This window comes from Nicotiana tabacum, chromosome 6, assembly GCF_000715075.1.
Source record: "Nicotiana tabacum cultivar K326 chromosome 6, ASM71507v2, whole genome shotgun sequence".
In the NCBI taxonomy this organism is placed as follows: domain Eukaryota; kingdom Viridiplantae; phylum Streptophyta; class Magnoliopsida; order Solanales; family Solanaceae; genus Nicotiana; species Nicotiana tabacum.
The window spans coordinates 63,121,506-63,193,594 of NC_134085.1; the positions used below are offsets into that span (position 1 = coordinate 63,121,506).

Below are 72,089 nucleotides of genomic sequence, written 5' to 3' on the forward strand. Positions count from 1 at the left end.
GTTTGGCGGGCTACTATCGCCAGTTTGTGGAGGGGTTTTCGTCTATCTCAGCCCTGTTGACCAAGTTGACTCAGAAGGGTATTCTTTTCAGATGGTCCGAGGAGTGTGAGTTGAGCTTTTAGAATCTTAAGATTGCATTGAATATAATCCATTGTTGGTGTTTCCTACATGTTTGGGATCTTACATCGTGTATTATGATGTATTGCATATTAGGCTTGGTGCGGTATTGATGCAGGACGGTAGGCTGATTGCCTACACATTTATACAATTGAAGGTTCACAAGAAGAATTACCCTGTGCATGACTTAGAGTTGGCAGTCATTGTTCACGCACTGAAGATTTAGAGACACTATCTGTACGGCGTTCCATGTGAGGTCTATATCGACCATCGGAGTCTCCAGCACTTGTTCAAGCAGAAATATCTTAATTTGTAGTAGTGGGATGGTGATATCACCATATTATATCATCCGGGGAAGGCCAACATAGTGGTTGATGCATTGAGTAGGAAGGCAGAGAGCATGGGCAGTTTGGCATATTTACCGGTAGCAGAGAGGTCACTAGCCATGGATGTTCAGGATTTGGCCGATCGGTTTGTGAGATTGGATGTTTTAGAGCCTAGCCGGGTTTTTGATTGTGTTGTGGCATAATTATTATTGTTATAGCATATCAAGTCTCGCCAGTTTGATGATCCTCTCTTGTTGGTGTTAAAGGATATGATGCAGCGAGGTGGTGCCAAGGAGGTTTTGATTGGAGATGATGGTGTTATACCGGGGGCCGGATTTGTATTCCAAATGTTGATCGGTTGAGAGCGTTGATCATTGATAGGCACATAATTCATGTTATTCCATTCACCCAGGTGTCACGAAGATGTACCGATACTTGAAACAACACTATTGGTGGCAGATAATGAAGAAGAATATTGTTGCTTATGTCTCTCGGTGTTTAAATTGTCAAAAAGTGAAGTATGATCATCAAAAATTGGGTGGGTTGACTCAGAGATAGGAGATACCGGAATGGAAATGGGAGCGCATCACTATACATATTTTGTGATAGGCTTACCACAGACCTTGAAAAAATATGACACATTCTTGGTTATTGTGGACCTGTTGATTAAATCTGCATACTTCATTCCGGTGGCGACTTCCTATTCTTCGGAACAGTTAGCTCAAATTTACATTCGGGAGATCATCCGCCTACACGGTGTTCCTATTTTTATCATTTCTGATCGAGGCACGCAGTTCACATTGCATTTTAGAGAGTCATGCAGCGTGAGTTGGATACACGGGTTGAGTTGAGTACCGCATTTCTTCCTCAGATGGACGGATAGTCTAAGCGCACTAGTCAGATTTTGGTGGACATGTTACGTGTCTGTGTTATTGATTTCGGGGGTTCACGATACCAGTTCTTACCTCAAGCGTAGTTATCCTACCACAACAACTATCAGTCGAGTATCCAAATGGCTCCATACGAGGTCTTATACGGGAGGCGATGTCGTTCGTCTATTGGTTAGTTTGAGCCCGGAGAGGCTAGATTGTTAGGCATTTATTTGGTCCATGATGCCATGGAGAAGGTTAAGGTGATTCAGGAGTGATTTCATACAAATCAGTCCAGGCAGAAGAGTTATGCAGACCAGAAGGTTCGAGATGTAGCTTACTTGGTGGGTGAGAAGGTTTTTCTTCGAGTGTCACCTATGAAGGGCATGCTGCGGTTTGGAAAGAAAGGGTAGGTTGAGCCCGAGATTTATTGGCCCGTTTGAGATCTTGGAGAGAGTTGGGGAGGTTGCTTATAGGCTTGCATTGCCTCCTAGCCTAGTAGGGGTACATCCAATAATTCACGTTTCTATGCTTCGAAAGTACCATGAGGATAGATTGCATGTTTTAAACTTCAGCACAACGCAACTTGATGAAACTTTGGCCTATGAGGAAGAGCCAATGGCTATTGCAAACGGGCATGTTCGTAAGTTGAGATTGAAGAGTTTTCCTTCTGTGTAAGTGCAATGGAGAGGTCATCCGATTGAGGAGGATATATTGGAGTTCGAGTCCTATATGCGTAGTAGATACCCCCACTTTTTTACCAGTCTAGGTACTTTTGTATGTCCATTCAAGGATGGACGTTTCTTTTAGATGTGGATAATGTGACGACCCGGTAGGTCATTTTGAGCACTAGCCTTTATTTCCGCATTCCGAGGTCTCTTATAGCTCCATTTGATATTTCTTGATTTGTGTGCGTAGTTCGTATCGTTTTCCGCATTCTGAGATCTCTTATAGCTACATTTGATATTTCTTGATTTGTGTGCCTAGTTCGTATCATTTTGCCTTAAAATGACTTTTGGGTTGACCATGGTCAACATTCTTGATAAACGACCTTGGATCGGTATTTTGATGATTTTGGTAGGTTCGTATAATATTTTTGAACTTGTACACACTTTTGGTAGAGGGTCCGGGGTAAACCTGAGCGCATTTCGGTGCATTGTGTAAAAATTGTGAAAATGAGTTTAAAAGTTAAAAATCAAGATTTTTATGATGAATTCTTGTTATTTAATGTTATTTTGATTATTTGAGGTAGTGAGCAAGTATGTAGGATGTTATTACACTTGTGTGCTTGTTCGGTTTGGAGCCCGAGGGGCTCGGGTGAGTTTCGAATGTGTTACCGAAGAGGTTGGATGATCTTTGAACTGCTAGTGCAATCCTGTAGATATCTAATTTGCTATATCAGGCTCGCATTTGCGAGCCTCGCTTTTGTGGTTAAACGATCGCATTTGTGAAGGTCACTTCGCATTTGTTGACTAGGTGTGGTCCCTTTTTGCGATCAACCTTCTACCTTTGCAAACACTATAAGCATTTGTCAGCTTCGCATTTGCGAAGCTTGGGAGCTTATTTGCGATGGATGGATTTCCGCACTTGCGAATCCAAATGTCGCATTTGCAACTTTTGGGGACGTGAGGCACTGATTGCATTTGAGATCAGTGGTCTGCATTTGGAGTCATCGTATTTGTAAATAAGTGTTCGCAAATGCGATACCTACAGCAGGGTAAAAGAGGGGGGAAACGGGACTTAGCTAATTTTACACTATTTCTCAACCCCAAATACTCTAGAGGCAATTTTTGAAGAATTTCTTCTTCCAAATTCATTTGTAAGCAACTTATTTCATTTTCTGTCAATTCCCCATTACTTTTCAAGAGTTTTTATCATCAAATCTAGGATTTTCATAGTAGAAATTAGAGGTTTGGATAGAATTTAGAGATTTTATAAAATTGAGATTTTGACCTCAAATTGAAGGAGGATTTCAAAACAAATCACATAACTAGGCTCGGGGGTGAATGAGTAATCGAGTTTTGGTCCGGATCTTGGATTTTGACCAAGTCGGTCGGGGATTGACTTTTGTTGACTTTTTTAATTTCATCAAAGATTTAACCTTTTTCACTCGTGGGTAGTTTCTAAAGCTTATTTCGAATAGTTTGAATGATATTTGGCAAGATTTGGTTGGTTTAGAGGGTTGTTCGAAAGGAAAAGCCATGATTAATTGTTGAGTTGGTTGTGCAAAGAGGTAAGTGTCGTGTCTAACTTTGACTTGAGGGAATTAGGACTTGTTGGTCCATTAGTTATGTGAATTATGTGAAGAAACAATATATATGCAAGATGACGAGAGTATATTCACTGTCACAGATTAAAGCATGCGGGTTGAGATATTTACCTTTATGTCATTACTTATTCCATGTTATCTCTTGTTATATGCTTTGATTTCTACATGATCTTACTTATTATCTACGCCATACTTGTTATCTATTATTTATTTGTCACTTGTTTAGATTTATTTATTTCCTGCTCAATATCATCTAACCTACTATATGTCCCTGCCTGTATTAATTGTATAACTTCATTGATTCATGTTTAACTTGCCTTTATTGACTTTTCAATAATTTTTCACTTTATTATGTTATTCCAATTTATGTGAGTTCTATAGCTATTCTTGTTTGATGACTTGTAGAGAATTATTAATACGAGGTATTGGTTATCCTCTATTGTACTGGTAGTTCTTGATGTTCCGTACACTTTATATCCCTTTTTGTGTTGAGATTCCGTTATTGGTTGTGTTAAGTTGTTTGTGTTAAAGGGTATGATATTGGGAACGGGTTACGCGCCACAACAATATTGAAATGAAATTGATTTTGGGATCGGGTTGCATGCTGCAACAGATAATGATATGATATGATATTGGGATCGGGTTTCACGCTGCAATAGATATTGTAATAAATGTTGGGATCGAGTTTCACGCCGCAACAGGTATAGTGATAAATTTTGGGATCAGGTTGAGCCCTGAAACAAAGTATGATGTGTTACAATTGTTGGTAGCTATAGTATATTATTTTTGTACTGTGAAAGAAGGTTATGAGATGATGTTATTTTGGGTCCCTTTGTTAGTTGACATTCGGGTCCATCTTTATGAGTTTACGACTTTATCTATATTTTTGTATTCTATTATTAGTATTCGTACAGGTTTATAGTGAGTATCCTATCATAACCCCTTCACGACTTCGTCGAGATTAGGCTCGATACCTACAGAGTACATGGGGTCGGTTGTACTCATACTACACTTATGCACTTCTTGTGTAGATACCAGTGCTGGTCCCAGCGGCGCATAAGGGGTTTTGTCCAGATCGACTTGTTGAGGAGACTTGAGGTGGAGTTGCTGACGTTCGCAGTTCCTGAAGTCCCCTTCTATTATGTCTTTACTATTGATTTTGTTTCTAACAATTGTATTTATTCATACAATACTTTGTAGTGTTCTAGTCGCTCATGTAATGGTGACACCAGATTTCTGGGATTAGTCTAGACCGTGTTATATTATGGATTTATCTTATACATTTCAGTTTTACCAATCGTTAATTATTACTATTACTCTATTTTAAATTGTTAAACTAGTTAATTGATTATCTAGTGTTTGCTTGCCTAGCAAGTGGATGTTAGGCGCCAGCACAACCTCATGGTTAGGATTTCGGGTAGTGAGCAAATCGCCTCAAACCGAGCTCCCAAACACAAAATATGAAATAATAAGTCTAAGTCCTGAAATCCCATCTAATAACCTAGTTGTAGATGTCGCATTCGTGACCAGAGGTTCGCAGATGCGACCCAGGGATTACAAATACGAAGTCTACCTAGCCCAGAGAATGTCGCAAATGAGACCAATACTCCGCAAATGCAAAGCCAGCAAGCATCGGAAAAGCAAGAAAAAGAACGCAAATGTGACCAACCCATGCCCAATTCCCCCATTCAAATTGCAAGACAGGCTTCGCAAATGCAAAGCCTGTCACCCCAGCCCACCTTCGCAATTGCGGTTGATACCTAGAAATGCAAGGCTTGCAAATGCAAACTGGTTCTCGCATTTGCGAGACCTGCATCACTAGAATAAACTGAACTCAATAAAAAATACTTCGAAACACGTCCGAAAATCAATTGAGCCCCCGAGGTCCCACACCAAACTTCCACACATGTCTAGAAATGTCATACGAACTCGGTCGCGAGCTCAAAACACCAAACTAACATCCAGAACTACTAATCGATAATCAAAATGCATTGAGTTCACAATAAAACTCAAGAACTTCTAAAATTACAACCAAGCGTCCGATTCCTACCAAACCAACTTGGAAGTCACCAAACTTTGCACACAATTTTAAATGACAAAACAGACCTATTTCAAGTCCCGAAAACCAAAATTCGACCCCGATAGCCATAAAATCAACCCACGGTCAAACTTAGGAAACTTTTAAACCTTGAAATAGATAACTTTTAACAAAATAAGCCCATTCATCCTAGTAACCTCTGAATTTAATTTCGGGCATACGTCGAAGTCCAAAATCACCATGCGAACCTATTGGAACTATCAATACACCATTTCACGGTCTTCTTTCATAAAAGTCAAACTTGATCAATACTCCTGCACCTACGATTACGTAGGCAAACCTCTTGCCCGTCCACAAGCTATCACAAATGCGAACGTGAAGAAGCAGATATCAGGACTCAATGAATGTGACCCTTCTCCTACAAACGTGAAGGGTAACGGTTCGCCTGCCAAATCCTCTATTCCGCAATCACGAAGAATCCCCTCTACACCAAAAGCCAGCAATCCAATAGAACGGGAAATGGTACAAAGCTACCTCGAAACACACCCAAGCCCCCCAAGGCCCCATTCTATCATGCCAACAATTACAATACCTAATCCGAACTTGTCCAAGAGCTCAAAACACCATGAATAACATCAAAAGCAAGAATCGCTGATCAAGATCAATCTCTTAAGTTCCTAAACTTCCAACTTCAAACCAAGAATCCAATTCAAGCCTAACCAATCCGGAATGAACCCAAACATTGCACACTAGTCCCAAATGAAAAAATGAACCTATGCCAACTTCTGGAACAACAATCCAAATCCAATAACATCAAAGTCAATCATCGATCAAACTTAGAAACTCTCCAAACCTCCAAATTGCCAACTTTCGGCATATAGCACCAAAAACATTCTAAGAACCTCCAAATCCAATTCCGAATATACGCCTAAGTTCAAAATCACCATACGAATATATTATAACCAGCAAAATATCAATCTGAGGTCATTTACACAAAAGTTAAATCTTGATCAACTCTTACAACTTATGCTTAAAAAATGATACTAAGCTATCGTTTGGCCATAGATTCCCAAATTTGTTTTGAAAAATCTGATTTGGGTGAAATTTGGTTTGAAGATGAAAATGTGTTTGGACATCAGTTTTCAAAACATATTTCCCAAATTTATTTTGGAAAAATATGAAACATGACTTATACCCACAAGTTATAGAAACTATCACAAATACCCAACAATACCATTATCAATAATATTCATTATATTATCGCAAACCATAGTCCTAAACATAAATAAATTTGATACAAAAATTATCATTTTTATAATGAACTACATGATACACTATCAGATGACTGAGAAGGCGAAGCACCATTGTTACAAAATAATAAATGGTGGGCTCTATTATAAAATATAAAAATTTGGGGCTATTTTGAAAATATATAATAGTGCTATTGGCCCAAAACCAGCTATTGAGCTGGTTTTGGGATTTGGGATTTTGCCAAAAATGTAGCCAAAATCTATGACCAAACATGTGTTTGCCAAATAAAACCTAAATTTATTTTGGCAAAATCTATGGCCAAACGGGTCCTAAGTGTTCCAAATCACTCCCAAACATTCCCGAAGCCAAACTAACTACCCCTACAAGTCACAAAACCACAAATACACATATGAGAAACATCAAATAGGGAAACATGGCTTAAATACATAAAAGGACTGGGCAAGTCGTTGTATTCTTTCCCTCTTAAATAAATGTTTATCCTCGAACGAGTTTAGAAACATACCCAAAATGCCAAAAAGATAAGGACATCTGCTCCTCTTATCATGCTCGGTCTTCCAAGTCACTTCCTTGATCGATTGAACTCTCCACTAAACCTTCATCGATGCAATATCCTTCGACCTCAAATTCCAAACCTGTCTATCCAAAAGGGCCACTGGTTCCTCCTCATAAGCCAAGTTTTAATCCAACTATACCGAACAAAAATCTAGCATATGTAACTGATCCTCAAGATACTTCCGGAGCATGGAAACATAAAATACCTGATGAACTCCCGACAAGCTGGGTGGAAAAGTAAATATGTAAGCCACCTCACCCACTCTCTCCAAAACCTCAAATGGACTAATGTATCGAGGGCTCAACTTGCCCTTCATCCCGAACCTTATCACGTCCTTCATAGGCGAAACTCTAAGAAGTACCCTTTCTCCTTCCATGAAAGCTACATAGCGAACCTTCCTATCAACATAACTCTTCTGCCTGGACTACACTGTACGAAGCCGTTGCTGAATTAACTTCACCTTCTCCAAAGCATCACAAACCGGATCGGTACCCAACAACTTAGCCTCCCTAGGCTCAAACCGACCAACTGGAGAACAATATCATCTCCCATATAAGGCCTTATATGGAGCCATCTGGATACTAGACCGGTAGTTGTTTTTGTAGGCGAACTCTACTAATGGTAGAAACTGATCCCACTGACCTCCGAAATCAATGACACAGGCTCTCATCATATTCTCCAAGATCTAAATGGTCTTCTTGAACTGCCCGTCTGTCTGAGCATGAAATGTCATACTCAATTCAACCTGCATGCTCAACTCACGCTACGGAGCTCTCTAATAATACGATGTAAATTGGGTGTTGGAATATGAGATGATAGACACAGGCACACCATGAAGCAAATAATATCTCTAAGATGAATCCGAGCCAAATGCTCAGAAGCGTAGGGATTCATGACCAGAATAAAATGGGTAGACTAAGTTAGTCTGTTCATAGTGACCCACACAACATAAAATCTCCTCAAAGTCTGTGGAGACACCACCAAAAATATATTGTGACTCACTCCCACTTTTACTCTAGTATATCTAACCTCTGAAGCAATCAACTCGGTCTCTAATGCTCATACTTGACCTGCTGGCAGTTCAGACACCGTGCAACATGCACAATAATATCCTTCTTCATCCTTCTCTACTTATAATGTTGCTTCAAATAACAATACATCTTCATAGCACCTAGGTAAATAGAATACCACGAACTATGAGCCTACTCAAGAATCAATGCCCTCAAATCATCCACCTTATGAACACAGATCCGCTCCCAAAGCCTCAATACCCCATCATCACCAATAGTCATCTCCTTAGCACCACCTCGCAGCACCGTGTCCTTAAGGACACAAAAGTGGGGATCATCATACTAGTGAGCCTTAATGCGCTGAAACAAAGACGACTGTGATACAATACAAGCAAGAACCCTTCTAGGCTCAAAAACATCTAGCCTCACGAATCTATTGGTCAAAGCCTGAACATCCATATCTAATGGTCTCTCTACAACTAGAATTAATGCCAAACACCCCATGCTCTCTGCCTTTTTACTCAAAACATCAACTACCATATTGGCCTTCCTCGGATGCTAAAGAATGGTGATATAATAATCCTTCAACAACTCCAACTATCTCTGCTGCCTCAAATTCAAATATTTATATTTAAAGAGATGTTGGAGACTTCGATGATCCGTATATACCTCACAAGACACGCCATATAAGTAATGCCTCCAAATCTTGAGCGTGTGTATAATAACTGCAAAACTCCAAATCATACACTAGATAGTTCGTCTCATAGGGCTTCAACTGCATAGGTAATTTCCCTATCATCCTACATCAACACACATCCAAGACCAACCTCGAAGCATCACAATAAACTGTGTACGACCCCAATCCTGAGGGCAATACCAAAACTGGCCACAGTCAATGCCGTTTTGAGCTTCTGAAAGCTCTCCTCACACTCGTTTGACCACCTAAACAGAGCACCCATATGGGTCAACTACATCAATAGGGTTGCACTATATGAAAACCCCTCCACAAAGCGGCGGTAGTACATAGCCAAACCTAAGAAACTCCTGATCTCTATAGCGGTAGAAGGTCTGTGCCAACTCTGAACGGCTTCAATCTTCTTTGAATCTACCTTGATCCCATCACTAGATACCACGTGGCCCAAGACTGCCACCTAGTCCAGCCAAAACTCACACTTGGAGAACTTAGCATACAACTTCTTCTCTCTCAAAATCTAAAGCACATTCCTCAAATTCTATTCGTGCTCCTTAGCACTGCGGGAATATACCAATAACATCAACAAAAGCCATAAAAATCAAACCAAAACAATAAAGTTTGAATCTTTAATTAAATATACACAGTCAACCAAAAATTCAACCCGACACCGCCTCCCGAAACCCGAGAAAACTCATAAACCCCGAACACCTATTCCAATACGAATCCAGATATAAAAGTTTCATCCAAAAGCGACCCCAAGTGGGGGTTCAAATCTCAGTTATTCACTTTCCAAAAGTTTTGCTAGATATCCTCAAGTTTCTCTTTAAAATCCAAGTTATTAGGTGTAGAAATCCATGAAACATCATGATATAAAGTCAAATCCAAGTGTAAATTGCTTACCTCCAATGCTGTAGCGAATTTGCTCTTCAAAATCTCCCACTCTCGAATTCTACGACTCCAAATATGATAAAGTGGGTAAAAGTCTCGAAATTCCCATTTAAATAGTCTGCCCAGACATATGCATCGCGATCACGAAAAATTTGCCCAGCTGAAGACTCCCCTTTGCAGACGTGAAGGCACCCCACGAACGCGGCCAATGCACCAGTTAAGCCTACGCGAACACAGCCCCACACCTACGATCGCAAAGGCAAACCTCCTGCTCGACCACAAGCCATCGCGAATGTGTCTCCTAAACGCGAACGCAAAACAACAGATTCCTCCGCAAACGCGACCCTTCTCCCGTGCACACGAAGGGTAAATCTTCGCCTGCCAAATCCTCCACTCTGCGATCGTGAGCCCCCTCCTCGATCGCGAAGAAGCCCCTCTACACCTGAAACCAACAGTCCAAAATAAGGAAAAAATAGTCTGAAACCACCCCAAAACACTCGAGCCCCCGGAACTCCGTCCAATCATGCCAACAAATTCTAATACCTAATCCAAATTTGTCCAAGGTCTCAAAACACCACGAATAACGTCAAAACCAAGAATCGCCGATCAAGATCAATTTCTTAAGTTCCTAAACTTCTAACTTCAAACCAAGTGTCTGGTTCAAGCCTAATCAATCCAGATTGAACCCAAACTTTGCACACTAGTCCCAAATGACAAAATGAAGCTATGTGAATTAACAGAATAACAATCCGAATTCGATAATCTCAAAGCAACCCTCAGTCAAACTTAGGTACTCTCCAAACCTCCAATTTGCCAACTTTCGCCAAATAGCACCAAAACATTCTAGGAACCTCCAAATCCAATTCCGAACATATGCCTAAGTCCAAAATTACCATATAAACCTATTGGAACCATCATAACACCAATTTGAGATCGTTTACACAAAAGTCAGATATTGGTCAACTCTTACAACTTAAACTTCCAAAATAACACTAAGGGGTCGTTTGGTATGAGGTATAAGTAAAAATAGTACTAGTATAAAAATCTAATACCACCTTATACCTTGTTTGATTACCAAATCTGGTATAAGTTATCCCAGTATTAAAATTAATACCAGGATAACTTATACCTATCAGGGAGGTGGGGTAATTAATGCTGAGATTATTATCCCCTGACAAAATAGCAAAATTTACCAAAATTGCCCTAAAGTCCTCAAACCCTTTTTCTACATCACTTTTCCCATTCTTTACCCAATATTAGTAAAGCAACACCGCTACAAATTTTTCTGCTCTTGGGGAAGATTTCTTCTCTTCTTTGAATGCAGAAGCTATGTTGTAGTGATTGAACAAGACATTATCTTTCGTTTTGCTTTTCTCACAAGGTTAAAACTTCTATCGAAACCTATTTCTCTTATTCTTTCTTGTTATCATTTATAAGTTCTTTGTTGCATAATTTGGGTACAGTCATCTTCTCTACCAAAATAGTAAAATTCTGAACTTTTTTATGAATGCTACGTAATTGTTTTGCTGAATTTTATTTAGCAAATAATTGAGAAAAATCATAGCATTTCAAACTCAATATGTAGTGCCGAAAGAGCTGAAATACATGAAAGAGTACCAGCTATATGTAAAAGATCTGTAATATGTGAAAATCACAGTTGTGGATTGTCCTCTTCCATTTATTAGCCCTTCTCTCTTTATGTTGATAATGAAATCTTAGTTTGGCTTCTTTCCAAACATTTGTTGGGTTAATTTGTTTCTCTTTATGTACTTGAAAATTATAAATTTTTACTCAAAGATTCCTTTTTCTAATTGTAATTTTTTATATATTAATTCTTTTCATTTTTGTAATGGCAAAATTAGGTTTTCTTATGGATCATCAACTATTGTCCGATATTGAATGCGTTATTATCCTTGAGAAGATATTGTGCCAACAATTTCCTATTGTGTTTATATTTCTTTTAATGACTATTTATGGTCATTCTATAAGAAGACAACATAGAAATAGGGGTGTGATTAGGTACCGTATGACTGTTAGAATTCCTAAAATTATGTCTCATTTGAATTGTGTCATATATGACAGTGATATTGCATATATTGATAAGTTAAGAATGGATAAAAATTCCTTTCACACTTTAGTTCTCTTAATTAAGAAAATTGGAGGTTTAACTGATAGTAAAAATATGTCAAGTAGTGAAAAGTTAGCAATGTTCTTAAATATCTTAGCTCATCATGAGAAGAATGGATCAATTAAGGTTGACTATGTTAGATCGGGTTGGAGCGTAAGTCAAGCTTTCAATGAATACTTGAGATTTGTTCTCAGACTAGCTCCATTGTTACTTGTTAATCCTAAACCGTTGCTTGAAGATGAGATTGAAGATCAATGGAGATGGGTTAAGGTATGTGAAATTTCTTTTGAGCATATATTAATTTATGTAAAACTAAAAAAATATATAATCATACGAAAAGAAATTAATAGTTTGAGATAATGTATAATTGATTTTATAGGAGGTGCACTTATGGTACTTTCATTCAAATTAGAGTTCCATCCAAGCCAAACCAAGATACAGAACAAGAAAGGGAGAAATAGCAACTAATGTACTGGAAATTTGTGATAGAAATCTTAATTTTACTTATGTATTACCTAATTGGGAAGGATCAACTGTCGATGGTCGTGTATTACGAGATGCTATAATGCGAATGAATGGTTTGAAAATCCCTGAGGGTATGTCATACATATTCTTATACACTCAAGTTATATCACAAAAAGAATGCTACATAAAAGTAACTAAATTTTATGTTTATATGATAGGAAATTATTATTTGTGCGATGGAGGAATATACAAATAGAAATAATTTTCTTTCACCTTACAGAGGGTATAGATATTGTTAAGGGATTGGCAAGGTGACAATCCTCCACCTCGATATCGAGAAAGCTTTTTAATATGAATCATGCTAGGGCTCGTAATGTTATCGAAAGAGCATTTGGTCTCTTGAAAGAGCGTTGGGGAATTCTTAGAAGCTCTTCGTGGTACTCAGTTAAGGTTCATAACAGGATCATTAGTGCTTGTTGTTTGATGCACAACTTTATTCGTAGAGAGATGGAAGTGGTTCCCTTAGATATTGATATGGAAGAACAAGTGGAGTATCAATATGACAACATTAATTTTGTTGAATCATCTCAGGAGTGGACCACTTGGAAGGATGAGTTGGCTCAACCAATGTGGAATGCAAGTCTGAAGAATTGATCGTTTCAAAATATTCCATGCTTGTATTATATTTTGTGGTGTTTGGGTATTTTTCTCTTTAGTTTTTTGTATGATTGTAAGGTGTATCAACTTTCAGTTTTTTGTGATTATAAGAAATAGTTACTTACTTTAATTTTTGTGAAGATTACTTATGTTTAGTTAGCATTTCTTTTTTGATAGTTTTATATTTCCATACATATGCTTTTTTATGTGTAAAGTGTATGAATTTTTACTTTTGTGATGTTAAGTAATATTGGAGATACTTATGCTTCTTGTGGAGATAACTAATACTTATGATAATTTATTTCACAAGATTATACAGATATAATGAATAGACAGGCAGAAAATTCAAAGCTATTGTCAATAAGATCAAGAAAATCAATACCTTCTTCCCGAAGGATCTGGACTCCAGCAGAAGAAAGTGCTCTTTTAAATGGTTTAAAAAAATTATGTGCTGATAGTTGGAAAGCTGATAATGGAACCTTTAGGCCAGGATACTTGATGGAATTAGAGCATTATTTGCATGAACGTCATCCTAGTAGTCAATTAAAAGGTGAACCACATGTTAATAATAAAGTAAAAGCGTGGAAGAGATGTTATTCAAGCATAAGTTTATTAAAGAGTCAAAGTGGTCTGGGATTTCAATATAGTGATGGAACCATAATTGTTGACGATCCAAAACAGTGGGATGACTTTATAAAGGTAATTTATACTTTGCTTAAGTTATTAGAATATTGTTACTTCATATAGGAATTTTTCTGAGTTTCCATCATAGTTTATAACTGACGCATATGTTATTACTTTGTTTCTTTCCTTATTTTTTCTAGATGGATCCAAAAGCAAAAAAGCATGAAAACTAAGAAATGGACAATGTTTGAGGAGTGGGAAGAAATATTTGGCAAGGATAGAGCGACGGGAGAGTTCGCAGAAGGGCCGCTAGATGCTGCTGAGGATATTCTAAGGAGTTAAGCTTTAGGACTTTTTAATGACATGAGCTTAGGATGGCCTATTGATGTTGATGATGAAGAAGAAGATAATGCTGGTGATGGACCTAATATAGCTACTGGAGAAGCTAAAAATGAAAATGCTAGAGCATCTGAACCTAGTTTTACTGAAGCATCTGAAAAGAAAGATGCTAGAGCATCTGAACATGAATATGCTGGAGCATCTGAAAATGAACATGCAGGATTCCAACAAAATCATAAACAAAGTGAGCATGCTAATAGGTCCTCTTCTAATTTTAGTGAAAAAGAGAAAACCAAGAAAAGAAAAAGGATTGTGGAGGATTCTAGTGAGACATTTCTTAAGGGTATGACAAAAGTTATGAAAAACTTTATTGAAAGTCAAGATAAAATAATGGGTGCCTTGATTGATAAAATTGGGGATCGTGACCGATCCGATATTCGTGGTAAAATTTATTCCATCCTTGAGTCTCCCGCATTTGAGTTGTACTCAGTATAAGAACGTATCAAAGCTACAATGATTCTCTGTGAAGATGTTAAAAAGATGGAATTATTTTTACGTATGGGTGAACTTGAGCGCCAAACAATGATGTTCATGATTATCAATGGTAAAATTTGAAGTATGGTAAAATTGTGTATATGTGGTGGTACTAGTTTGATAGTTTTTTCTCGAACAACAACTTTAAAGTTAAACTGTAGTGCTATTTTTGATACCTTGGGTTATGTCCATACTCTTTTGTTTATGACTAGTGGGCACGATGATGCTATATTTTTTGTGTAACTAATGTATATTAAATAGCTTAACTCTAGTGTAAATGTTAAGTGCATATATAATCATATTACTACTATGACAATTCTGCAATTTCTCTTTTTAGCTTAACTATGTTTTTGATGCCTCTAAATTTTATAGTTTTGGTTATGTTCTGGCCAACTTGTGAATCTTGGTTTGAACCTCTAATGTGGAGTTTTTTTTTTAAATCACAACACATTCTATGAAAATTGAGAAGACCAAGAAATCAATAATATTATACATGGCAATTAGCTATCGTACATCTGAAGGAAACAGGGAATTAAGTTAGGAAGAAGATTTACAAGAAGAAATCAGCAGATATATTTTAAACAATTGAAAACTAGAGCTTCAAAAAATTATTTAGTACTTGTTGAAGTAAGAAATGGAAATTGACGTATGTCATTTAGATAAAGGAGTATGTCACGATCCTAAACCCGGACCCGATCATGATAGCGCCTATCGTGAAACAAGGTCAGCCGACACAAATTCTTAATCTATTTTTAACAGTTATAATAATTTAATTTAAATTATTAACGGATGGTAAATCCCAAAAATAAGGTGAAATAGGACAACGCAGAAATAAACATAGCCCGACATCGGGGTGTCACCATTCATGACCATCTAACATAAGTCTAAGAGTATGAAGAAGGGACTACACAGTCTATTACAGAATCCAGTACAAGGGAAAATAAAGATAAGAGGGAGAAACACTGGGTTGCAAACGCCGAGAAGCTACCTAGTGAACTCCAAAATAGCCCGCTAGAAGCAGTCAGCCCTCGCTAGTAGGACTCGAGGCTCCTGTATCTGCACATAGGGTGTAGAGAGTAATGTGAGTACGCCAACTCAGTAAGTAACTAAAGTAAATAAGGTCTGAGTGCAGTGACGAGCAGTTAAAAAATCATATATAAGAGTACACAATAGGGTATCAAATCAAACTCAATAGTTTAAAAGTTAGTTTACTTCGTAAAAACTTCAGTTTCAATTGAAATACTTTGAAATCATTTATTTAGCAGCTTTCAACAGAGGCTCATTATAAAAGAAGAGTGAAATCAGCAAAGATATTATAAATAGGCCCCTCGGGCAAGGTATCACTCATAAATATAGCCTCTCGGGCAAGTCGACTACGCTCACTGGAGGTGTACAGACTCCGGAGGGGCTCCTACAGCCCAAGCATCATATCGCTGCGGCGTGCAGCCCGATCCAATATATATATATATATATATATCGTTGCGGCGTGCAGCCCAATCCCGATCCATATAAGTATCGTTGAGGCGTGCAGCCCGATCCATAATATATATAAAATATTATTGTGGCGTGCAGCCCGATCCGTAATATATATAATCCTCACCATTAGGTCCTAAACCTCTCTCAGTCATTAACATCACAGCCCCTCAGGCATAACAGTGAAAATTAGGAAAACTCGGTCCAACAAGTTTTCACATTTTTAAGAAATAGAGTGATAAAAACCAAGTTTAAACAATAAACAGGTAAACCATGACTGAGGATATGCTTTCAAACAAATAGAGTGAGGAAAACAGTAAAAATGTTTCTAAGGGTCTCAACAGGTCGGCACGAGGCCCTAAACGTGGCATACAGCCCATAATATAGTATCAACCTCTAAAATAAGTGATATCATAAGATTTAAAATCAAATACGCGGCTTAATAGTCGCTACGAGACGGACCAGGTCACAATCCCTACCGATGCACGCCCACACGCTCGTCACCTAGCATGTGCGTCACCTCATTTATCAAAACAATATGAAATATCGGGGTTTGTACCCTCAGTTCCAGATTTACAATGGTTACTTAACTCAAACCAGATGAAATACTACTCCGCGACGCCTTTGCCTCTCGCCTCGGCCCCAACTCGCGTCGAATCTACCCAAAATTAGAATCATAACATTAGAACATTGTCACACCTCCTTTTTCCGCACCCGCAGGGGCGCAGGGGAGTTTTTTCCAATTAAAGGACAATCGAAACGGGATTCGTTTATTTATTTCAGAGTCGCCACTTGGGAGATTTAGGGTGTCCCAAGTCACCAATTTTAATCCCGAATCGAGGAAAATAATGACTCTATATTACAGTCCGCGTACCAGAAATCTAGATAAGGAATTCTGTTAACCCGGGAGAAGGTGTTAGGCATTCCCGAGTTCCGTGGTTCTAGCACGGTCGCTCAACTGTTATATTTGGCTTATTTATCTGATTTTTAATACAATTATGAACCATGTGCAAATTTTGTCTTTTAACCGCTTTGTTAATTATTATTATTAAGAAAAGTGAATATCGCTTAAAACATATCTTTGGACTGTGTCACATGAAATGCACCCACAATCCGAAATATATTTTATTTGATGTTTTAGGATTTGGATTTAGGTCACATGAAATGCACACCCAAGTTTAAGAAAAATAGATTATTAAACACGCGCCTAAAGAGACTATCGTGTTATTATTTTGGGAAGGCCGTGAAATTCGCTAAACGGCCCTCCTGACTTCTAAGTAATTTAAAACAAGTATTTACTGAGGGCCCCACAATTTGTATTTTTATTCGGCGAGGCTCATCTCATTCTTATTTTTTGAAGGAATTTGCAACGACGTGGAAATGCGTCTCGGGCCACGTCACAATCAATGTGCCCGTGACTAGAGACATATTTCGACTCCGTTGAGATTTGGATTTGGGTCACATAAATGTGCACCCGAGCTTAGGGAGATAACATTATTAAAGGCGCGTCTAAAGCAACTAGCGCATTATTATTTTGGGTAGGGCCGTGAAATTTGCTAAACGGTCCGTCCCGGAATCTGAGTATTTAATACATATATTCTGTGAGGGCTTCGCAATCTGTACATTTTTTATTTGACGAAGCTCGTATCGTTTTTTTTTTAATTTTCTTTTATTTATTTTTTCTTACAAAAAAAGGAAAAGGATAAGGCTAAAAATAACTACACATTTTTTTTTGCTACTTCGCTAGGTCATGGGTTGTAAATTGAACTCATTTGATGAAGCGAATATTTTTCCGTGGGATTAAAATTACTCCTATGATTTTAACATTACTACTATACGTACAAACAACTCTTAAGACAAGCATGTAGATAACAATAATCTTAACATGAATAAACAGAATGCGGAATAGCTACTTAAAATAATGAAACAAGGGAAGAGACATTCAACAAATCCGATACACAAACAGTGCATAGGAAATCCATATCATTTCATTCCAGTTAAGCAAATATAACAAGTTTGGAAATGTATATGCACCTGTTTGAAGCAAGAACAACAACCAAACTGTCCCGACAACTATCGGAAACCTCTCCAATGACGGAACGACGGAACTTCGACGTCAAGCTCAACGTACCGGACTTCGACGAACCAAAGACGACCTCGATGGAAATAGAAAGCTTGGACCAAAACTGTTACTACTGCTGGATTTTTGCGACGCAGCAAACGCAGCCACAACTGCTGCTCGAAAGGAGACGATGAAGCTACTGTTTTTTTCGGGCAACGGCAGTCGAAGGGCAGCGACGACGGGGCTGCTGCGTTGGGGGGTAGTTTGCGACTGGTTTCTTGGGTTTAACTGGCTTGGAGGAGAAGAACGAAACGCAGCAGCAGCATCAGCAGATGCTGCTCGACGGGGTTTAATGGAGGATCGAGAAGTGGGTTTAATGGAGGATCGACAGAGTATGGGCGTGAGGAAGTCGGACGCAGGTGGTTCGTTGGTGGTTTTGGAACGTGAGGCTGGTGGGTTCAAGCGTTGGGGGGTCGGGGTGCAGGTAGTTTCATGGTTTTTGCTAGGGTTTTTCCTAGGTTTTCTTGAGGAGGAAGGAGATGGGGTGGTTTGAGTGATGGTGTTTGGTCGACGGTGATGGGGGAGGTGGTTATGGCGTCGGGGTGGTGTTTGGGAGGAGGAGGGTGGTCCGTTGATGGAGGGTCGACGATGGTCTTTGGACGGTGGTGAGCCAGAGGGTTTGGACTGGTTTTTCCGTCGGGTTTTCGCTGGGTATTTGCTTCTTCTTCTTCTTGAAGAAGAAGCCTCTACAGTGGTCGTCCAGTAGCCCTCCTTTCTTCTTCTCTTTTGAGAAGAAGATATACAGTACCCCCCTCAAAAATCCCCAAAAGTCCTCTTTTAAAAATGTGTTTTGTCCGTATTTTTGTAATACAATGCCCATGAAAATGAGCCCCACGCGTGGTGGGGTTCGAGGCATATGTCCCCCACGCGTGGTGGGGTTCCCCATGTGTCCTGGACACGGTTTATTATGGGCTAGGTCCGAAAATTAGGCCTAAAACCGGGTAGTTTGAACCCGAATATTATTCTTTTGCCCGGACCCGAGAAATAGAAACACGTTGCTTAACTAGTCCTATGTAAACAAAATAACTACCAAAAATAAGACTAGTATTTAAACAAAACTATATCTTTTTAAATATTTTTTCAAGATTTAAAATAGCTACAAAATATTAATAAAACTATTTTTGTAATTTTCGTTTTTAATAAAGACAAAAATATGAAGTAATATTTTTGTATTTTTCAAAATTATAATGACTGCAAACATTAATAGAACTATATTTTTTGTAATTTTCGAATTTATATAAAGTACCAAAATAAAGTACAATTTTTGTATTTTTCAAATTTATGAGAGATACATAAACTAAAATTTATATATATATTTTTTGAAATTTTTCTTTTTGCAACGAAATAAAGTAAAATAGTTAAAATAGCTATACTAGTCCTAAATTAGATATTTAAACTTAAGAACGTAAAAATTTCCGGGGAGGGTCAAAAATCACGTGCTTACAAACATGCTAAAGGAACGAAGCCCACACGAAAGTAATCAAATTACAGCACAAATTCCGAAATTGGCCAAACCCGACCCCCGGGCCCTCATCTCGGAATCCGGTAAAATTTACATCAATAGACTCATTATCACTCCCCGAGTTCATTCATATCAAAAGCACCAAAATCCAACCACAAACGACCCCTCAAATCCCAAATTCTAGGTCTCCAATTACAAGCCCTAGTTCTTCAATATTTAGGCTTAAATTCTACAAATTCCATGATTAATTAGGTAAAAATCACATTAGGATTGAGTAATAAGTCCATAAACACCTCCAAGTGTTCCCCCTTGATTCCCTCTTCAATCCCCTTCAAAAAGCTTCAAAGTCGCCCAAAAATGGAGGAACTTAGACTCAAAATCGCGGAATTGGTCTTTTAAAACATTATGCCCAACACTTAAAAATCCTTCATTGTGAACGCGGTCAAAGCCTCGCGTTCGCGAAGTACAAACTTAAGTTGACCAGAATTCCTCATACGCGAACGCGACGACCCCTCGCGAACGCGATGCCTCAGCAACTCAAACCATAGCGAACGTGTCTGCTCTCTCGCGAACGCGAAGCTTCCTGACTCCAACCCTTTGCAAACGCGGGACCTCCATCGCGAACGCGAAGGCCAAACCTACAGCCTCTCATCCTAACCCTTCGCGAACGCGAAGGCCAAAAGTCTACAACACTCACAACAGATTTTCTGCAATTTTTCTCAACTTGAAATGATCCGTTTAACCACTCGAAACTTACCCGAGGTCCTTGGGACCTCAACCAAACATGCCAACCTATCCCATAGCATCATTCAAACTTGTTCCAACCTTCGGAACGCTCAAAACAACATCAAAACACCAAATTTGCATTGGATTCAAGCCTAAGAATTCCAAAATCTTCCAAATTCCGCTTTCGATCAAAAAGTCTATCAAACCACGTCCGAATGACCTTAAATTTTGCACACACATCCCAAATGACACAACGGACCTACTGCAACTCCCGAAATTCCATTCCGACCCCTATATCAAAATCTCACCTATCAATCGAAAAATGCCAAAATCCTAATTCCGCCAATTCAAGCATAAATCTACTCTGTACCTCCAAAACACATTTCGATCACGCTCCTAAGTCCCAAATCACCTCCCGAAGCTATCCGAACCGTCAGAATTCACATTCGAGCCCTTTATCACATAAGTCAACATCCGGTTGACTTTTCCAACTTAAGCTTACTCAAAAGAGACTAAGTGTCTCAAACCTTACTAAAACCTCTCCGAACCCGAGCCAACCAACCCGATAACACAGAACACAGTTGAACAAGGCAATAAGAAGTAGAAATGGGGGAAACGGAGCGGTAACTCATGAAACGACCGGCCGGATCGTTACAGAGTAAGAAGATGGAGGCTAAATAAGATGGAGAGTATTTTTGTAAACAAATAACTTCTTCTTAAAAATTATGCAATGCATGTCATTTTTAATACAGCATACCAATCAGTGGATAAAAAACAATACCAGCATAACTTATCCCATTACAAGGGTATTCAAACCAAACGACCCCTAAGTGTTCCAAATCACTCTCAAATATTTCCGAAGCCAAACCAACAACCTCCACAAGTCACAAAACCACAAATATACAAATACACAAAGTATCAAATAGGGAATCAGGGTTCAGATACATAAAACGACAGGTCGTTACAGTAAATTATACTACATTAATACTCCCTAAAGAATCTTCTTGTTTTAATTTTTTTTTTTCGTGCTTCTTTAAGTTTCTTAATTTCCAAGCCATGGCGCGCGAGCGACATAATTATTGTCCGCAATTATTCTAAACGCAAAAGTTTGTGTAATCATAATGTGTTAGGTGCAACTAGAATGATAATCAAGATGACTTTCCAATAACTAATTATAAAAGATTCTTTGACCTTTTAACATACATAAATATATATATAGAAGTATGTATAGCCAATAAAACACGTACTACTTCAAAACTTAACCTCATTTAATTTGCTCTCTAAAGCAAAGAGGGAAAAATGCCGCCATACGTTGAAGAGCAAGAAAAGGAGAAGGTAGAGGATGTAGTAGTGGCATCATATGTATGCAATAATCTAGAGAAACCAATAGTCTCCAACGTATCCTTGTTGTCTCAAGTCCCAGTTATTGATATGGAAAAGTTGCTGCCTAATTATGGAAATGATGATGATGATGATACAGAGCTTGAGAAGCTACATCTTGCTTGCAAAGATTGGGGATTCTTTCAGGTATTCAATTATCAGAAAATTTGCTCGAGATCATTGCGGAAAACGCATTTTTTAATTACTTAATTATATCGATTGTTTTGAAATTATATTATTTTCAGATGATAAATCATGGAGTGAGTAGTTCACTATTGGAGAAAGTGAGGTCAGAAATTCAGGGATTCTTCAATCTACCGATAGAGGAGAAGAAGCAATATGAGAGACAAGTAGGGAATTTGGAAGGATATGGGGAGATGTTAGTCTCATCGCAAAAAATAGAGAGTTTGGTTGGCATGTTTTACCTCATCACTCAACCTACCCATTTGAGACAACCTCATTTGCTTCCCAAGTTTCCCCTCTCATTAAGGTACAACACATATCTCTTCTTTTATATACACTGATGATACTGCAATAACGTTTCAATCTGCTACTCCCTTTGTTTTCATCAATTTTTGCTTATCGAGATTCAAAGTACATGAAACTGTAATACTTTTCATACAGTTTTTAAATTTTTAAATTTAACTACTGAATAAATTTAACTCATTTATTTTCAAGGGTTAATCATATTGATTTTGAAAAACGAAAAGTGGCAAGTTGGATTATATATCCACCAAATTCATCACGTCTGGATCTGGACAATGACAACTATGTTTATCAGAAACTATGATTTTATAGTACCCATGTGGCCAACCTTCATTTTTTAAAATATCCTTGCGTGTCTGGTTGCAATCTTCTGACTTAACTTTTATATAATCATGGGATTCCCTCCCTTTTTTTTTTTTCCTTTTTTTCTCTGGACAACTTTGACATCGGTGCTCCAAGTTTTTGCAAAAATTACCTTCTCTCTATTTATTATGTAGAACTAAAAAAACATTCATTTATGAGTTATACTCTATTTATTTTGCTATATATGATATACTTTTTCTTTTTAGTTTATCTAAAAATGGGTACTCTTCTATATCTGAAACTATATAAATCTAGCATCTTAATGCTACCTAGTGGTACTTTATGTAGATATTACTAGTCTTAAGGTACACATCTTGTGCGTGTATCCCATACTATTGAGTAGATAACTTTTATAAATTACAAAAATAATATAAAATGATGTGTTTAAGTTGTATAACAATAACAACAAACTTAACATAGTCCCACAAAGGGGTCAGGGAAGGATAGTGTATACGCAAACCTTACTCCTACTTGGTGAAGGTAGATAGACTGTTTTCGATAGACCATCAGCTCAAGAGAAGCGAAAAAGATCAACAAACAATAATAACAACAAAATAATAAGATAACTGAAGCGAACGAAACAACATAAAGTAATATAGATCTAAGAATAGAAAATTACAAAAATAATACTAATTCCGCCTACTAACTTTCTACCCTAATTTTCGACTTCCACACCCTCCTATCAAGGGTTATGTCTTCGATAAACTGAAATAGCATCATGCCCTACCTAATTATCTCTCCCCAGTATCTGAAAATGATGAATGTTATTCCAATTTAACTATCTCACTAAAAAAAATCTTGCCCTATAGAAGTCCTCGTATACCTTTTTCTGAAGACTTTTTTGGGAATATCTTATAAAAGTTATTATTATTACGTGATCTAATACATGAAACGAATAAGTAACACAAAAATAGTTGATCATAATTCTCCAAAGATTTGTCACATAATACAAATTTAAAAAAAAAAATCTATTGGTCTTTTAGAGATTTGGGATGAAGAGGTTGGATCATAGCTCCTACAATTTTTTTTGATAAATTATAATATAAAGTCTGAAAATGACCAATGTTGAATTAATATTTTACAACAAATTAATTAATTTATATAAACAATAGGAGTCTGTCATTTGTTGGAAGACTGCACAAAGAAAGAGAAATAATTAATGATGACTAATTTTTTTTTGGTTAAACTGTCGAAATTTTATTTAATCAAGTATAAGTATTTATATCCGCTAGCTGTCACGATCCGGATTTTTCACCCTCGGGAGTCGTGATGGGCCCTACTAGTGAAAGCTAGGCAAGCCAACCATTTGCATTATCTACCTTTTTCCCATTTTAATCCTTTAACAATTAAGAACCAGCATTATGTAAACAGCGTAATTTAATAAGCGGAAGAACAGAATATAATCATTTAAATATTACCAAAACCAATCCTTAAACATAAACTACCCAGAACTAGTGTCACAATTTCACAAACGGTCTAGGAATACTACAAATAAGGGTCCGAAAAATAAATACAACGTTGTCTCTGAAATACATAAACGAAACAAGATGAAAGGATAGAAGGAGACGCCAAGGCCTGCGGACGCCTGCAGGACTACCTCGGATCTCCGAATGGACTGAAGGCAGCAACCTAAAGCTAAGGTCCGTAAGCTCTAGTACCGAGATCTACACACAGTGCAAAATATAATATCAGCACAACCGACCTCATGTGCTGGTAAGTGCCTAGCCTAACCCAGACGAAGTAGTGACGAGGCTAGGACCAGACTACCAAGTAAACATGTGCAGTTAAATCATATACAGCGAAAAATAAAGGCAGAACTTTACAATTAAAGATAGGAAGGGGGAATCATGCTGCGGGGAACAACAAGTATCAACTGAAAACCAATAATTAAATGTAGAGAAACCATAACTTAGTTATCAATTAAAGTCAGAAAATCAAAGACTAGAGCACGGCATCACCCTTCGTGCCTTTACTCTCGTTCTCACCATAAAAATCAATATAATCGGTACGACATCACCCTTCGTGCTTCACACTATCAAAATCATGGACAGCATCACCCTTCGTGCTTTAACACTCTTCCTTACCCAAACAACAATCACAAAGCAATAAGGGCAAGGGAATCAATAAAATCCCGACAAGGGAACAATAGTACAACAATCATATCCCGGCAAGGGAAAACAATATCAAAAAATAACATCCCGGCAAGGGAGATAACTTTAAACAACAACATCCCGGCAAGGGAGACAATATCAAAATCCTCTTTTCTTTTTCACATTTACTTCACAACTCAATTCACAATTTGAGCCAATGCTCTATAATGTTCAATTGCTAATTATACTCCCACAAATCATTTTACAACTTGAGCCAACGCTCTTCAATGTTCAAATATAAATATTACTTTCACAAGCCTTACTTAATAATAGAAATCATCACATAAAGCATGAACAATACAAACGGAGTCACATTAATTATAGTATAAAACTCACGGGCATGCTTGACACCAACATATAGATACTCGTCACCATGCTTATACGTCGTACTCAACAATTAACACATAACAAATAAGATACGACTCCTAATCCCTCAAGCTAAGGTTAGACCAAACACTTACCTCAATGCCACGAACACAATTCAAGCCTGAACTGCCGCTTTACCTCTTGTTTCCACCACCTGTTTGCTTATATCTAGCCACAACTTACTTAACTATATAAATAAATGCTAAATGAATCAATTCTAATGTATGAAAATAAGTTTTCCAATGATTTCCCCAAAAAGTCAAAAATTGACCATGGGCCCACATGGTCAAAACTCGAGGTTCGAACCAAAACTCGATTACCCATTCACTCATGAACCCAAATATATAATTTGTTTTGAAATCGGACCGTCAAATCACGGGTCCGGCTCCGTTTACCCAAAATATTGACCGAAATCAACTTAAACTCATTTTAAAAGCGAAATTTATCATTTTGCACAGATTTTCACATAATGGCTTTTCAGATACGCGCCCGACCTGCGCACACAAATCGAGGTGAAACAAAAAGAAGTTTTTAAGGCCTTGGATCACATAATTTATTTCTAAAACAAGTGATGGCCTTTTGGGTCATCACATTCTTCACCTCTAAAACAACAGTTCGTCCTCGAACAGACATAAGAAGGAAGTACTTGAGTCAGAGAAAAGATGGGGATAACAGCTTCGCATATCGGACTCGGACTCCCAGGTCGATACCTCAACAGGCTCACCTCTCCACTGAACACGAACAGAAGGGAAACTATTTGATCTCAACTGATGAACCTGCCGGTCTAGAATAGCTACCGGCTCCTCCTCATAGGACAAGTCCTTGTCCAACTGGATGGTGCTGAAGTCTAACACATGGGATAGATCGTCGTGATACTTCCGAAACATGGACACATAAAACACTGGATGCACGACTGATAAGTTCGGTGGCAACGCAAGCCTATAAGCCACCTCTCCCACTCGATCAAGAATCTCAAATGGGCCAATGAACCTAGGGCTAAGCTTGACCTTCTTTCCAAATCTCATTACGCTCTTCATAGGTGACACCCGAAGCTACACCCGCTCGCCGACCATGAATGCCACATCACGAACCTTACGGTCGGCATAACTTTTTTGCCTGGACTGAGCTATATGAAGCCTATCCTGAATAATCCTGACCTTATCTAAGGCATCCTGTACTAGATCCGTACCCAACAACCGAGCCTCTCCCAGCTCAAACCATCCAACCGGCGACTGATACGGCCTACCATATAAAGCCTCGTAAGGAGCCATTTGGATACTCGACAGGTAGCTTTTGTTGTAGGCAAACTCCGCTAAAGGCAAGAACTGATCCCACGAGCCTGCAAAGTCAATGACACAAGCTCAGAGCATATCCTCCAAAATCTGAATAGTACGCTCGGACTGCCCGTCCATCTGAGGATGAAATGTTGTGCTCAACTCAACCCGTGTGCCCAACTCACGCTGAACTACTCACTAGAAATGTGAGGTAAACTGCGTACCTCGGTCCAAAATGATAGACACGGGCACACCATGAAAACGAACAATTTTCCGGATATAGATCTCAGCTAACCTCTCGAAAAAATAGGAGGCTGCCATTGGAATGAAATGTGCTGACTTGGTCAGTCTATCATAATAACTCACAATGCATCGAACTTCATCTGAGTCCGTGGGAGTCTAACAACGAAGTCCATAGTGATACGCTCTCACTTCCACTCAGGAATCTCGATCTTCTAGAACTAACCACCAGGTCTCTGATGCTCGTACTTTACCTGCTGACAATTCAAACACTGAGCCGCATATGCAACAATATCCTTCTTCATCCTCCTCCACCAATAATGCTGCTGCAAATCCTGATATATCTTAGCGGCGCCCAGATGAATAGAGTACCGGGAACTATGGGCCTTCTCAAAAATCAACTCTCGCAGTCCATCCACATTAGGCATACAAACTCGACCCTGCAGCCTCAAAACCCCATCATCTCCCAATGTAACCTCCTTGGCACCTCCGTGTTGCACCGTGTCCCTAAGGATACACAAATGAGGATCATCATACTGCCGATCTCGGATACGCTCAATTAATGAATAACGAGCGACCGTGCAAGCTAACACCCGACTGGGCTCAAAAACATCCAACCTCACGAACTGATTGGCCAAAACCTGAACATCTAAAGCAAGCGGTCTCTCACCGACCGGAATATTAGCAAGACTGCCCATACTGGCTGACTTCCTACTCAAAGCATCGGCCACCACGTTGGCCTTTCCCGGATGATATAAGATGGTGATATCATAGTCCTTTAACATCTCCAACCACCTTCTCTACCTTAAATTTAGCTCCTTCTGCTTGAACAAATACTGCAGACTCTTGTGATCCGTGAACACCTCACATGCCACGCCATACAGATAATGCCTCCAGATCTTTAACGCGTGAACAATGGCTGCTAACTCCAAATCATGAACTGGATAATTCTTCTCATGAATCTTCAACTTCCGAGAAGCATAAGCAATGACCTTGCCATCCTGCATCAACACCGCACCAAGTCCAATATGAGATGTGTCATAATAAACTGTATATGGCCCTGAACCTGTGGGCAAAACCAACACCGGCGCCGTAGTCAAAGCTATCTTGAGCTTCTGAAAGCTTGCCTCACACTCGTCCGACCACCTGAACTGGGTATCCTTCTGGGTTAACCTGGTCATCGGGGCTGCAATAGAAAAAAACCCTTCCATAAACCGATGGTAATAGCCTGCCAAACCCAAGAAACTCCGGATCTTTGTACTTGATGCGGGTCTAGGCCAGTTCTTGACTACCTCTATCTTCTTCGGATCTACCTGAATACCCTATGTTGATACAACATGACCCAAGAATGAAACCGAACTCAACCACAACTCACACTTCAAAAACTTAGCATACAACTGACTATCTCTCAAAGTCTAAAGAACCACTCTCAGATGTTGCTCATGCTCATCCCAGCTGCGGGAATAGATCAAAATATCATCAATGAAGACTATCACGAACGAATCCAAGTAAGGCTTGAACACTTGGTTCATCAAAGCCATAAAAGTTGCTGGGGCATTTGTCAACCCAAATGACATCACCAAGAACTCAAAAAGCCCATACCGAGTGCGGAACGCTGTCTTAGGGACATCGGATTCCCTAATCCTCAACTGATAATAGCTAGATCTTAAGTCAATTTTGAAAATACCTTGGCACCCTGAAGTTGATCAAACAAATCATCAATCCTCGGCAATGGATACTTATTCTTGATTGTAACCTTGTTCAACTGCCGGTAATCTATACACATCCTCATCGATCTGTCCTTCTTCTTAACAAACAACGCCGGCGCACCCCAAGGCGAGACACTAGGTCTAATGATGCCTTTATCAATCAAGTCTTGCAACTGCTCCTTCAACTCTTTCAACTCAAGCAGGGCCATACGATACGACGAAATAGAAATGGGCTGAGTGCCCGGAGCCAAATCAATGCAGAAGTCAATATCCTTGTCGGGTAGCATACCCGGCAGGTCTGAAGGAAAAACCTCAGGAAACTCACGAACTACATACACAGAATCCATAGAAGGAACTTCAATACTAGAATCACGAACATATGTCAAATAGGCCAAACACCCCTTCTCGACCATACGTCGAGCCTTCATATATGAGATAAAACTACGGGTAGAATGGCCAGGAGTCCCTCTCCACTCTAAACGAGGTAAACCCGGCAAGGCTAAGGTCACAGTCTTGGCATGACAGTCCAAGATAGTGTGGTAAGGTGATAACCAGTCCATCCCCAATATGACATCAAAATCAATCATGTCCAAAAGTAACAAATCTACTCGAGTCTCAAGACCCCCAATCACAACTATACATGAACGATGGACAAGATCTACCACAAAAGAATCACCCACCGGTGTAGACACATATACACGAGCACTGTAAAAAATAGAACACAAGATTTAACGTGGTTCGGATCAAAATAATCCTACGTCCACCAGAGAACAGTTGCCTTTTTAATATTAACAAAGGAAGGGGAGAGTTCCCAATTACACTTAAGAGATTTTCTCTCTCAACTCTCTACTCACTACAATGTGTTGTATTATTTTTTGGGATGGTTTCTACAAATGAAGGAGTGCATCTATTTATAGAGGTAAAGACCTCCTCTTGATGTCATTGGTGACATCAAACTACCTCCTCTTGATGTCATGGGTGACATCAAAGGAGGAAGCTTCCTCCTAGCATCCACACCAACTTTTTCCACCAACTCTTCCAATTGGCATGCCATTGTTGACTAAACATAAACCAACACTTTCAATCTCCACCTTGGTTTGCGTTTCAAGCGTGCGTGTGAAAAACTTTGGCCAAAACTTCTAAGCTTACTAGGCAACCCCGTTGTAAGAAACAAGAAGAATCAAACCATTGTTGAACATACCACCTCCACTTAACAACTGTTCTCTTCGGAGTTGCATCAGTTGATGCACACCCCCGCCAAGTCCTTGTAGTGTGCAAACTTAGCGAGCGGGACTATCTTGGTCAACATGTCTGCAGCATTATCGTCTGTGATAAACTTCACGACCTTGATAGTTCCCTCTTCAACAACATCTCGAATAAAATGAAATCTGATATCAATATGTTTAGTGCGCTCATGAAATCTCTGATTTTTCATTAGATAAATAGAACTCTGACTATCACATCTAAGAGTTGATTCCAGCTTAACCAAACTCAATTCCGTTACTAAACCTTTCAACCAGATAGCTTCCTTCACTACCTGCGCTGCTGCCATGTATTCTGCTTCTGTTGTAGACAAAGCGATAATCGACTGCAGAGTCGACTTCCAACTAACGGCACTGCCAACGAGGGTAAAGATGTATCCAGTTGTGGACCTCCTTCTGTGAAGATCTCCTGCATAGTCAGAATCTACATAACCGAGAATTGAAATACCTCTACTTTTTTGAAAGGTCAGACCAACACCAGAAGCTCCTTTGAGATATCTCAATATCCACTTGACAGCTTCCCAATGCCTCTTTCCTGGGCTGGACATGTATCTACTTACCACACTTACAGATTGAGCAATATCTGGATGTGTGCATACCATAGCATACATAATGCTACCGACTGCACTGTCATAAGAAATCTTTGACATATGTTCCACCTCATCCTCGGACTGAGGCATTTGTAACTCTGAAAGTTTAAAATGAGGAGCTAATGGTATACTTACAGGCTTTCATGCATATTGAATCTCTCAAGAACCCTTTCAATATACCTCTTCTGAGAAAGATGTACAACACCGTCTTCTCTTGTAATCTCCATACCAAGGATTTTCTTTGCAGCTCCTAAATCCTTCATGTCAAATTCCTTACTCAACAGTTTCTTCAAAGCATTTATCTATATAATGTTGTCAGCAGCAATAAGCATATCATCAACATACAACAGTAAATAAATCATTGAGTTACCAGACATCTTCTTGTGATATACACAGCTATCAAATGCACTCCTTGAGAATTCATGTGTAGTCATGAATGCATCAAACCTCTTGTACCACTGTCTAGGGGATTGCTTCAAACCATACAAAGACTTCTTTAGTTGGCATACGTGATCTTCTTTTCCCTCAGCTAGGAAACCTTCAGGCTGATCCATATAGATTGTCTCTTCTAGATCACCGTGTAAGAAAGCAGTTTTGACATCAAGCTATTGAAGCTCCAAGTCAAATTGGGCAACCAATGCTAGTAGCACGCGAATTGAGCTATGCATCACAACTGGAGAGAAAATCTCATTGTAGTCAATTCCCTCCTTCTGACTGAAACCTTTTGCAACCAATCCCGTCTTGAACCTAACATCTTCCACTTCAGGAATTCCCTTTTTCTTTCGGTAGACCCACTTGTATCCAACTGTCCTTTTCCCCTTTTGTCTTTTCACTAATACCCATGTCTGATTCTTGTGAAGAGACTCCATCTCTTCAGTCATGGCTAACCGCCATTGTACAGCATCCTTCCAAGAAGTTTCTTCAATATACGAGGAGGGCTCCAGATCCTTAATCTCTTCTTGTGCAGCTACGAACGCATATGCAATCAAGTTTGCTTGATCTATAAGGCGTTCCGGTTCTCGTGTCTTCCTCTTCTCCCTCCCCTTCGCAATTGTGTATGGTTCATTGACAGCAAGTTCTTCAAGGTCTACATCTTCTGACTCATCTTTAATCTGAGTCTCTTGATCCTTTTCCTTGGCAAGCTCCACCGGAATCTCCACCTGCTTGTCGTTCTTGTTTCCTGAAAACTCCACGGAAATTTTACGGGGATCAAGTATAGAGGATTCATAGATGGTGACATCTCTACTAACTATAAATTTGAGTAAAGACAAACACCAAATTTATACCCTTTTACTCCATCCACATACCCTATGAATACGGCCTTCTTAGCCCTTGGTTCAAGCTTTCCTTCATTAACGTGATAATAGGCTGGGCACCCAAATACTCGTAAGTATGAATAGTTAGAGGGTTCACCTGACCATACCTCATTCGGAGTCTTAAAGTCAATTGCCGATGCTGGAGATCGATTGACAATATGAGCAGCAGTGTGAACTGCTTCAACCCAAAATACTTTGGACATTTTGGCTTGTAGGAGCAGACAACGAGCCTTTTCAAGAAGAGTTCTGTTCATTCTCTCGGCAACTCCATTCTGATGTGGGGTATGCCTGGCAGTCCTATGTCTTGAGATCCCATGAACCTTGCAAAATTCATTAAACTCTTCATTGCAAAACTCCAAGCCATTGTCTGTGCGAAGATACTTGATTTTTCGCTCCATTTGATTTTCAACCAAAATCTTCCACTCTTTAAATGCTTCAAAAGCATCACTTTTTGCCTTCAAAAAATGCATCCAAACCTTTCGTGAGAAATCATCAATAAAAGTGAGAAGATACCTCTTTCTGCCCTTCGATGGAAGTTTAGAGGGACCCCATAAATCTGAATGGATGTAGTCTAGCACTCCTTTTATCTTGTGTTTGCCAGTGCTGAAGCTGACCTTCTTCTGCTTCCCTAGAACGCAGTGCTCACAAAAGTCAAGTGTGCTGATCTTCTCACCTTCCAAAAGGTTACGATTGCTCAATATCTCCAGTCCACATGCGCTCATATGACCTAGTCATGTGCCATAGTCTTGCCTTGTCATCATTAGATAATTGCACTGTAGATGCATTTGCAGAGCCAACAATGGTGCTTCCGACCAATGTGTAAAGGCCGTGATCCAGCTTGCCTTTCAGCATGACTAAAGAACCTTTAGTCACCTTTATAGTTCCTGTTTCGCTCATGTATCTGTAGCCTTGTTCATCTGGAGTACTCAGGGAGATCAAATTCTTCTTCAGATCAGGAACATGACGGACTTGTGTAATAGTCCTCACGACTCCATCATGGCAGCGAACCCGAACTGAGCCAATGCCAACTATTGCACAAGTTGCATTATTGCCCATTACTACGACTCCTTCACTTTTCTCATAGCTGCTAAACCAGTCTTTTCGGAACGTCATATGTAGAGTACAAGCAGAGTCTAACACCCATTTGTTTCCATAACTACTATTATTATTACACGATGTTGTTAGTACATAATCATTATCAAAATCATGTACCTATTCAACTATAGATGCACTTGCCTTTTCCTTGGATTTTGACATTGGGCAATCTCGTTCAAAGTGCCCCTTCTTGCCACAACCCCAACACTTTGTATTCTTCTTGTTCACACGAGACTTTGATCTGTGCTTTGATTTGCTCTTTCCTTTTTGGCTAGTCAGGCCTCTCATAAAGAGCCCACTTGTCTGGTCATCTCTATCTCCTTCAATGTGCCTCCGCACATCACTAGAGTTAAGTGCCTGCCGCACTTGCTCAAGTTTGATAGGATCCTTGTTATACATCATTGAATTCTCAATATCACGATATCCTGAAGTCAATGAAAATAGCAAAGCACATGCAAGCGTCTCCTCCTCCTTTTTAATTCCTGCAATCTGTAAGTCCATGACAAGTTTATTGAACGCATCTAAATGATCTTGTAACGAAGTACCTGACCCCATCTTAAATGTGTGAAGACACCGTTGTAACAACATCCTTGTTGTCACTGATCGGTCTTGGTATAGCCCTTCTAGCTTTTCCCATAATTGTTTGGCCGTCTCTTCGGTACCCGTACTCACTTCACAAAGCACGTTAGGTGCAAGGGATAGTTGGATTGCACTCAATGCATCCCCTTCAATCTTCTCCTTGTCGGGAGCTGATATATCCTTAGGATACTTTCCGTCAATAGCATGGATTGAACCTTCCCTCCGCAGTAACGCCATCATCTGGATCTTCCAGATATTGAAGTTGTTGCGCCCACTGAATCTATCAATTTCAAACTTCATGGAACTCACCTTTGCTTGTTCTTCCTCCTTGGATCGTTAAAGAATCCTGTCGCTCTGATACCAATTGTTAGCGAAAACGTAAAAGAAAAAACAGAAGATTTAACGTGGTTTGGATCAAAATAATCCTACGTCCACCAGAGAACAGTTGCCTTTTTAATATTAACAAAGGAAGGGGAGATTTCCCAATTACACATAAGAGAATTTCTCTCTTAACTCTATACTCACTACAATGTATTGTATTATTTTTTTTGGGATGGTTTCTATAAATGAAGGAGTACATCTATTTATAGAGGTAAAGACTTCCTCTTATTGGTGACATCAAACTACCTCCTCTTAATGTCATGGGTAACATCAAAGGAGGAAGTTTCCTCCTAGCATCCATACCAACTCTTTCCACCAACTCTTCCAATTGGCATGTCATTATTGACTAAACATAAACCAACACTTTCACACATATACAGGAGCACTCAAAGAATCACTAGGCATGACCAAATACAGTGCAAAATAAGATGACACATAGGATTATGTAGACCCTAGATCAAATAGAACTAAAGCATCTCTACTACAAACCAGAACAGTACCTGTAATAACTACATCGGAAGCCTCGGCCTCAGGCCTGGCTGGAAGAGCATAACATTGGGGCAGGGCCCCACTACTCTAAACTACATCTCTGGGATGCCCTCTTGCTGGTTGGCCTCCACCTCTAATACCTCTACCTCCACCTCTAGCACCTCTACCTCCACCTCTAGCTGGCTGGGCGGGCGGTGGAACACTCGATGCCTGAACCATGACACGGGAACCCTGATGCTGAGAGCTACTCGCTGATCGAGGAAAAAATCTAGCAATATGCCTAGTATCGCCACATGTATAACAAGCATTCGGCGGCTGAGACTGCTGACCTTGACGGCCTGAATAACCACTCTGAAAACTCTGGAGCGGATGTGCATTGATAGGAGTTGGTGGTGTATTGTAGGGCAACTAATCAGAATATTGCATACGAGAACCACGGCCACCTGGAGCACCATGAGAAGACTGAAGTGCTGAATGAAACGGCCTGGGAGGATGGCCTCTACCAAAAGAATCTCTGCCTCCAGATGAGGCACCACTGAACTTGCCCGATTGACAAGGCCTCTTGTTAGACCCCTGACCACCCCCTGTGATAGAACCATCTCAACTCTCCTGGCCACATTGGTTGCATCCTGAAAAAGAAATCTCGTGTCGAATAGACTGAATGAGTCACTCAATGAACCTCCTCACTCTCTCTCTTTCTCTCTCAGTGGGAAGTATAAATAGAGCATGACGGGCCAAATCAATAAACCTGGTCTCGTACTGAGTAACAATCATAGAACCCTACTGGAGATGCTCAAACTGCCTCCGATAGATCTCCCTCTGAGTGATGGGAAGAAACTTCTCCATAAATAGCTGAGAAAATTGATCCCAAGTCAAAGTTGGTGACCCAACTGGTCTAGCCAAACAATAATCTCTCCACCAAGTCTTGGCGGATCTAGACAAATGAAAAGCAGCAAAGTCGACCCTATTGGTCTCCACTATCCCCATGTTCTTGAGAACCTCATGACATCTGTCTAAATAATCCTGGGGATCCTCAGAAGATGTACCACCAAAAGTAGTAGTGAAGAGCTTGGTGAACCTGTCCAACCTCCACAAGGCATCTGAAGATGTAGCTGATCCATCACCAATCTGAGCTGCCACTGGGCTGAAAAAGTTGTACGTGTTCTCACTATCCGCGAAAGAATAGAGTAGAAATTCAATTAGCATTAAGAAACCAAACCACACGACAGGAAAGAATAGATGTGAAGTTTTTCTTAACTCTGTAGCCTCTGGGGATAAACACAGACATCTCCGTACCAATCCCTCAGACTCTACTAAGCTTGTCCATGAATTGTGAGACCTAAATAACCTAGAGCTCTGATTCCAACTTGTCACGACCCGAATTTCCTACCCTCAGGAGTTGTGATGGCGCTTACTAGTGAAAGCTAGGCAAGCCAACCATTTGCATTATCTACCTTTTTCCATTTTAATTCTTTAACAATTAACAACCAACACTATGTAAACAGCAGAATTTAATAAGCGGAAGAACAGAATATAACTTTTTAAATATTACCAATACCAATCTTTAAACATAAACTACCCAAAACTGATATCACAATTTTACAGACAGTCTAGGAATACTACAAATAAGGGTCCAAAAAATAAATACAACGCTATCTCTAAAATACATAAATGAAACGGGATGAAAGGATAGAAGGAGACGCCAAGGCCTGCGGACGCCTAAAGGACTACCTCGGATCTACGAATGGACTGAAGGCAGCAACCCAAAGCTAAGGTCCGTAAGCTCTAGTATCGAGATCTGCACACAGTGCAGAGTGTAGTATCAACACAACCGACCCCATGTTCTAGTAAGTGCCTAGCCTAACCCCCGCAAAGTAGTGACGAGGCTAGGGTCAGACTACCAAGTAAACCTGTGCAGTTAAATCATATACAGCAGAAAATAAAGGCAGAACTTTACAATTAAAGATAGGAAGGGGGAATCATGTTGCGGGGAACAACAAGTATCAACCGAAAACCAACAATTAAATGTAGAGAAACCATAACTCAGTTATCAATAAAAGTCAGGAAATCAAAGAGAAGTGCACGGCATCACCCTTCGTGCTTTTACTCTCGTTCTTACCATAACAATCAATATAATTGGCACGACATCACCCCTCGTGCTTTACACTCTCAAAATCATGCATGGCATCACCCTTCGTGCTTTAACACTCTCTCACAAAAATCATGCATGGCATCACCCTTCGTGCTTTAACACTCTTCCTTACCCAAACAATAATCACAAAGCAGTAAGGGCAAGGGAATCAATAAAATCACAATAAAATCCCGACAAGGAAACAATAGTACAACAATCATATCCCGGCAAGGAAAAACAATATCAAAATAATAACATCCTGGCAAGGGAGATAACTTTAAAACAACATCCCGGCAAGGGAGACAATATCAAAATCCTCTTTTCTTTTTCACATTTACTTCACAACTCAATTCACAATTTGAGTCAATGCTCTATAATGTTCAATTGTCAATTGTACTCCCACAAATTATTTTACAACTTGAGCCAACACTCTTCAATGTTCAAATACAAATATTACTTTCACAAGCCTTGCTCAACAATAGAAATCATCACATAAAGCATGAACAATACAAATGGAGTCACATTAATCATAGTATAAGACTCACGGGCATGCTTGACACCAACGTATAGATACTCGTCACCATGCCTATACGTCGTACTCAACAATTAACACGTAGCAAATAAGACACGACTCCTAATCCCTCAAGCTAAGGTTAGACCAAACACTTACCTCGAGGCCACGAACACAATTCAAGCCTCAACTACCGCTTTACCTCTTGTTTCCACCACCAATTCGCTTGTTAGCCACAAGTTACTTAACTATATCAATAAATGCTAAATGAATCAATTCTAATGCATGAAAATAAGTTTTCCATTGATTTCCCCAAAAAGTCAGAAATCGACCCCGGGCCCATATGGTCAAAACCCGAGGTTCGAACCAAAACCCGATTACCCATTCACTCACGAACCCAAATATATAATTTGTTTTGAAATCGGACCTCAAATCAAGGTCCAAATCCCCAAAATTTGAAAAACCTAAGTTCTACCCAAAACACCCAATTTCCCCCATAAACCCTTGATTTTAGTTGAAATCATGTGAAAAGATGTTAAAGATTAATGAAAACGAGTTAGAAATGACTTACAATCGATTTGGAAGAGTACTTGTCTTTGAAAAATCGCCCAAAGGTGTTTAGGTTTTGAAACGGTTTGTAAAATGGCTGAAAATGCGTCTAAGTTATGATTTAGCAGGTTGCAGATGTCGCAATTGCGACCAATTGCGAACCCTTAAGAAACTTGCTATCTTCGCATTTGCGAAGAATAAGTCGCATTTGCGACTATGGCCCCTTTCGCATTTGCGATGAAATGATTGCATTTGCGATCAAGGCCCGCCCAGGCCATCATCGCATTTGCGATATAACTTCGCAATTGCGAAGCCTGTAGGCCTGCAACACACCAGCAATTTTCTAAGTCCAATTTCACTCTGTGGTCTATCCAAAACTCACCCGAGTCCTCAGGACTCCAAACCAAACATGCACACTAACCTAAAAACATCATACGGACTTGCTCGTGCTATCAAATCATCAAAATAATATCAACAACTATGAATTAAACCCCAAATTCATGAAATCATTCAAGAATATCAAAATTCCATTTTCTCAACTTTAAGTCCGTTTTATACCAAACCAATTCCGATCTTTACCAAATTTTACATATTCAACCTAATTATTATTTCAAACTTGTACCGGGCTCCGGAACCAAAATACGTGCCTGATACCATCAATTTCAAACATCTTTCATTTTCAAAAACTCTTATATATTCCAGAAAATAATTTTCTTTAAAAAATTTATTTCTCGGGCTTGGGACCTCGGAATTCAATTACGGGCATACACCCAAGTCCTATATTTTCCTACGGACCCTCCGGGATCGTCAAATCACGTGTCCGGATCCGTTTACCCAAAATATTGACCGAAGTCAACTTAAACTCATTTTAAAAGCAAAATTTATCATTTTTTTTACAGATTTTCACCTAATGGCTTTTCGGATATGCGCCCGGACTGTGCACGCAAATCAAGGTGAAACAAAAAGAACTTTTAAGGCCTCGGATCACAGAATTTATTTCTAAAACAAATGATGACCTTTTGGGTCATCACACTAGCTCAATTGGACTCTAAAGCTAGGCCCTATAAAAAAAACTTTCTGACTAATCAGGTATCTCATTTCCTATTACATTTACATTTGACTCATTTTAACTAGGGAAATTCTTCAATATTTCCAGCTCTTTGTGCCACTTTGCTTCACTCTGCCCTCTGATATGCATCTCCAGCACAATGTCTTTAATCCTTTGAGTGCAAGCCAACATCTTTCCTTGGAATCTTCTTTGATTTCTCTCTGTCCAAACATGGTAGACCACTGCTGTGAATAGGAATATTAGTATTTCACCTCTAGCTTTGCTGGCAGTTTTTCTTTTTATCCATTCAATTTCCTCTTCCCAGCTGCCAATGTGATGTTTTTCTTCTAACCACTGCAGAAGTGTAGCCCATATTGTTCTAGAGTAATCACACACAAACCACATATGTTCCATTGACTCATTCACTTTCTTTCCACAAAGTACACAATTGCTTTCTACTGTTATTCCCCATATCCTTAATCGATCCACTATAGCTAATCTTCTATGTAATGCCAACCATAATATGAATTGATATTTTGGTATTGCGTTGGATCCTGTTGTTACTCTCTTCCAAGGGCTTTTCTGGCACTGAGGTCTCATAGCAATGTAAAGTTGTTTGATGCTAAACTTCCCTTGCCTATAGTATATGCTCATATCAGCATTTGAATGCTTTTCAATGAACCAGTTCTTGATATCAAAAATCTTCCTAACAAGCCAGCATGTTTATTTAGGAGTATCCATTGCCATGACATTTTGCTCTTTAATATAGAAGCTATAGATTTATTGTATCCACAGGGTATCCTTCTTTGCATTAACTGCCCATAATAGTTTGCATAAGGCAGCTTTGTTTCATATATGAATATCTAGGACATTTAGTCCACCTGTTGAGAATGGCATACAGACTATGTCCCATGCAATTAAGGCTCTCCTAGATGGTTCACCACTTCCTGCCTATAGGAATGTTCTGCATGCTGTAATTATTAGATTAAGTATCTTCTTTGGCAATAGAAACACCTGTGCCAGTATGTCTGCATTTCAAAAATTACACTCTTAAGTAGTTGAAGCCTTCCACTATGAGAGGAAAGTTGAAGTCCAACAGTTAATCCGAGCAGTAATCTTCTCAATCAATGGCATACATTGTTGAACAGTCAATTGTTTGAAGACAATGGTACTCCAAGGTATTTAAATGGTAGCTCCCTTGCTGTGAATTGCATCTCTTCTAAGATCATTTCTTTGAACTCCCTTGTGACACCAGCAATGTATAGAGCACTCTTCTCCATATTAGCCTTAAGGCCTGACCTTCAGAGAAATGATTGAATCTGTCCAATACTAAGTTGATAGACACCTTATCTGCTCTACAACACAGAATCAAATCATCTGCAAAGCATATGTGGGTGATGTTATTTCTGGTGCACCTTGGGTAGTAGTTAAAGTCTAGATTGGCCTTTAAACTCTTCAAAGTCCTGCTCAGGTACTCCATCACCAATACAAACAGATAAGGAGAAATTGGATCTCCTTGTCTTAATCTCTTTTTTCCTTGGAATTTAGCTGTCAAGCCTCCATTTAGTAGCAAGGAGTAGCTGACAGTGGTCACATATTCCATTATCAGCTGCACAAACTTAACATACATTTCAAACTCTATCAGTATCATCTTTAAGAAAGGTCATTTTACTGAGTCATACGCTTTTCTTATATCCACCTTTATGCAGCATCTTGGTGAGACTCCTTTCTAAGTGTACTCTTGACCAATTCATGGGCAATGATGACATTATTCAGTATGTTTCTCCCTTCTATAAATGCTGATTAAGAAGGTCCCACAATGAAATCCACCACCAACTTCAGCTTTGCTGTAATAATCTTTGAGGTGATTTTGTATAGAGTAGTACAACATGCTATAGGTCAAAAATTCTTTGACAGAAATGGGGCTAGCAACCTTAGGCACCAATGTTATTGTCTTCTACTATTTCATCCTTATTTTTTAAATTTATATTTTTAGCAATTTGACTCTCAATACTTTACTATGACTGATTTTACTATACTTTTTATATCTTTCACCGCTAGTGCTCCTTTTATGAAAATAAATTTTTGTATACTAAGATTTTGCAATTACTTATATGATGAACTTGTAAAACAATTGAATTTGCTTCTAACTAATTGGTTGATTCAAAGACCTTTTTTGTTGCAGTAGTTCAGAGACTTAATCAATTGTTCTCAACATTAGAAAAATATTTTTTGTTGATTTAAAATTCTTAATATTAGCTCATCCTATGTTTCTAATGTTTAATTGTAACTACACCAATATTTAACTATAATTATATTTTTATCCAATAAGAATTCTATATTCAAATGATTAAAACAAATTGATATGACATTTCACATGAGAAATTTAATTAACTTTAAAGTCCTAAGTATTAGGAAGAAAAAGGAATACATATGTTTTCAATGCAAAATCAATTTTTAGAGGATAAAAAAATCCACCAGCATTTCATTATAACAAACTCTAAAATTTAATTTTTATTTTTTTAACCACTTTAGTAGAAAGTAAATTTAAATCCCTCGAAAATCAAATGAACTGTTCTGATTCATAATGTCAACTACATGTGTTTGAAAAACTTAGTTGGGTTGAGATTAGTTTCTACCAAATTAAAATAAGTGAAGATTTAATAAGTAAAGTTTTAGTTGACTTTAAAGTTCTAAATATTAAGAAAATTAATATGGAATGTGGACTATAAGAGTCGAAAATGTAGGACTTTTAAAACTAAAGAGAATCAAAAAGTTTAAGTTTATAAACAATAGAAAAATAATTAAATGATTATTTTTAGATACTATGGAATTAATTAAATGACTAATCCTAGATATTAAGAAATTAAATTAATTAAATGACTATTCCTAAATTTTTGTAAAATAATTGAATGACTATTTTGTCCAGTGTGAATTTTATTTAAAGGGTTAAATAGATGGCATTTCATTAAGGGTCTTCATGCTTTTAATATAACTAGTTTTAGGATACGCGGGATGCGCATGTACCCTCTATCCTTGAAAATAAAGTTTTTAAAAATATAAGCTCTTGAAAATGACAAATATTGAACCCATTTAGCCAAAAAAAAAAGTAGTGGATGGCCTAGTTAAGCATGAAAACAACCAAGATAATTTTGAAAATTTAGTGTTCTTTCTAAATACCATATATTCCAGACAAGTCAACTGTAAATTAAAGAAAAATTAACGATGGACAAATTATGTATAGTTAAATAATATATAAACTTATGTAATCCTATTCAGTGACAAAATTGTGACAGATGATTAAAACAATCTTATCAGCTACAATAAATTTCGTAACTAATTCTTGTTTTATAAAGTTAAATTATGTAATAAACTTTCTTATTAATAATATTAGTTTTCCTTTTCCATCTATTTAATAGGAATATGCATTGAGGTAGTTTAGTTATTTTGTAAATTAAATTATGGTAGTTAATTTTTTATCACAAATTAATGGTTACTATTTTTTCCAACAATTATTACTATTTCAAAACCTAATCCCGTAGTAAATTTTAAGAATAGCAATAAACAAATTTAACATCCAAGCTTCTAAAATTACTTATGATTTAAATTTTAAATACAACAAATAAATCATATGAAAGGAAAATTGGTCTTTATGATTAAACAATGACAGAAAACAAATCGTGAAATCCTTGTTGGAAACCAACAAAAATCACTCCTCCTACTTTTTTGGAGAGTATTCTTTTATTGTTTTAATATTTTGTAACCTTATAGGAGAAGATTTTAAGCACTAAATTATATAACAAAACTTCTTTGATCTAAAACTCCTAAATATTAGGAAAGTTTTTTTATTTTACAATTTTATCCAATGTAAAATATGTCTTTAAAGGGTAAAAAAAAAAAGGCAAACAACATTTCGCTAAGGACATCCGTGCTTTTAATATAGTATATAGATACAATAAGATATAGATAAATATATGTTTATGATCACAAAATTTTAAAACATTTTTGGTATATTACACATATTTAGCTTATTTGTCAAAAGTTAATTTTCCATTCCTTTTTAAACATTATCTCCAGCCAAACACTGTTATACAAAATGTATGAAGTATGATATTTCTACTAAAAAATTTCACCCTTGCCCTCAATTAGTTGAAAGAAAGTTCATACCTCCAGGCCGGATCTAGAGTTCGACATTCGGGTTCACGGGAACCCAATAACTTTTGCTCAAACTCTATTTATATATTAAGAAGTCCACTAAATATCTACAAATTTTTTACTATAAACCCAGTTAAATTTACTTGAAGTCGACGTAGGAATCCATAAGCTGAATAATGCGCCTCTCCGTACATACTCGATATTTCTAAAACTTCTCTGACGTTGACATTCATCCTCTTCTAATTTCATGAAGGGATGCCCTAGAAGAATACTCAACACAACTGAAGGAGCTTGCCATGAAAATGTTCAACATAATGGCCAAAGCATTAGGAATGAAGGCAGGAGAAGATCTGGGTGCTCATTTTGAAGGAGGAAAGCAATCAATGAGAATGAATTACTATCCAAAATGTCCCCAACCAGGTGTTGTTATGGGACTAAACCCCCACAGTGATGGTGCTGGCTTGACCATACTTCTTCAACTCAATGAAGTGGAAGGTCTCCAAATTAAGAAAGATGGTGCTTGGATTCCAATTACACCTCTCCCTAATGCCTTTGTCGTCAACATTGCAGACATGTTAGAGGTAACTTTACAAAAGAATATCAACATTGGGATCTTTTACGCAAATAACCATCCGAATCAATTGTTTATTTTTCTTAGCCGATACACATAGATTATACATTAATTATACATGATTTATCGACGCTATTTTTAGTTTAAGTGATTGGGTAGGCAGCTATTTAATTAGGTTAATTCTTTTTGAAATTTTAGCATTAATTTCAATAGGATTCAACGTTTATACATTGAGTGTAGTCGTAGATTTTTATGTATTACCAATGTACTTCTAGATTATCATATTAGATTTACTATGATTAGTTACACTACATGTGTTACAAGTTACTTAATTTGATAGTGTGAATTAATTGTACATTGTTAGTTCACAAAAGCTAAACGCTTTCCAATTGACTTTTAACATTTACATATTGAAAGTGCAAATAATTTCCACAGTATCATTGTATTTTAACATACTCCATTTATTATATTTTCAATCTATCATATTTGACTTACATGTTGTATAGTGTACAATAATTGTATACTGTCATGATAAGTTAAAATCTTTGTTGGATTTAACTTTTGTAGGTGTGTTTTAATCTATTGCTCTAGCAGATTTTTTATTATATCTTGCAGGTTATCATATTAGACCAATTATGAACAATTACTTTCTATGTTATAGTAGTATAAAATAATTATATATATGCTTTCGGTGTAGAGAAGTTAAGCTCTTTTTAAACTACTCTTAGCTAGTATTCTAATTTTCTCAGTGCCGTTGTATATATAGATTTTGACGAATGGAATTTATAAAAGTGTTGAACATCGACCAGTCTTCAATCCAAATAAGGAGAGACTCTCTGTTGCAACATTTTTTGAACCGAGAAGCGACGTTAATTTAAGTCCAGCAGAAAGCCTCATCACTCCTCAAAATCCACAAAAATTCAAGCACATTGGTACTGTTGCTGATTACGCCAAGGGTTTTTTCAGTCGACAACTTGGTCAGAGATCATATCTTGATACTATGAGAATAGTAACTATGGACCAAGAGAACAATTGATCGTCACATTTTCAATATGGATTTGTATATACTTATATTGTAAAATTATCTGCAATACAGTGGAATTTAAACGTGTGATATCAGTTTAATTAGTTGCGTGTTATCAGTTATTTGTAATTATGTTGTATAAGTGACCTGATTACCTAAACGTATTTTACATTGTAAGTACACAACTTAAACTCCAATAAACAATTTTGTGTGATGGTTCATTGGCTCGTGCATGTTAATATCAAATTGCAGACAGGGTGTGCTGTATTTCAATATCAGTCTTGTGAATCCTCAGATTGAAAATAAAATCGAAATGAGAAGAAGGATCACCATTCCTAATGTTAAAAAAGGAAGCAAATCTAAGCTTTTGGCACTACTCGTTGTAAGAATTCTAAGCAAGTGTTACTTGGGAAAGTTGCACGTTTGAATTGGATGAGGATTATAAACAACTAAAACTTTGATAGGATTTTATTAATAGTGGAAGTGTAAGACCGGTTGAACATTTATCACACTAAATTCATGTTGCGGAATATCGTGGGTTAACTAGCACACAATCTCACACAAAGCAAATAGAGAAGAAAAATCAACATAAGGATTTAACGAGGTTCGGCTAAGCCTAATCCTCGGGGCAAAAGCAGAGAGAGTTTTCCACTATGAATGAGAAGAAGAGCACAATACAATCTATAGAATCCCCAACTACATCTCCTATATATAGATCCCAAAAGGTCCCAAACATATATGAGAAAGGTTTCCCAATTTGATAAGGACTATAGGTTTTCTTTTCCCAAATCTATTAGGACAATGGGTTTTCCTAAACCTATAGGGACTATAGGTTTCCTAAAAATACAAGAAAATAATTCAAGCCACAAATAACAAATCTTCCCCTTGGCTTGGATTCTCTTCATCAACAGGAACAACGTCTCTCTACCTTGCCCTCAGCCCTTGCAAGGGCTCTATCCAGTTTCGCACGCATCAACCAAGTCTAGGAAACACCTAAACTTATTAAGAGACTAAATCTCTTTACTCATAACACTAATCCGTCGATTTGGTTCTATACTCGGAATAGCTTCTAGATAGCTATAACACTCAAACGCATCAACGGTCTCTGCAACTGCCAAATCAAATCCCACTGGATTCGTATATCCAAGAAGATTTCCATCAACTACATTTGCAAACCTTTGCGGTCGGTTGATCACTCTCTTCTCTCTGCCTGTAGCAATGTTATATGGTTGTTGTTGCGCAGGTGCATCAACATTATCGTCTTGATCAATATTTTGCACCTCCTCCACTTCCTCTACTTTAGAACTATTGGGCTGAGCTAGTGGAGATTCAATTTCTAGCTTTATGCGGTCACTGACACCAGGATCTGTTTCTGCTATTGCCTTCTCCCTCTGACTGTCCAGTGAGGCAGATTTATTGAATGTTACATCCCTACTAATAATTAGCCCTGGAGTCTTTTGATCTATGCATCACAACCTATAACCTTTCACTCCAATTGCATACCCTAGAAATATGCACTTCTTTGTCCTCGGCTCAAGTTTCCCATCCCTCACATGAGCATAAGCAGGACAACCAAATATCCTTAAATTTGAATAATCAGCAGGCGAACTGGATCATACCTCAAAAGGAGTTTTGAACTCAATAGCTGTAGATAGAGATCTATTGACCAAATAACAAGTTGTATTGATTGCTTCAGCCAAAATATCTTTGCTAACACATGAGTGTGAAAGCATGCTTCGTGCCCTATCACAAAGCGTTATATTCATATGTTCTGCAACACCATTTTGTTGTGGTGTTCTGACACAAGAGCGGTGTCTCACTATGCCCTCCCTGCTGCAGAAATTATCGAACTCAGAATTGCAAAATTCCAACCCATTGTCAGTTCGAAGACGCTTAACTTTTCTTTATGTCTGCCTCTCAACCATCGTCTTCCATTTAACAAATGTCGAAAATGCCTCATCTTTTGTTTTCAGAAAATACACCCACACCATCCTTGAGTAATCATCAATCAAAGTCATAAAATACCTGGCACCACTCTTGGAGGGAACTCTGTTTGGACCCCACAAGTCAGAGTGTATATAATCTAACTTGTCTCTGGTCTTGTGCTCGGCCTTCTTAATGAACTTTACCCTTGTCTGTTTTCCAAACACACAATGCTCACAAAAATCCAAAACTTGATTTTTGTACCCATTCAGCAAATTCTGCTTACTCAACAAAGATAATCCATTATCACTCATATGGCCAAGTCGCAAGTGCCACAACTGAGACTGATTTAGATCACTTTTCCCAGAAGCTACAGCAGTTTCCCCTTCAACTATACTGGCCTGAAGATAATACAATTTAGAATTTAGTTTACTCTTCATGAGTACCATGGAGCCTTTACACACTTTAAGTATTCCATTCTCGAAGTGAAATTTATACCCTTGATCATCCAAAGTCGAAAGAGAAATCAAATTTCTCTTTATCCGAGGAACATGCCAACACTCAATGTTTCTGATAATTCCGTCGAACATTCTGAATTTGATGTTACCAATCCCCTCTACTGGTAATGGATTATCATCTCCCATATAGATAGTCTCACTCATTTGTTTGTAAGTTGCAAACCAATTCTTGTGTGGACACATGTGGAAAGTAGCACCAGAATCAAGAACCCAAGAATTTTGCCCATGACTAGAACTCACAGCACAATCTTCCCCTACATAATCACTATCATCAGAATTATTGCCAGTGTCAACAATATTTGCCGAATTATCTATTTTCTGCTTCCCTCTTTTCTCCTTCAGCTTAGGACAATCTCTCTTGTAGTGACCTTACTCCCCGCACTCATAACAGTTTTGCTTCCTTGCTCTAGACTTTGATCTTGCGGTTGACTTTTTCCTGTTAAAGTCTTTTTGTTGTGTTCTTCCTCTAATCACAAAACCCTCGCCCTCAATTTTGTTGTCTGGAAAGCTCTTTTTCAACTCTTTAGATTTTAGTGCATTACTAACATCTTCTAGTGAAATGTTATCTTTTCCATATAGCAGTGTATCAGCAAAAGTATCATAAGACTGTGGTAAAGAACATAACACAATCAAGGCCCGATCCTCACTCTCAATCTTGCTATCCACATTCTTCAGGTCCATTATAATTGAATTAAACTCATCAAGGTGAGTTAACAGATGTACCTTCGTTTATACGGAGATTGTATAACCTCTTTTCAGGTAGAGATGGTTTGTCAGCGATTTCTTAGAATACAGATCTTCCAGCTTCTTCCATGACGTTGCTGTAGAAATTTCTTCAACAATTTCCCGAAGAACGCTATCTATAACACTCATGAAGATCGCACTCAAAGCCCTCTCCTTCAGGTCTTCCTTCTTTGTCTCTTTCATATCTTCAGGAAAATCCTCATCAATTGCTTTCCATAATCCTTGTAACACCATAGACGATTTCATCCTAATCTTCCATAGACTGAAACTAGAACCTCCGTCAAATTTCTCTACTTCGTACTTTGTTGAAGATGATGAAGACATCTTAACCCTAAATTATGTGTAGAAACCCGAACCTTGCTCTGATACCAATTGTTGTGGAATATCGTAGGTTAACTAGCACATAATCTCACACAAAGCAAATAGAGAAGAAAAATCAACACAAGGATTTAACGAGGTTCGGCTAAGCCTAATCCTCGGGGCAAAAGCAGAGAGAGTTTTCCACTATGAATGAGAAGAAAAGCACAATACAATCGAATCCCCAACTATAATCCCTATATATAGATTCCAAAAGGTCCCAAACATATATGAGAAAGGTTTTCCAATGTGACAAGGACTATAGGGTTTTCCTTTCCCTAATCTATTAGGACAATGGGTTTTCCTAAACCTATAGGGACTATGGGTTTCCTAAAAATACAAGGAAATAATTTAAGCCACAAATAACAATTCACTTTACAACGACATGTTAAAAACTATCAAAAAAATAATTCTTATCTTTCTTTATTGTGTTTCAAGTTTATGTATTTCGCTCTTAATTAATTATAGTGACTTGAGGATAGCACCAAGAAGAATTGAAAAATTAAGAAAAGGGCAAGAAATATGAAACATGCGCCAACTTCAAAGATGCTCCACTCTTATTCCAGAAAGCATTTGGTTATGCCATATGACGTAAAGTTAGTAACAAAGAAATCTAGTTTTCAATGGATCAAACGGTTTGTCATTTTTTTAACACGACGTTATGGTCATTAATTTATCAAAGTCACAAAGTCAGTATGGTGCGTAGAAACTTGGGGTGTACTAGTGAGCGACGCATTGTCACTTAGCGCGGAAAACCAATGGCTTCTGGGGATTTTTCTAAGTATTAATTAGACTTGGGATACGTAATGCTCAACCCTACTTCATTTCTAACACTTAAGACAATTTTGGGGGAGGGCTCGAAGGAGCTAACGTTCCATCAAGATATATTCTTCGTAAGAATTGAATGTAAGAGTTAATAATTTACTATTACGAATTGAGGGTGGGAAACCAGTACTAGAGGGTTTTAACTAGAGAGGTGTCAAAACGGGGGAGGTGTAGACATACCCGATTTTGAGGCTACCATGCACAAAAATTTCCAAATTTTACCCATTCTGAAAAACACTTCACAATTCGCATCTCATCACTTCAGAAGTCGCATCTAAAGTTACAAATTTAGGGTTTTAGAATCAGTTTGAAATTTTTCTGTCGCTTTAAAGTGCAACTTCAGAATCAAATATGAAATTCTTTTATCTCTTCAATGCAACTTCAGAATCGGGATTTGAAGTTCTTCTATCTCTCAAGAGGTCCGTTTCGCGGGTCTCAGTGACGTCGCCATCGAGCAAGTTTTCTCTCTGTGTAACAACGGTGGCTTTCGATTTTTTCACTATAGTCTACAAGTACCAACTCAAAGTTTGAATCTCAATTTTAAGATAAAAAAGAAGAATAGAAGAAGCAACCACAAAGAAGTAGCAGCAGCAAGAAGCAATCGCCGAAAAGTAGTAGCAGCACGAAGAAAAAGTGGGTACAGCATAAATGGAGCAACTAAATAGGGTACGTCAAACCCTACGGGGCGTAAACTTAAATGGGCTAGGATGGGCTTGACATTTTCATTAAAGGACCTTCAAAATACAAGCTAGAACAGGCTCTGCAGCCTAATACTAAGCGAACCACAAGCTAGAACAGGTTGGCCCTTCAATTTATATTAGTGTGTATATGTTGTTTACTCACAAAATGGGACCATCCCCCATCCCTACTTTCTCTCGATTTTGCATCAATTAAAGGTAAGAATTGCACAGGGCGCCTTATTTGGTCCCCTCATTTAATCTATATCCACATTTTTAACCTATATACTAAGTTTTACAACTTCAGACGTCTCCTTCTTCCTGTTACCTGTGCGCTCCTTTCTTCCTCCTTTCTTTTCTACTCTTTATTCTACTCTTCATTTTTTGTAATTTATAGTATATTTTACTGCTGATTTGCTCATAGTGACTGTCATTTTTGTTGAAACAACGTTTTAGAACTTTTCTTCATCTATTTTATAATTCATTATCTGTATTTATTATATTTGCAATGAATTCAGATTGATCCAGGAATGGAATATTAAACAGCAAGCTGATTGCGGCTTTATTGATGCAATTCTTACACTAACTTTGAAAGTTGAACTATTATGTTGAAGCTTTGAAACTTTGGCTAGTACGACTGTAGGACAAAAACTTTAGCTTATTTAGTGCTGAAGTTTTTACAAATGAACTAAATAACTTCAGCATCTTCTGCTGAACTTTTTGAAAAAGCTTTGTGACAAAGCTAATGAATCCAGGACAAAATTCCAGCTTATTTAATGCTGAAGTTTTTACAAATGAACTAAATAACTGCAGCATCTTCTGCTGAAGTTTTTGAAAAAACTTTACGACAAAACTATTGAATCCAGGACAAAACTTCAGCAAAAACATGCTGAAGTTCAGCAAATAGAGAACAAAACTTCAGCTAGTAGAACGCTTAAGTTCAGCAATTACAAACAACTTCAGGCCCGTCTACTAGAATGTTGAAGTTTGTGTGATTGTTTTTGTTACTTCAGACCCGTATGCCTGAAGTTTACGCGAAAAGTAGGTACGCTTGCAGTTTTTTTTACAAAGTGGGTATAAGTTAAAATGTGACCCAAAAAGCGGGTATAGATGCAAATCTCCCAATTAAAGAGGCAAAAAGGAAATAAATTTTCCTTTCATTAATATGAATTGATTAAGGAGCAAAAAATTACAGTTCCTAGTGGGTACAAATAGTTAAAGAAAAATGACAGCCCGCGGCCGTTGAATTCCAAACCTAACACCATTTTTTCTTGGTGGTGATTATTTTCTTTGGTTAAGATATTCACGTCAATGAAATGGAAAACTAGTGATATGAGGTTTACTCTACCCATTTAGGATTACTCAAGCAAAACAAAAGATTTTTGTTTTTGTTCCTTTTCTGTTTTCTTGCAGGGAAATGGTCTTTTCACAATTTTTAGCTATTTGTAGTTCTTGACAAGAGGCAGAGAAGAAAAGTTGCAGCACATCTTCTGATTTGCATTTTGCCAGCTTTTTTCAACTTAGTGTCCTCGCAATGTAAGATCAATTTATTCTTTAGTTGTATACAAGATGGAAATTATAACTATGAACAAATTCATTATGTACATACTAATAAGGCCTTTCAGGTTTACAAGTACGTTACTTGTAACACGCTATCTTTTTTCATAAATTTACTCCAATCTTCTAAGACCAATCATACTTCAATCAAAACCGATCTGCCAATTGTGGAAATTGTTGCAGCAGCCATGCTACGCCTCTGATGGCAACCTGATAAGATTCGTAGAGATGTAAAAGGGAAAATAATTAAAAAATGAACTACAAAAGAGCAGAGAATCTTGGATAACAAAGTCTCAGCTGCAGGAAAGTGATACTACTAATGTTTGTTCTTTCGTTCATTTCTATTTTACTGCACCTTTTGCACTACCTTCTTCATCACCAGTCAGCCAAATGAAACCCAGATTATCAGCTAATTAGAAAGTTCAGTGCATGAATAATGCGTTGGAGTGTAGGTGTTAGACTCTGTTTATATTCCAACATGCAGTCGCTAAATAAATATACATTGCTGCATAAATCATCCTGACCAAAGGGCCTTTGGCACAGCAAGCACCATTGAAGGAATACACAGCAACTTACCTCTTTTGATTTATCAAATGTGCGAAGCTATAGATGTGAGAGCAATATTGTGCTCCATTGCTTTGAGGAGAGGCAATAGGGTTTAAGGATAACCATGTGTATGCCAATAGAACATGTAATCAAGCTCAAACTTATGAAAGGAAATGTTTTTTCTACTTGGTGAGATTTGAGATTCAGATGACAAATAATAGAGATGGAATGCTCGTCCCGTAGCCATATATTGTCCACTCTATTAGCCATTCTCAGCCCCTTAAATGATTTCCAGAACTTATTTATGGCAAGGCACAAAAAGTTAAGAGTAGACTGATGTACGTGGCACATTTATTTGAACTGTGCTGTTGATGCAAATACACAAACATCAAGACAATAGATAATTGATTTTCGCCAGTTTAGGCACTTCCATTTATGAGGAAACATACATACCAATGCTGTCTCCCCAGGCTTGACTGCAGGTTCCACACTGTCTCTGCCGTAACTGCTTAAGAAAATCAACATTTAGTCCAGACATGAGATTTCGTTCTCCTAATAACCCTAAAACAGTGATTTTCTTGTTTTTGTTGGAAGAGATATTTAGACATTTTGACTACATAGCTGCTAATCACATACAGAAACATAAAAAATAAAAATAAAAAAATGCCAGGAGCTGTCAAGAGTAAATATGAAATCGAGAAGTCATTCCTACGGCCATATACATCACATGCTGAAAGGAAAGAACATTAACTTTAGAGCATGAGGAGATGGCGTTTCTACCAAGAGAATTTTCGTCACTATGAATTTGAAAAATTATACTCCATCTATGCAACGTATAGTCAGTTCCAAGCCCGAATAAAAGCAAAGAGTTGCAGTAGTTGACCACAAGTTAAAAATAGCCTGCTATAGTGAACTTTGAATAGTGAATTTGTTGGAACATGCTCACTTTGGTAGGCATCTGACCGGGAGCAAAATAGATACAAAAGATTTATATAGCAGAATCCAACTTATTTGAGATTGAAGAATAGTTGGTTGATTTTATTGATAATAAACCACTATTCTGACTAAAGTGGAAACTACGGATCTTTTGTCTCTGAACCGAGGTCTCCCGGGAATAGCCTCTCTACCTCTCCGGGGTAGGGGTAAGGTCTGCGTATACTCTACCTTCCCCAGACCCTACTAGTGGGATTCTACTGGGTGGTTGTTGTTGTATTCTGACGAAAGTGGACATATAACTATGCTCTTATATCTTCATGAATGAAGTTATTCTATCTACAGATTACATAAAATCAAAGAGGCCAAAAGAATGATAACGCATAAAAACACATCCAACATTTTATACGGGTAAGGATTTTGTTTTACGCACAGTATTTGCCTCTGGCCGTTCACCACTTCCAATCGATAAAAGCTGCATCCTTTGCTAAAAGGAAAGGGTCTTCCCCTCCATTCTGTTATCACATTCAAAATCAATTAAACTGAAGAATGAAGATCCAACTTCCTGATAAACAATATGGCAAAACAAATCAAAGCATGGTAAGCTCTGTCCACACCTAAGTGCCAAGTGACGCCAACAGCTGATGAATCCTCCTGGGATATATCATCAATAACAAATTGCAGATCAGATCCAACCGAGTCAGTGAACTTCTTGAAAAAGTTTAGAATCGCCTGCAGTGACAATTGGTGATCAAACTTAAGCATAGTGTTAAAAAAAAACTGACCTTGGTCTAACTCAACCCTAAAGCTCGTTCAGGATTTAGACATGCCCGCACACGTCAAGATCCAGGACTATATAAGAAAACTATAGCCTATAGACTTGTGGGATTTAGACATGCCCGCACACGTCAAGAATTGGACATTTGGAGTGTGGAGTAACATAACATGAGTGACCATCATCAGGTAACCCAACATCAGGGATGAATTTGGCTCCATACCATCATAAAGTGTATGATCACCTCATCAAAAAATTTAAGCTTTTAGCTGATATGGTCACACCAACACATAGAAATCTATTTACAACGATAATTAACTAATAAGGCAAAGTCTTCGCTTATAAAAAGCAAAAGGATAAAGGCGAGAGGAAAAGCAGTTCCAGTAATCATCTTTTTATTACCACAGCATTCTTCATGCTAAATAGAGAAGCGAACCGTATTTCATGTCCTTTCGAAAAAAGCAGTTAATATTCCAGGGGTACGAACAAGAACAAAAACAGGCTTGGATGCGAGTTAAATTACGTACAGTCTCCATTGTCCAATTTGCATATGGTAAGTTTGACCTATTTTTGAGTGAACCTGAACGTGGATAACTTCATCATTCAAAACATATTTAAAATTTTACAAATTTCTAGCTTAAAAATGATGAATGGAGCATGTAAGTAACACACGTATAGGATAAAGATGAGATCTCGCCTTAGAGAACCTCTAGTTTTAAAGAATCTCTAATTTGTATCAAAAGATAACTTATTCAGTACTAGAAAGAAATCGCCCAGTGGAGTGGATTCATAGAATTTATCTAGACGACCCAACTAGTTTGGAATTAAGGATCAGTTGATTGATTAATCAATAAAAATTAGTACATGAAAGAACTAAAAGAATAAATTTTTTCACTTTCAAAATCTAGAAAGAGAATCTAAGAGGACGATGATCAAAGTTTAAGACAATTGACACACAAACCTGTCAGCTGAAGGGTCTTTGGGAATTGTTACAACAACATAAGTGAAGTGAAATTTTTAGCTAGAAATAGGGACAAATTTTCATATATCCAAATGCATGTTTATGTTTAAGGGTGTATGCACGGGAAATAAGTCTTCTATCTTTAGTTGTGTAGATCTCTTTTTGTCTCTGAATTTGGGGGAGAGGGACTATTGAAAAGGCATGGCTCCCTGCAGTTTTTATCTGGCATCCCCACAATATCCTGTCCTCAACACACTGAACCCATTTTAGGTCAGACAATAGTACACATCAAGACTAAGGGGAAGTTAGAGGTGCGTTTTGGTGAACCTCAAAATCCAGCACCATCATGATAATAAATAAACTGAATTAATTGAATGACAAAGGTCACAGGAAAGGAGTTGAAGGGATAAATGAATTATGGAGGTGGTGTACAGTGTATAGTTAAGCAAATTCAGGTTCAATGGCATGCTCAAGCTTGAACAATGCAGAAACAGTTTTAACTTCAGTCTTCTCTTATTGAACATGACCGAAAGGTCTATATAACTAACTATCAAACATATATGCATCTTCGTTGAAACTTAATATGCTCACGATCTACTTATGTTTTTTTTTATCAAGTTGCTCACGATCTACTTATGTAGGATCAATTGTAGAAGGAAGAGGTCCTTCCACCTGAGTAATATGGTAGTTAGTTTTCCTAACTCACCCCCACTTGTTAAAAGGTTGAGTACCTACGATCTTCATTAAGGATTGGGAGGTAAGGTTTATGTCCCCTCCTATGTATTTTTTTTTTTTTTTTTTGGTTATTAATATACAGGTAGGGGTCAATGCCAAACCCTGCATCACCACAAGTGAGTGTGACTTGAGGTGTATGGATTTACTTTTAAAAAATATATATCTCCGCAATCTGATATACATGGAGATCACAACTTATGCTATTTCCGTCATCCCAAGTTCAGCTAGTTAATCATAACATAACAAAATTTCACACCTGAATGTAAGTCCAAACATATCAAGGGAACAAACCCATATAGTAACAGCACTGAAAATCAAAATAATGTTAAAATCACCAAAAAACTTCTCCGTTATATCATGAAAGTCAATAACTCGTTGAACCCAGAAGTCTAATTAACTTTGAATGAGACATAAAAAAGATACTTAACCTCCATTACTGTTTGATAAATCCTCGGAGTATACACTGTAACATTTAAAACTTGTGGTCTGAAATATACTATAACATTTAAAACTTGTGGTCTGAAATATGCTATAAAATTTGCGTGGCTATAAAAGCTTCTACAGGTGAGTTTAAGTTATATTGATTTCAATTTAGAACGGATTAAGAAGGAAATAGAGTCACATAAATTAGAATGGAGAGAGTAATTATCATCAAACTTAAAACTACTAATACAGTTTGATAACTAACCTTACGGCCAACAAAAGGTTGAGGAAATACAAGGTCCTCATACACACAATTCTCAGCGATAAGTTGTTCAACTGAGTCCAAATCGCGGCTATTTATTCCGCCATAGAACTTCCTCACTACAGTCGACGCCGATTCCAAATCAGTTACAGAATCAGAAGAAGGGGATGAAGTAACCTCCGCCGTCTGATTGCTGTTCCGTACAACTACGTGTCTTATCCCACGGCCAGAAATGATCCTAAATTGATAATCAATAGAGCGGTTGGGTTTGGCCGGAGAGAAAATGGGGGAGAGGTTTGGATTGAGAGGGAGGAGAGAGAAGGATGAGGTGCTGCTCATCAGCATCACCATTGCTGCACTTGCAGTTTGATGCTACTGTTTGTGTTGTGTTTCTGAGGCGCGGGTAAATAACTGCCACTGATTTTTGTTTTCTATTATATAGAAGAGCCATAATGTTCGACAAGGGTATTTCAGCAATTTCATAATTGATCTAAATTTAATCTTTTCATGGGCTATCTTATTTTGAATAGTCTATTATGTTCTTATGATTACTAATATTAGATAGTCATCCCACCCAAACAACCCGTCAATTTTTTCTATTAGTAAGCTCACAACTTTTTGCTATTCTCCAATGTTAAAGTATCATATTTTGCATTCTTCCTCGCGCGCTCAATTTGCACCCATCTTCACGCGCTCAATAAATAATGGTCCTTACTTGAGTTTTGATTCTACGCGCTATGTTTATTCATGAAACTTCATGAATAAAATCATAAAGAGATCACTTAAGTACTATTTAGAAGCCATAGAAATATCACCAAATATTAATAAGTCAGTGAATGAGACTGTTTGTTAAAAAATTTCAAAGATGAAACAAGCTTGAAAAAATGAAGATTAAAACTAAAGATCACTACTGGATGAAAGTTCAATGGAGGCTAGAAAGTTGCATCATATAAAATATTCACGTCCAATATAAGTTTTAGAGTAACTAAAAAAAACAAAGAAAATTCTGAACACTAAAATATTTAGAAAAGGAAAAGCTCCTTCTTTTCCATCATATCCAATGTTGTATTCTATAGTAAAATTCTTAGGGGTCATGTGCGTGTATCCTAATTATTTAAATTTGGTTAGACATAAAAGTATATACGAATGCAAGATTGGCAATCACGAACCATTTTAAATATTTGAGTTTAACAAATTCTCACAATGTAATTAATTATAAAAATATGTTTCGGTCAAAGTTTCATCGAGTCTCTTTTTCACAATACTCAAGCATATAAGACTTTACAAATTGTAGTAACTGTGAAAAACAAATTGAACCTAAAATACTGCAACAGAAACTACAAATTGCAGTACTTGTATTCAATATATAGGTTTTCAAAGGGGAAAAAGATCTTGGATGGTAATTTTGTTGTATTTTATTTTGAACTTCTGTTATATTTTTAATTTTTGAGGTGGTATATTATTATTAAAGGAGTAGAATAGCTTCACACATTAACAAACTTAACATTAAGATAATATATAGTCAAGCAACTGAGTACGAATTTCTGATTCGTTTAATATTAAGTCGAAGAATTTTATTTGGCAAAAGCCTCTACATTCGAATTGATTAAAAAAAGAGGCTCAGTTAATATAAATGAGTAAATGTCATGTTTGATGTTTTTCAAATCACTTTGGTAGACTCTTTAGGAATTTACAAGAGAGAAATTTATTTGTATAAATTTTTTGGAAAGGTTTTGTAGCATATAAGTTGTCACCTTAGGTTATTGTAGCTTAAAATTTTTTAGCATGCTCCAGAAAGTTTCATTTTTCAGTAAAAAAGGACTCTATATTGGGAAAAATTGAGTTTACATATTAAAGTAATTGGAAGATGACGTGTCATGACACGTAGACTGGTCAAAGAGTTATGATTGGCAAAAAGGCACGAATTGCAACAGATACGAGTAGAAGCACATGAAGAGACACGAGCGGTTATTCAGAAGACTCAACGCTAGTACCTATTTAATCCAAAAATCAAGGAGAATGAATCTGACAGCACAAGAGAGTATAGATACAGTATTTAATAAGTACTAAATACTAAAAACGTTAGGAAATCTGTATTGAATCCCAATGATTATGTAACGTAGCATTTAATGCCTTTAATTGTCTATAATGACCTTACTATGACAAAGGCATAACGTATAACTTGGAGATAGCTATAAAAGGAAGATAATGGATCATTTGTAAGGACACGAAATACTATCTGAATACATTGGTTTACTTTGTTTTCTTCTGTTTATCTTATTGTTGGCAAAATCACTTTCCTTTATTCATTCTTTGATTATTAGTAACCCGAATTCTTCTAAATTAAGGCTTTAACCGAAATTTCACTTTTTGGTTAAACAAATTGGTTTCGTTACCGGAAAATCTGATAATCTATTCTTTCTTAGCCTGACCTTTTTTGTTACATCAAATATGTCAAACATCAAAGAAAACACCCAAGGAAACCAACAACTCCAGGGAAATCCACAGGACGACCACATCCCAATCCCTTCTCCACAAAGCTCCCCTCGACGATCTCGAGAGGGCACTCCTAATGGATCTCATGCAAATGGAAATACTCAATTTGAAAATATTGAAGCTATTGATAAAGCTTTGCAAAAGCTAATCGCTCAACAAGTCAACAAAGCTCTTGAGGCTTTTGTTAATCAATTACCTGTCGCACCACCCACACCTACTCCAAATAACAACACTTTGGAGAACCCTCGTTCTGGGCTTGCTAATTCAGGCAGTGGTGGAACCCCCACTGAATCACGAGAAGGAGAACCAGGTAACTTAGTTAATTTTGATTTACAAAATTTAGTACTAACATTGCAGAAATAGCTTAAGGAGCAAAGTGACTGCATAGAGAAAATACTCGGGGTACCGCCCATAATCAAAGGGATAGATATGGATAAATATTCGCAACAACCCTGGAAGCCAAGTGTTGCTACCCTCCCAATTCTAAAGAAATTCAAAATGCCCGATATTTCAAAATATGATGGAACAACTGATCCACGAGACCACATGACTGCATTCACAACAGGCGTAAAAGACAACGACTTGACCAAACAGGAGATCGAATCAGTATTGGTCAAGAAATTCGGTGAACCACTCACTAAGGGTGAATTAACATGGTATTCTCTTTTACCCAAAAATTCTATAAATCCTTTTGCTGAGCTTGCAGATTCTTTCATCAAAGCACACTCGGAAGCTCAAAAAGTCGAAAAAAGAATGGAAGATATTTTCAAAATCAAGCAAGGGGACTCAGAATTACTTAGAGAGTTCGTGGACAGATTCCGACGAGAAAGAATGACATTACCGCTTGTACCTGATAATTGGGCAGTTATAGTCTTCACAAGTAATTTGAATGAAAAAAACTTAGAAGCAACGAGGCGACTCAAGGAATGTCTTCGTGAATTCACAGCTACAACATGGAATGATGTTTACAACAGGTATAGCACGAAGCTGAGGATAGAGGAAGATATTATCTCACGGTCTCAAAAAGAAGAAAAGGTAAGTTCGAGACAGGCGGAAATCGAAAAAAGGTCCGGTAAAAACAGGTACGAACCATACATGGGACCAGCGGGAAAAGACTCACTGTCAAAACATGATAATCAAAGGTACGATCACGGATCGAGGAATAGAGAGTCGGGCTCGTCATCAAGATTTGAGAATGATCAAAACACGCGTGAGTCACGAGATGATGATAGAAACTTGAAGGCGAGATTTGGCGGTTATAATTTCAATGTGAGCACTTCCAAACTCGTAGCTGTTTTGAGAAGCATGGGTGACAAGGTACGATGTCCAAAAGAGATGAGATTGAATCCAAATAGGCGTAATCCTGATCATTGGTGCGAATTTCACAACGATCACTGGCATAAACGGCAGACTGTAGGTTTTTACAAAGTGAAGTTGATCGTTTATTAAAACAGGGTTATCTCACTGAGTTATTCAGTGAGAAAGGTAAGCAAGCATATATGAAGAATAGGTAGGAGCCCCCTAAACCATCTTCTCCCAAAAGGACCGTCAACGTTATAAGTGGAGGTGAAGACATCAATGGTGTGACGTACACAGAAGCTAATAAAATTTCCAAAGTCACAATTACCCAAGGGAAACGGGTGCGACATGTCTTAGAGGAATAAAGCATTACGTTTGATGATGCAAATGTGGATGGCGTATTATCTCCTCATAACGATGCACTGATAATATCTCTACTTGTACATGATACTAATATAAAACAAGTTTTGATTGATCCAGGAAGTTCTATGAACATTATTCTGTTAAGAGTATTACGTGAGATGCAAGCTGAAGATAAATTAATACCAAAGGCGCATACTCTATCTGGATTTGACAATTCCAGTGTCGTGACGAAAGGAGAGGTAATACTCATTACATTCGCAGAAGGAGTTGTCAAAGATACAAAGTTTCAGGTAATAGATATGGAAATGGCTTACAATATGATCCTTGGGAGATCATGGATCCACGAGATGGATGTCGTTCCGTCAACTTTGCATCAAATAATTAAATTTCCATCACCATGGGGAATATGTCAAATACGTGGGGACCAACTTACATCCAGGAACATTAACTCTGTAGCGGATTCAAGTACGAGAAACGAAGAAAAACAGCAATCACAGAATCCAGTTGAGGGTACCACAACACAAATCTCAACTGAACAAGGGCGAACAGATGTGGACTCAAGGCCAGATACCATTCAAGAACCAGAGGAAAACGAAAATATCAAGACAACAATTGAAGAACTAGAGGCTGTGGTGTTATTTGCACAATGTCCTGATAGGAAAGTCTACGTAGGGGCCAATCTAATCCAGGACATGAAAGGTAAGTTGATTGAATTTTTGAAAACTAACGTGGATTATTTTGTTTGGTCCCACTCTGATATGATAGGAATACCACTGGAGGTAATGACTCACAAATTAAATGAAGACCCTTCATATCCACCTGTCAAACAAAAGAAGAGAAAGCAAGGAACTTTCAAAAATCAGGTGATTCAAGACGAGGTTCAAAAATTACTAAAGATTGGGTCTATTCGCGAGGTAAAGTATCCTAATTGGTTAGCCAATACTGTTGTGGTACCGAAGAAGAATGGTAAGTGGTGAGTTTGTGTAGATTACATAGACCTTAACAAAGCCTGTCCTAAAGATTCTTTTCCACTACCACATAAAGATCAACTAATTGATGCTACTGCAGGACATGAATTATTAAGTTTTTTATATGCGTATTCAGGATACAATCAGATCAAAATGGATCCGATAGATGAAGAAAAAACTTCCTTCATAACTGACAAGGGGACTTACTATTATAAAGTAATGCCTTTTGGTCTCAAAAATGCTGGCGCAACATATCAAAGACTAGTGACTAAAATATTTTAAGAACATTTGGGGAAAACTATGGAAGTCTATATAGACGACATGCTCGTCAAAACTCAACATTCAAGGGACCATATATCACACTTGTCTGATGCATTTCAAATTTTGCAAAAATTTAATATGAAATTAAATCCTGAGAAGTGTGCATTCGGTGTTGTATCAGGTAAGTTTTTAGGTTTTCTTGTCTCTAACCGTGGTATTAAAGTGAATCTCACACAGATTAAGGCCATTGAAGAAATCTCTAACATACTTACAAGTAAGAAAGAAGTGCAGAGGTTGACAGGAAGAAGTGCAGCCTTGGGAAGATTCATTTCTAAATCATCAGAAAAGTGCTTTAAATTCTTTTCAGCTCTTAAAAAGCAAGATCATTTCGAATGGAATGAGGAATGTCAACAGGCACTCAAAAATTTGAAGACATACTTATCAAATCCACCATTGCTCGCAAAACCAAAGGTTGGGGAAAGACTGCTCATCTACCTTGTCGTCTCAGAAGTAGCGGTAAGTGCTGTTTTAGTCCGAGAGGACCAAGGTAAACAATCTCCGATCTATTATGTCAGTAAATCTTTATTAGATGTGGAGACGCGGTATTCTCAATTAGAAAAGCTTGCACTTGCATTAATCATGGCATCTAGAAAATTAAGGCCTTATTTTCAATGTTATCCTATTGATGTAGTAACTGCTTATCCAATACGCAATATATTATACAAGCATGAGTTGTCAGGTAGGTTGGCCAAGTAGGCTATAGAATTAAGCAAATATGACATCACATACCAGCCTAGAACCGCGATAAAATCTCAAGTGTTAGCAGATTTTGTGGCTGATTTTAGCCAAGAAATGCAATTGGAAGCAGAAAAAGAATTGCAAGTGTTCAATGGCTCTAATCCGGGAATTTGAACCTTATTCGCTGATGGTTTCTCTAATGTGAAGGGTGCAGGCTTGGGAATTGTTTTGGTACCACCTACGGGTGAAACTATTCGACAAGCCATTAAATGTCATTCTATAACTAACAATGAGGCAGAGTATGAAGCTGTGATTGCAGGTTTAGAACTAGCACGAGAACTCGGCATTAATCAAATTGTGATCAAAAGCGATTCGCAGCTCGTAGTTAATCAAATGCTAGGGACTTATACGGCTAGGAAAGCACGGATGCAGCAGTACTTAGAGAAGGTACGGGATCTGATCAGGCAATTCCAAACCTGGAAAGTTATGCAACTATCAAGAGATGAAAATGTCAAGGCGGACACCCTAGCCAATCTCGCATCTGCAGAAGACGTGGCAAGCAATGAAAATGCTTCCGTAATTCATTTGTTTCATTCAGTGCTCAATCCAGACAAAAATGAGGTAAATTTTAATAACTTAACCTGGGATTGGAGAAACGAGATTGTTGCTTTTCTGTAGTATGGAACCGTCCCTGAAGACAAGAAAAAAGCTCACACGCTTCGGAAAAAGGCTACTCGATATTGTTTAAAGCAAGGCAATCTTTATTGAAAAATGTTCGGTGGACCCTTAGCAAGGTGCCTCGGGCCTTCACAGACGGAATATGTAATGAGAGAGATACACGAGGGGCATTTTGGAAATCATGCCGGAGGAAGATCACTGGTAAGAACCATGATTAGGGAAGGTTATTACTGGCCTAAAATGGAAGAAGAAGCGGAAAATTTTGTGGCTAAATGTGATAAGTGCCAAAGATACAGTAATAATATGCATAGACCTGCGGAGTTGTTACATCTGGTCATTGCACCATGGCCATTTATGAAATGGGGAATGGATATCGTGGGTCCACTACCACAAGCAAAAGGATAGCTAAAATTCTTGCTTGTACTTACTGACTATTTTACTAAATGGGTGGAAACAGGAGCATTCAAACAGGTGCGAGAAAAAGAAGTTAGAGATTTCATTTGGCGAAATATCATATGTCAATTCGGTGTGCCAAAGAAAATCGTGTGTGATAATGGCCCTCAATTTATAGGCACGCAAATCATAGAGTTTTTTCAAAGTTGGCAGATCAAAAGGATTACATCCATACCTTATCATCCGGCGGGTAATGGACAAGCTGAGTCAACAAACAAAGTCATTATCAACAATTTAAAGAAGTGTTTGGAGGATCCAAAGGTAATTGGCCAGAATTGTTACCTGGTGTTTTATGGGCATACCGCACAACAATAAAAACAAGTACGGGAGAAACACCATTTTCATTGGTTTATGGAGCTGAAGCTTTAATTCCAGTTGAGATAGGAGATCCAAGCACAAGGTTTACACAAGCGTCAGAAGAGTCTAATGGTGAAGAAATGCGCATAAATCTTGATCTACTTGAAGGGAAAAGAGAAGTTGCATTAATAAGAATGACAGCACAAAAGCAGGTCATAGAACGATACTACAATCGAAAAGTACGCCTAAGATTCTTCAAGATTGGGGACTTTGTGCTCAAAAAGGTTTTTCAATCTACGAAGGCAGCCAATGCGGGAAAATTGAGTCCAACCTGGGAAGGACCCTATAGGATTCATGGTATTGCAGGAAAAGGAGCATACGAGCTGGAAACGATAGATGGCAAAATACTACCTTCACACTGGAATGTTGTTCATTTGAAGAGATACTATTTCTAAGGAATACCCACGATCAGGTATCTATGTTTTAAAATTCTATTTTTGAATTGTTAAAATTTTACTAACGATTTTAGATGATAGGCAAAAAGCTAGCCCATACTAAATGATGAGTCACGACCTGCAAGGCACGTGGAATAAATTAAACTTCCCGGTCTAGGGTTACAATTATTCTGATAGAAATTCAAACAGGTTAAGCAGTCTTCATCTATAATCGCACCTCCGAGTCCTGTATGTTTTTCCTTTTCAGGGAAAGGACCAAATTAGAGGAACAATCAAGTACTCGAGGCTTCATACTTCAACACTCAAACACTTGGGGGACTATATAATATACACAGGCATGTGTATAAAGAAGGCAAAGAAGATTGGGAAATAATCAAAGATCAAGCCTGAAAAGTTCACTCATTGAATGAGTCAAGTGTAGAGCAAAGTCACGAGCTAAGGCCAAATAAAAACCTTACCATAGTTAGGGAAAAGGTAATGTACTGAAACGGGTTATAAACAAAAAACTTGTGTCTATTTTTCTTTTTTAAATGTATTATAAGAAAAAGAGTTACGAGAAAGTTATAGATGTAATTCAAATACATGTAAAGTGTTATTCAAAACTAGACAAAGTTCAAATAAAAACTTGTCAAAGTTATTTCAAGAAACATGTGTATTCTTATTTCTTTTATCATATATTAACATCATTATGAAGTTGAGACGTCTTCTTCATTAAGTGTCGAATATAAAAGGGCCCTCTTTTATAAAATTCATGATTAATTTAAGTATTCATGAAGTTAACAGAAGCATTTTTTGAAAAGTAAAAATGCAAATTATTCAGTAAGTCCTTAGAAATAAAGGCAAGAATAAACAAAACAGAAGTACAAATAGTAACGAAAAACTTTTTAATATTAAAAAGCTTAGACTAAGTATGAGCTTAGTCATAAACTAAAAATTATTTATACATATTGCCCCATAAAAGGTCTGGGGACTTAAGTTTCCAAAACAAACTCTCAAATGAGACCAAGGGTTTTAAGCACAATTTTTCAAAAAAAAAAGAGACACAAAGGAATTCAAACAACTTATACTTGTCACTAAGAGGATGAAGGAACTGAAGCAGGTACATCAACAGCAGCGGGTTCAACTTGGATTGAAGGAGTGGGGATACTCGTATCATCTTCAACATTTGCGGAAGCTTCGACCACGGGAGAAGGAAAATCTTGGTTTTGCTGAGTCTTCTCAATAGTTTCATTGATCTTAGCTAACTCAGATTCCAAGTTAAAAGTCTCTTGGCTAGCTTCAACAAGGGTATCACGGAGAGAATTCAAAAATGCCCAACTCACTTCAATGGCAGACTTATCTTCAAGGATCTCATAATCTCTTTCCCAGTCGGCGATTTCGTTCTTTAACTTTTCATTTTCAGCCAAGGCAGATTCATAAGAAGCTTGAAGAGAGGCATGGGAATTTTCTAAGGAACAAACCCTATCGGAAGAAACCCGAAGGTCTTCTTGGGTTTGAGTCAAATTCTGCACGAGTTCACCAGCATAGGCTTCTTTTGCGTCTAAGAGAGCCTTCAACTCTCTAATATCTTCACTTGCCTTGGAAAGCTGCTCAGAAAAAGAAGTTTCAAGACGAGCCTTTTCCTTGTCTGCTTGACTGGAGGAAGCCTTTTCAACTACCAATTCCGAAGTCAAAGCCTGCACCTGCTGCTCTAAGGTACTTTTACTTTCTTCTAAGTACTCCATGTTGATCTGAAGACTTTCATACTGTTCCTTCCAATTATATGCCTCCAATTGGTAATCACACACTAACTGCTCTGAAAGGGTAACCTTTTTCATCATCTCCGTGCTGATGAGATTGGCCTAAAAAGGGGGAAAGGGAAGGAAATGAGAATCTCAAAGATAGAAAATGACAAAGTAAAAGTTAGAAAAATGGAATACCTTTAAAGAAGCATGAACAATGTCATTCATCAAAGTCAAAGAGCTATGGCTCTCCAGCTTGGCCCTCTCAATAGGACCAATTAAAGGCTTTAGCCACACATCTGCTTGACCCGATTTCCTTAAAAGGTTGCCCTCAGTGGGGACTTAAATAATCACTTGCCTCATAGCACCACTCCTATTTAAGGAGCCAACCTCAGCACGGTGAGCAGGTGGGGGAGGAATTGATGAAGAAGGAACAGTAGAAGTAGTAAAAACAGCCTGGGGAGGAATGGAAGAAGCCATAATCGGCAAAGTAGGAGTCACAGGCACGGGAGGAGAAAAAGAAGCCAAGGGAGCTTCATCAGAAACGGGACCTAAACTTTCACTACCAAACCCGCGGTCAAAAAGCTGCTCAACAGAATCATGAGCAGTAGCGAGAGCATCATCAACATCATCAGGGATCACTACCAGGGCTTCAACAGATTCGGTAAAACGGCGGGGGGATGCTTTTGCTTCATCATCGGAAATAATGCGTCTACGAGCTCGTGGCCTTGTTACCAATGAACCCTCGTCTTCCTCTTCTTCGGAATCTTGGTCATCAATGACTTTTCTTTCCGATGAAGAGCCTAGAATTATTTCTTGAGCCTTTTCCAAAGAGCTACGAGAAGCCGCAACCGCCTCAGCAGTAACTCCTCGAATAGCAAATCCTGATAGAAAGAAGGATTGAGATAAGTTCAGGAAAAAACAATCTGTAAAATAAAATAAAAGCTCTTACCATGAGTTTTTACTTTCCAACCAAAACATTGGGAAAGAGTCTTCCAAGATCTACCATCCATTGGTGCAATACTCAACAGCTTTCTTACCCAATCACGGAAATTGGGAACATCTTCCACAACTCCCATGGTTGCTAGAAAAGAAAAGTAAAATTAGAAAAATCAACAAAATTGAAGAAAAAGGTATGAGAAAGTTAGAAGACTCACGTGCAAAATTCCACCTCTCAGGGAAGGGAACGTTCTCATCAGCCACTAAACCAATAGTGTGGGCAGCAATAAACCTGACATACCAGCCACGGTCTTTGTCATCTTCAGGGCTAACTAGAGCTCTTTTGCTCCTGGCTACTAGTGTAAAAATACCATTGCGAAAGAGTCTAGGGGAATAAAGATGAATTAGATGTGGGAAAGTAAAAGGCACACTGGCTATGTTGGTCAAATGCCTCAAACAGGCAACAACCCTCCATATTATTGGGCCAATTTGACTTAAGCAAACATCAAAGAAACGACAGAACTCGAGAATAACAGGATCAATACCAGGTTTGAATCCTAATGTGAAAGGGTATGTATAGACAAAGGAAAAATTGGTTAAGTAAGAGGTTATTCTTTGATTCGGATTGGGAATAATGATAGGAAAGTCATGACTCTAATGGCAGTCTCTACAAACTAAAGAAATCAAACCTTCAATGATTTGAGTGGGATAGATATCAGCACGATCTAAGGAAGATACTTGATTTCTAAGAGATTCTCTGTCATTATAGAAAGATAGTTCCGCAGGAACTATATCCTCTACTAGAGGTTCACAAAGAGGTTCAGAAGATTCCATACCTCTAGAAGAAGATCTATGTGAAAGAGAACCTCTAGTTCTAGAAGAAGGGCCAGAACTAGGTGAGGGAAGAGAAGACCACACAAAGATGAAAATCCTAAATTATGAAGCCTACCTCCTCTTCTGCTCCTACTGGGGGCATTAGGGAAGTTATCAACTATGGTGACCCTTCTAGGGTTAGGGTTTGATGAAGACATGATAGTAGGAGGAAGAAGCAAACAAAGATTCAAGAACTGAATATTTTGTAAACTTTATGTGATAAAGACAAAGAAGAAAACTATATTTATACTGCGAAGCAACCGTCAAAGGAAAAGGTGTAATGATGTAAAAGTCATAATGAGAACTGACGCTTCGTGGTTAGCGAAGCCGTGAAAAGCCCTAAAAAGCGCTGCAAAGTTGCAGTACCAATAAAAGGGGTGCCACGCGTGAAGAGCATTAAATAGAAGTGATAAATGAAGCGTTGATTCTGCAGCATTAATGGTGACAAAAATTCCCGTTTTAATGAATTCCACTTCCCAAATATTCAATTGATGAATAAATGGCAAGTGGGGGGACTATCTGTATTGGGGAAAATTGAGTTTACATATTAAAGTCATTGGAAGATGACGTGTCATGACACGTAGACTGGTCAAAGAGTTATGATTGGCAAAGAGGCACGAGTTGCAACAGATACGAGTAGAGGCACATGAAGAGACACGAGCGGTTATTCAGAAGACTCAACGCTCGTACCTATTTAATCCAAAAATCAAGGAGAATGAATCTGACAGCACAAGAGAGATGAATCTGACAGCACAAGAGAGTATAGATACAGTATTTAATAAGCATTAAATACTAAAAACGTTAGGGAATCTGTATTGAATCTCAATGATTATGTAACGCAGCATTTAATGCCTTTAATTGTCTATAATGACATTATGACAAAGGCATAACGTATAACTTGGAGATAGCTATAAAGGAAGAGAATGGATCATTTTGTAAGGACACGAAATACTATCTGAATAGATTGGTTTGCTTTATTTTCTTCTGTTTATCTTATTGTTGGCAAAATCACTTTTCTTTATTCATTCTTTGATTATCAGTAACCCGAGTTTTTCTAAATTAAGGCTTTAATCGAAATTCCACTTTTTGGTTAAACATACCCGATTTAAAACGGTATTTTTTTCAGAATCGCTATGTTGGGAAATTTTACTCAGAAGACTCGATATTTTAGGGGGAAAAAAAGGTTTCACTAAAAGGTTTATCTCTATGTAATTTAATAATAAAGTTATTTACCTAGACTTCATTTGTCCAGACTATAATTTGTCGCCTTCCTACAAAAAATATTGAACTACTAAAGCTACTTATAATTTCATATGTTAGCGTCATTTATTTATCTAATAATGTTGATTTGACGAATTACTATCTTGATATTCTAATGTAACTTCATGTCATTTTGTGTGCTGACTTTGTTTTTCAATTACATAATATAATAAATATTGTAATTATTAGTATGCATTTGGACAATATTTACTTGAAGTTGCAAAATAATATTTAAAAGTTTGGTTAATTTGGACATGTAATTTGTCAACTTCAACTTGAAATATTATTTGCAGAATAATGTATGTGTTAATTTTTGGTTCGTTATTTATACTTCGAACATTGAAATAGAGAATTTAAAATAAAAAATTTGTTTGAAAATTATTTCTCATTAAGTGAAGTTTATGTCCAAACATAATTTGATTTTTTGTTTTTTGAATTTAGAGACTAATCACTACGTTAAATTTTATCGAATAATACAATTAACACAAATTGTTGGGCCCGTATTAGCACGGGCCAACGGCATCTAGTGTAATGAAAAATTAGAGTAAAAATAGCAAGGGCTGGCCAGTTTTCAGACTGATCATTAAAAAATAGCCAGTGTTTGCCAAGTCACTGAAAAATAACCACTATTTTGTTGCAATAGAGACCAGTCCAGCATAATATACTCGAGTTTGGTGCACTTGTGTATGAACTTATGGATGTACTTGGTGCACCAACACTCGAAAAGTTCCAGCATAATATACTGGAGATTCGAGCACTTGTGTATGAACTTCCAGCATATTATATTGGACTGTATATTTTGCTGGAACTCTAGTATATTACGCTGGAGTTCTAGTGTACTTATGCTGGAATTCCATCATATTATGCTGGAGGTCCAGTATACTTATCCTGGAACTCCAGTATAATATGTTGGAGTTCAAGTATATTTATGTTAGAACTCCAGCATAATATACTGGCGTATTTTCCGGGTTTTGAACAGTGTTTTCGCTCAGATTTATCTTTACATGAAAAGTGGCTAAATTTCGATTACTTTTTAAAGCGTGGTAATTTTTGAATGACCACTTGTAAATCTGGCTATTTTTTAATTTCAGAAGACATATTTTGATACTAATAGGCCCTTTGGTCAAGCTTTTTTCTCGGCCAAAGTGCTTTTTCTTGGGGAAAATCTCACTTTATACCCATTAATTCCAAACTATTTACCCTTTAATGCTCACGCCCACACTATTTACTACTCCTACTCATGCGGCCCAAACTATTTACCCGATTATTCATTTATTCTATTAAAATAGCTGAGAAAAATCAGAAAGAGTGCGGCCTCTTCTCTTCTCTTCTCTCTTTCTTCTTGATATCAGCAATTCCCCAATGCATGTTATTTTCCTTTTTCTCTGAAACCCCTTATGTATTTTTCAGCCTTATCTCTTTAGTTTCTTCTACATATTCAAATACCGTCTTCTTCTTTTTATTAGATCCAACAGTCACCACCTCAAAAAATTCAGAAAACTAATAACGAAATACTAAATTTTTTGCTAAAAAAAGTATTGCCCATATGGTTTCCTGAAATATTCTCGTCAAAATTGAGGAATTATTGTTAGTTTGAGGAATTATTATTTTTGGGTAGTTTGGGTTTTGTAAAGTGAGAATGAAAGTGACTCAGAAAGAAAAATAAGGCTTGGTCGTAATTTTAGTAACTCCAGATCCTTGAATTATTTCCTTAGTTGCTACTTCTTGAGTTACTTGTAATTTATTCTTACAAAATTGTTCTTCCATTTCCCTTATATCCTTCTTCAAAAAGAAATTAGATCTGATTATCTAAGAAGTTGACCTCTGGCCAGTTTCAATTCTGCTCCACTTTTTCTTTATCGTTCTTTCCCTAGCTCTAGCTCTTGCTCTTGCCTTGGCTTAAAATTTTTATTTTGAAGATTTCTTGTTTGATTTAAAGTGGGTGATGTTAAATATTGCTTATAATACCTTCTGGAAGTTTATACTGAAATTTGATAGCATTTGGAGCTGATTTAAGGTGATTGAGATCGAAATTTTTAGCTGAAAATCGAATAGTATATAGCTACCCAATAGTATACTGCTACGGTATACAATATGCTATAGGAGTATATAGCTATACTGCAATAGTATACTATTATAGTTTACAATATATTGCAATGGTATATTGTAGTAATCGAAGAAGAACACAGTTACCTAACAATATACCACTACAATATACAATATACATTAGGAATATATAGTTATACTACAAAAATATACAATTATAGTATACAATATATTGTTATAGTATACTGTAATAATATGCAATAAACTGTAACAGTATGTTGTAATAGTATACAATATACTATAATAGTATACTTATTACCCGTAAATTCACTTGCCTTTTCCCTTTTAATTTGCTTTAAGCTTTTACCCAGCGTGAGGGGCAAATTGAAAATGCAAAAAAATAAATATGTTATAGTATGCTATATAATGTACCGATATACTTTTACAATTAGATCCTTTTAGAATTTTTATTGACAACTCATAAAATTTCAGTTTAATAATTGATTTAAATTTATTTAACTATTTGCGTACAATTGTATACCATGTTGGTATAACTATATACTATACTTGTATCATATGTTAGTTAATATTTTTTGGCTGTATTAGCTACATTTAATTGGTACACAATTTGATTTTTCTTTAGTAATAATATTAAAAAAAGAATAATAAAAATAGTGAAAACAGTAAATGAAATTAGATTATGAAGAGAAAAAGAATATAAAAAAAGAAGTTAAATGAAATGAGAAAAGAAAAAAAAAAGAAAAAAAAGAAGAAGAAAACGAGAAAAAAGAAAAGGAGAAAAGAAAAAAAGAAAAAAAAAGCATAGAAATAAAAACGAAGTGGAGAATAAAGAAAAAATTCCCCACGAAAATTACTATGGGTAGGAAATATAATTATTTTATAGGTAGAAAAACAAATGGGTAGACAAAGGTAACAATTTTGTTTTTGTGGGTAACTATGTCAAAACCCCTTTTTTTGTCAAAAGTATTTTTTTCTTCAAAGATAAAGGTGTTTGGCCAAGCTTTTTTAAGGAAAAAAAGTGCTTTTGCATAGAGCACAAGTAGTTTTTGAGAAAAAAAAAGTAGCTTCTCCCCAGAAGCTCTTTTTTGAAAAGTACTTTTGAGAAAAATATACTTAGAAACACCTTTTAACAGCTTGGTCAAACACTAATTGTTGCTCAAAAGTGCTTTTCAAATTTATTAGTCAAACACAAATTATTTCCCACCAAAAGTATTTTTTTATAAGTACTTTTGGACAACGTATTTCTCAAAATAAGCAAATTTTTCCAACTTGGCAAAACAGACAATTCTTAAACATGAGGAATAAGGAGCTTTTTTTTTCTTCTTCGAAGTTATTAAATAAAAGAAAAAGAAAAAGGAGAGCTCCTTTGGCACCCATTTAAGAAGTTTAAATTGGCTGCTCAAGAATTTAGGGGTGGTAAAATAATTTGCCAAAGGGTTGTCCACTACCTTGTCTATAATAGGCGTGTCTGCTTTATCTTAGAATTCTTATAATTTTGATGCTGTATTACAATGTTTTCTTTTTGGAAAAGATTTGTATTCACTAAGAATAGGAGGCTCAAACATGATTCAGCGACACTGGTTTGACAAAATAAATCATATTTATGTACAGTTTCACAATTTTGCAAGTTCTGCGCAAATACTTAACGTCCAAACAATACTAAGATCTTGTTTCCAGATTTTACTTCTCTAACTTTATAATTCGGACTTACAGACAGGAAAAACATCATAGCAGATCGCCACAATTAAAC

The 72,089-nt window shown here is 37.4% G+C and overlaps 2 protein-coding genes and 1 long non-coding RNA gene across 4 annotated transcripts; 2 read left to right on the plus strand and 1 right to left on the minus strand.

The window, feature by feature from the left end:
- Positions 1–11,258: 11,258 nt before the first annotated feature.
- LOC107786662 (uncharacterized) lies at positions 11,259–14,992 on the plus strand. Of its 2 annotated transcripts, XR_001648188.2 has the most exons (4): positions 11,259–12,434; positions 12,544–12,760; positions 12,848–13,985; positions 14,111–14,992. It is a non-coding gene; the product is annotated as an uncharacterized LOC107786662 (long non-coding RNA). The 2 variants fall into 2 exon arrangements; XR_012710387.1 differs by having other exon boundaries at positions 12,544–13,985.
- Positions 14,993–21,794: 6,802 nt separating this feature from the next.
- LOC107777314 (oxoglutarate-dependent flavonoid 7-O-demethylase 1) lies at positions 21,795–44,456 on the plus strand. The gene is made up of 4 exons (XM_016597305.2): positions 21,795–22,093; positions 22,192–22,436; positions 42,894–43,221; positions 43,978–44,456. The coding sequence occupies exons 1-4, from the start codon at positions 21,866–21,868 to the stop codon at positions 44,245–44,247; spliced, it is 1,071 nt and encodes a 356-aa protein (XP_016452791.1). The 5' UTR covers positions 21,795–21,865; the 3' UTR covers positions 44,248–44,456.
- Positions 44,457–50,755: 6,299 nt separating this feature from the next.
- On the minus strand, positions 50,756–55,894 carry LOC107777315 (uncharacterized). Its single transcript, XM_016597306.2, has 5 exons — positions 55,475–55,894; positions 52,933–53,047; positions 52,749–52,830; positions 51,836–51,887; positions 50,756–51,046 (listed from the first exon to the last, which is right to left on the minus strand). The coding sequence occupies exons 1-5, from the start codon at positions 55,820–55,822 to the stop codon at positions 50,984–50,986; spliced, it is 660 nt and encodes a 219-aa protein (XP_016452792.1). The 5' UTR covers positions 55,823–55,894; the 3' UTR covers positions 50,756–50,983.
- Between the last annotated feature and the right edge of the window lie 16,195 nt (positions 55,895–72,089).

Excerpts from the sequence above, each read along its gene's own strand:
- LOC107777314 (XM_016597305.2), top strand. The coding sequence starts at position 21,866 with ATGCCGCCATACGTTGAAGAGCAAGAAAAGGAGAAGGTAGAGGATGTA. Across the intron at positions 22,094-22,191 it reads AAGATTGGGGATTCTTTCAG|ATGATAAATCATGGAGTGAG; the intron begins GTATTCAATTAT and ends TATTATTTTCAG. Across the intron at positions 43,222-43,977 it reads ACATTGCAGACATGTTAGAG|ATTTTGACGAATGGAATTTA; the intron begins GTAACTTTACAA and ends TTGTATATATAG.
- LOC107777315 (XM_016597306.2), bottom strand. The coding sequence starts at position 55,822 with ATGGTGATGCTGATGAGCAGCACCTCATCCTTCTCTCTCCTCCCTCTC. Across the intron at positions 53,048-55,474 it reads AACCTTTTGTTGGCCGTAAG|GCGATTCTAAACTTTTTCAA; the intron begins GTTAGTTATCAA and ends TTGTCACTGCAG. Across the intron at positions 51,047-51,835 it reads AGCCTGGGGAGACAGCATTG|GTTGCCATCAGAGGCGTAGC; the intron begins GTATGTATGTTT and ends GAATCTTATCAG.